The sequence below is a fragment of the Tamandua tetradactyla genome, chromosome 6 (genome assembly GCF_023851605.1).
Source record: "Tamandua tetradactyla isolate mTamTet1 chromosome 6, mTamTet1.pri, whole genome shotgun sequence".
Taxonomy (NCBI): domain Eukaryota; kingdom Metazoa; phylum Chordata; class Mammalia; order Pilosa; family Myrmecophagidae; genus Tamandua; species Tamandua tetradactyla.
Genome location: NC_135332.1, coordinates 15,289 through 84,244, shown reverse-complemented (window position 1 = coordinate 84,244; position 68,956 = coordinate 15,289). Strand labels below are relative to the sequence as shown.

The following is a 68,956-nucleotide window of genomic DNA, read 5'->3' as shown; positions in this document are numbered from 1 at the left end:
GCTGAGACGGAGTGACCCCGAAGCGCCCACGGCTGGGGGACTCTGAGGCTCCCCCAAAACACCCAGGCCGAGGACAGGCAGGGGGCCTGAGGGACTCTGGGGGTTCCCCGAGGCCCCCAGGAAAGCTGAGAAACCCCAGCACGGAGCGTTCGCAGAATCCCTGTCTCGGAGGGGAAACCGAGGCTGAGGAAAGGCCTCTGGGGCCCCACGGTGCTGCCCCCTCCTGCCCGACTCTGAGGTCTGGGCAGCCCCGAGAGGCTCTTGTGGGGCAGGGGTGGGGGTGGGCAGGCGCTGAGGGGGCCACGGGGGGCCGCAACTCCCGGCCTCTGCCTGAGCCTGGGGAGGGGGCAGGTCCTGAAGCCCTGAACCTGTCGCTCTGCAGAGTCCGCCTGTCCGCAGAGCGCCGGTTTCAGGTGGACAGACGCCAGCACCCAAGCCCCTGTTGGCTTCCACGGGGCTCGCAGGGACCCTCTGCTGGGGTGGGGTATGAATAGAGGGTGCAGGTCCTCTCTGCTTCCCGCAGGCCCCCTACCGACCCTCTCTACCACCCTCAAAGCCCCTTTCACCCTCAGGGGATCCCTCGCCTCCCTGCCCTGGTCCTGCTGCCCCTGTACCCCCCATGCCTCCTGCTGGGGTGACTGGACGCCGGGGTCAGAGCTGGGGTGGGCTGGCTTAGCGCTGAGGCCTGACATCTCCAGGCCTCAGTCTCCCCGTTTCTAAGGTGGGCGCGGTTGAGAGGCTTGGGGGCTCATGTCCAAGCCCCGTGGTGGGCTGTGAGCTGGCCTCTGCGTCCGGCCACCAGGTCCACCCACCGCCCCCAGCCCGTGCTCCTTGCTGGTGCCCCCCGACCCCCGCAGAGACCCCCACTCTCGAGGCCACGCCCAGGCCCTGCACCGCCCCACGGGTACGGTGGGGGGGAGCGGGCGTCAGGGCGACTGTGCGGACCCTTCTCGTTGGCGACCTCAGCGTCTTCCATGGCTGTGAGCCTCCCGTGGCAGCGCCCGGCAGTTGGGGTGCTGCCCACCCCCCACATTCCTCACCTCAGCGGCCCCCGCGCAGTCACTACCCCGTTTCCCAGGGGAATGCTCAGAGCCGGTCTGGGTCCCCCCAGTGGGACGTGGCACCAAGTCCCCTCTGCAGCTGCAGCTCCTGAAGGCGGGGTCCCCAAGCAGCGGGTGAGGGGGTGCGGCTGGGGGGTCCCACCTCAGGCTCCCCCTCCTGCTGGTGTGAGCTGCAGGCGGCAAAGCCTGGGGGAAGCCTTTCAGGGACGATGGGGAAAGTGGGGTGTCCTCGGGGTGGACCCCAGCTGATAGACCCCATCTGGTTGTGAGCCCACAGGCCCCCCGCCCGCGGTGGCCGCGCCCCGGCCTGTTGACCCCTGCCCTGTCCCAAAAGGCTCGGAGCCGCATGAGGGGCCTTAGTCCTTCCATCTGTGGAGGGTGGGAGATGGGGGGCTCAGTGCCTCCCCCTCCTCAATAATCCCCTCCCCATGGCCCCTCCCCATGCCCCATCTCCACCCCCACCACTGCCTGAGTCACTCCGTTTTCCATAGACCCCCCTTCTTGTACCTTCGTGTACCCCTGGAACGCCCCTGCCTTCCCAGCCCAGAGCTGTGCTGAGTACACAGTGGGCACTCAATAGGCAGCTGCTGAGTGGATGACCTCAATGAACGTGTGAGCGTCGGTTCCCCTGCTTAGGTGCTTCTGCCCCCCAAGCACAGTTCCCTTTCCCTGGCCTCTGACACGTATTGAACACCTACTGTGTACCAGGCCCTACATAGGGGCTCGGTCCCCAGTGAGGAGAAGCTGCGTCACGGCCCTAGGGAAGCTGGCGTATGAGTTGGGGCGACTGACAAATGTCAGGTGGCGGTGGGGGCGTTGGAGGACAATGGGGTTAGGGTGGGAAAGGGTCTCCACTGTGGGCTTGGAGAGGGCTTGGGGCAGAGGCCGCGAGCAGCAGAGGGACTGAACCGGCCCGTGCGGGGAAGAGCATGCCGGTCAGAGGGAACAGCAAGCGCCAAGGTCCCACACACAGACCCCGTGCTGCCCTCCATCCTGTCACCCTCCTCTCCCACGGCAGCTTAGAACACTAGAGAGCGTGTGGGCAGGACGGGAGCTGGGCGTTCCTCGGAAAGCGCCACCTGGAATTCCCAGGTGTTCCGGCCGCTCCCCTCTGAGGCGGGTGTCCAGAAGCGAGAGCGGGGCCGCAACAGATGCGTGTGCCTTGACGCCCTGCAGCAACGGCCGCCCGGGCCAGGGGGAGGCACCCCGTCCCCACAGGCGAGCCAATGGGCGAGGCAGTCACGCAGACTCCGTTCCTGGGGCGCCCGTGTAGACATGCTCGAAGAGGCAGGGCCGGGGGTTGTGGGGGGTGGGGGGGCAACGGGTGACAGCCTCACAGCGCCGCGGTTTCCTTTTGCGGGGTGAAGAGAATGTTCTGGAACTAGATAGAGGTGCTGGTTGCACGACGTGAAGGTGCCAGACCCCCTGAGTTCACTTTGAAATGAATAATCTTATGTCGTGTGCATTTTACCTCAGTGCAAAGAAAAAGAGCGAGAGAGAGCGAGAGCGCCTGCCTGCCCCAATAGCCCACCAGCCCCCACTGTGCTGCACGAACAATAAAACCCAAGTTCCTGGCTGTGGCCACCCCCTGGCCACATGTCCTTGAACATGTGGCCTCCCCCGTCCCCTGTGCCCCTGTGGCCCCCTTTGACGCTCGGCTTGGCCCCTCCCGGGTCACACGTGGCTGTGTGTGGCAGCTCTCAGGTCCCTCCTCCAAGCGCCCCTGCAGGGCCCGTGCTGCCCAGCTGCCCCAGCCCGTGTGGACCAGCCCCTTTGGAGTCGTCCATCCCCCTCGGATCCCGCGCGGGAACACCAGCAGGGCCTGTGTGGACACGGTGATGTCCCGGAGCCCAGGATACAGTGGGCGCCCGGCGAGCGGGCGCAGGAACGAGTGAGTGGACGTGGCTGTCCTCCTGCCTCACCCCGTGCCCTGCTGGCCTGTCATGGGGCTCCCTGGCGCTGCAGGGGAGCCAAGGCTGCTCCTGGCTCGGGGCCTGTCCTGCCGTTGGCTGTGGGCTCGAGACCCCTACCCCCTGCCTACCCTGTGGCTCCCCTGGGTGGCTGCTGGCCCCACCGCCCGAACCCTCACCGTGGCCGAGGCCGACCCCGGCGTTACCCACCCCAGCTCTTCCCTCTGACCCGCCGGGACGTGAGGGGCTCCAGGAGGATGGGGGACGTTAACGGGCACCATGAGTGTGCCCAGAGCAGCTGGATTCCGGGGGGTGATGGCCTTGTCCTGCAGGAGGACGGGCCCAGCCCCGCCAGGAGGACCCAAGTGGACATGGCTCAGAGCGACCCTTTGGGGTGTGAGCTGGTCCTTTCCCAGCTGGGTCCGGCCCCGGCCTGAGGCCACCCGCCTCCCCCTACCTGGGCCCTGCACACTGAGCAGCCTTGGGGCGCCGGGCGTTAGGAGCCCGGGTGGGCGGGGGCTGCTGGGTCCGGCCCCAGGACGCGGCTCTGGGTACCTGGCTGCTGGGCTCGTGGTCTCATGGGAACAGCTTCAAGCAACACCAAAGGGCTCTGAGCGCACAGCAGCTTGCTGAGGTAACCCTGGCGGGCTTCCCGCAGGAGGAGAGCTGGGGAAAAGCGGGGAGCAAGGAGTGGCTGCCAGGCCGACTTCCCACCCGCATCCAACTCCGGCCACCGTTGCCCTCTTGAGCCCTTCCCCCTCACAGTGTGAGGAATAGTTTATGACTGTTGTTGTCAAGGTGAATATAGTCCTCCGCTTGACCCACCCACTGTCCGTCTGTCCATCTGCTCACCCACCCTCTGCTCATTCACTCCACCATCGCCCCCATTCACCCTTCTGTCTGTTTATCCACTTGTCCATCCATCCACCTCTTTCTCTCTTCATCCACGTCATCCTTGTCCCCAGAGATTCTTCTGTCTTTGACCCCAACCAGCTGGGTACAAGCCCTGCCACCCTTCCCTCTCGACAGATCCAAACCCCAACTTCAGACTTGGCTGGGCCTTGAGGCTGCCGTGGCCCCTCTCCCACCCTACAGTGGGCACGCAGGCTGGGGTGGCTCTGGGCAAGCAGGAGTGCGGGGCTGGGTGGGCCGATGGGAAGAGATGCGTGGCCTGGGTCTCGGTTCCCCCGCCCCAGGGTGGGGGGAGGGGCGGCAGTGACCCCCACATTCCCAGGGGCTTCCAGGCCCCCCAAGCAGCCTGCTGGGGGTGGGGGAGACACTACTGTTTCCTTCCCTCCTGGCACTTTCCACTTAACAACCCTGTGACCTTGGCAGGAAGGCAGGGCCGGCAGGAGGGGCTCTCAGCCCCCCATTAGCCCTATTAGTGGTCCCTGGGGAGCCAGGGGTCACCAGGTCCAGCTGTGAGGCCATTAGCAACCCATTAGCACCACGCCCTCCCCTGCTGCTACTGCCTGCTGCGCAGCCTCCAGGCACAGTTCCACCCCCTCGGGCCTTGAAGGTCCCTGTCCCCTGCCAGGGCTGTAGCCGTGACCGTCAGAGTGAAGGGGAGCCTGACAGCCTGGGCTGGGGGCGCCGTGGCAGGTGGGATGGCAAGTCGGGACTAGGCTGGGGGTGGTATCTGCCCACTGTACCCAACTGCTAACCAACCCTGATGCGGGGGGATGGGCGTGGGCTTCATGGCGGCAGCTGTGTCGGGTCAGTCAGCCAATCAACAAACACCCACTGAGCTGACAGAGCCTCAGACCTTGGGCTGGAGGCAAAGATCAGACTCCCCGGTTGCAGAGTTCACTCATTCACCTGACACCCAACATGTGTCTTGAGCCCGTGCTGTGTGCCCTGGGGACACGGCAATGGGGGGGGCAGGTGATGAACACGGGAAGAAACAAATGGCGATTTCAGGCAGGAAGCACCCCATCCAAGTTCCCGGCAGGAGGGCCGAGCGAGTGTGGAGGTCCTGAGGGCAACAAGGGCGAGGAAGGCAGGGGGCAGCGAGAGCTGGGGTATCCGGGCATTGACGGAGATGGGAGTTTTCAAATTTTGTAGGGTAGTAATGTATAGGCAGCCCTAAATTTCCCATTTTAAATCACACCCATGTGCTCAGTTTCACCTGTGCTCTGTGTAATTTAGTGCAATGCTCCCATGGCCACTGTCCATTACAAACCATTTCCACCCCCAACAGAAACTGCATCCATTAAACGTCAACTCCCCATCGCTCTCCTCTCCCACCTGGCAACCTCCAGGCTCCTTTCTGCATCTATGAACGTGGCTTATTCTAGGTATCTTATTGTAAGTGGGGTCATGTGATATTTGTCCTTTGGCATCCGTCTCCTCCAGGAGTCGGATTTTTATTGTTGTGCAGAGGACAGAGGTTGAGGGTCTCCACAGGGACCCGAGCTGCTCGTTTCCTGGAGCCCACCCAGCTGTGCGTGAGCTCTGGGGGGCCGCGGGGTGTCCTGGTGGGTGATGACGGGGCTCCGGGCAGGCCAGGGGGGCCCTGACCTCTCTCCCTGGGGCCGCCCCTCCACCCCATCGCAGCCTTTGCTGGAAACAGCTCCTTCTCTCCCCTATCTTTGACAATGTCAGGTGTTAGGTCCTTCCTGGAGCTGAGCTGCCCCTAAAACTAACAACCCACCCAGTCCCCCCCAACATCTGCCCAAAACACAGGTGAGGCAGTAAAGGGCTTGCAGCAAACGTGGTGGAAGGAGAGTCTCCTGGGTGGGAAGTGACTGTTTCGTTGATGCAAAAGGGCAGATGCAACTGGCACGTGCCTTTTGGCTTTTTGTGCTGCCTGGATCTCAGACGTAAAGACTGGATGTACGGCAGCCGTCTTGTGACTGTGAGACTGCAGCCGCAGGCTGAAGATGGTGAAGTTGGCAGACTTGAAAGGGCCTGAGTCCTCGCTGACTCCCGGGGAAGTCTGGACCACCTGCTCCTGACCTCGTGTAACTTGGGAAAAGCCCCTCCTTGGTTTCACCGCTCAGGAGGGTCTCACAGGCCATTACCCGCAGCCAGCTACCTCAGAGCAAGGACCCCGCCGAACCTCAGCCTTTTTCCACATGCGGCCTCTCCAAATGCCAGCAGCCGTCCTGACGTGGTGTCTGAATTCCGTGCATTGGAGCCTTTTCCCTGGGAGGGAACCCCTTGAAGGAACCAACGTGCTGGGGTGGGCGCTCCTGGCGAACAAGCAGAAAACAGCCCACCTGAGGCCGAGAAAAATACAAACAGCCAAAGAGGTTAAAGCGGCAGTTCGGCCTCACTCTTGATTGCATGGATGGAGAAACCGAGGCTCGGAGTGGTGGGCCGCCTGCTCCCTGGAGACCGCGGCGCCCAGGGCGGGGGGAGGGGAGCGGGAGGGGCCACGGGCGCAGTATTTTTAGCCGCCTGCCTGCCCCGCGCGCGGGGGGGGGGGGGGGGGGCAGTGCAGAGTGATGTGTTAATTGGGATCCTTGAGGAGAGAAACTGTTACAAGTGCGCAATTATTTTATAATGAGCCCGGCGGTGTGTGTGCAGGCGAGCAGGAGCCACAAACATCCTCAGATCTGAGCTGGAGGTGGGGGGGCAAGGGGCAGCCCCGGGCCCCTTGCACGGATGCGGGGTGTTGTGGCGATGGAAAGAGGGGCTCCCTCAGGAGGCCCCACATTTAACTCTTGCCCCTCCCCAACTGCCCACAGCCCCGAGGCCCCTGCTCCTGCTCGCCTAGGAGTCCTCCTGGGCCAAAAGCCCCTCCTTCACGCTGAACGCCCCAAAGCCCCCCTTCTCCCTTCCCCCCGGCCCGTGCTGTTGTGCTTGCATCCGCGGTGCTTTATCTCCTTGTCCCCGGGTTCATCACCATTTCCCTGGGCTTCTGCTGGGTTCATGGAGGCATGAAGGCCCAGCCAAATTTGCAGTTTGGGTTTGGATCTGTCAGCTGTGGGACGAGGCACAGAGCTTTCCCTGGGAGGATTGGGATCAGATGCTAGAAAAATCTTAGACAATCAAAAGCAAGTGGGGATGCTGATGTAAATAATGAAGAAAGGAAATGGATGGGCAGAAAGATGAATGAGTGGATGGATGGATGGGTTGGGGGGATGGATGGATGGGGGTGTGGATGGGTGGGTGGGGGATGGATGGGTGGGTGGTGGGTGGGAAGATGCTGTGTGCATGTATGAATGGACAGACATATATGGGCAAACAATGGACAGGTGAATGCATGGATGAATGGATGAGTAGATGGAAAAACAAAAGGATGGGTAAAGAGATAGACTAGTGGATAGATGCATGGATGGGCAAATGAGTGGACAGATGACTGATTAAATGGGTGGATGGACAGAAGGACAGATGGAAGTATGGAAGGGTGGATGGATAAATGGATGTATGGATAACTGGAGGGTATTTGGGTGGATATATGAATGGATGGATAGAAGAACTGAATAAATTGATGGATAGATGGTGGTGGCTTGTTGACTGAATGGATGGATGGATGGATGGGTGTGTAACTGAGAAGTTAGAATTTAAGGGACAATATGATTACTGAATCATTATATAGATTTCCTGTTTGCCTTCTGGTATATTGGAGTAGACAGAGGAAACTACCCGGAATCTCTTCTCTGTAATCCAGCGGACTTGATCTTTGATGAAGATTGTATGGCCTTTACCTTGTGATTGTAAAAACCTTGTGACTGACCTTCACTTGTATCCATTTTATCTGTTTTTTCATCTTTATGATTACTAAAGAAGGAGGCCCCTAATATTTATTAATGAAGGTCCTGGGTCAGCCCAGAACTGACCCACCCCAAGTCCACAGTTATCTTGACAACCGAGACCGGATCTAACCGACGCGGGCCCACCTGACATGCGTGGTAGCTTAGCCATTCACCTGCAGGTCACCTGCACCTCATCATAATACTGAGAGCCACGCCCCCGTCGGTGCAGGCCGCCACTCCCTTACATGCGCCCTCTGCCTAAGCATGTGATCGTTCTGCGCAGGCCCAGTAATTAGATCAGCTCTAATCACATCATCTGGGGCCACTGTGCTCATTATCCTAAAACTGCCCATCTTTTGATATTATAAAACTATCAGAATTACTGCAGTTTGGGGAGACAGATTATTGGGCCGATGGGTTGTCTGCTCTCCTGCTTTGTGCCTAGCAATGAACTCTTTCCCTTTTTGAAATCAGGGGTCTCAGGAATTGGTCGTTGTGAGTACTGGGCAGAGAACTCACTGCCTTTGTCTGGTAACAGATGGTAGATGGATGGATGGATGGACAGTTGGATGGATGGACAGATGGGTGGATGGATGGATGGGTGGATGGACAGATGGATGGATGGACAGATGGGTGGATGGACGGATAGACAGATGGATGGAGGAGTGGGTGGTTTGATAAATGGTGAGGATGATGATAATAAGCTATCATTTATTGTTTCCCAGGTGCCCTTGTGAGGGAGGCTTTCCTGTCTCCATTTTACAGACAGAAAAACAGTCTCAGAGTCCTGAGATAACTCAGTGTTTTAGTCTGCCAAAGCTGTCAGAATGCAACACACCAGAGATGGATTGGTTTTTAATAAAAGAGGATTTATTTAGTTAAAAACGTATAGTTCTTCAGAGGAAAGGCAGCTAACTTTCAACTGAGGTTCTTTCTTACACGGGAAGGTACAGGGTGATCTCTGCTGGGCTTCTCTCCAGGCCTCTGGGTTCCAACAACTTTCCCTGGGGTGATTCCTTTCTGCATCTCCATAAGGCCTGGGCTGAGCTGCGAGTGCTGAGATGAGGTATGCTGAGCTGCTTGGGCTGTGCTACCTTGAGTCTCTCATTTAAGCACCAACCAATTAAGTCAAACGTCACTCATTTTAGCAGGCACGCCTCCTAGCTGACTGCAGATGTAATCAGCAACAGATGAGGTTCACGTACCATTGACTCATGTCCACAGCAACAGAGCTAGGTGCCTTCACCTGGCCAAGTTGATACCTGAACCTAACTAAGTACCACACATAGCAAAGCCAGGCGGAGGGCAGGCTCGAACCCAGGCCAGTGTAGCATTCAGGGAGGGGTCTTCACCATGCCAGGGGCAGGGACCCCATCTGGGCATCCCCTGTGGGTCTCTGTGGAGGTGCTGGCTCCACGCTGGAGGAGCCCCCATGGCCCTGCACGCCACCCCAGGAGCCGTGGCCCCGGGCAGGATGTGCGCGGGAGGGCGGTTGGCCGGCCTGCGGTCGACTGGGGAGCCTGTCCTGGCCAGTCCCCCTGGTGCCTGTGCTCGCGGTGGAGCTGCACGTCCCCGGTGGCCCCATGCTCGCAGGGCACTGGGGGCAGGCAAGGGGGCGAGGGTGAAGCACTGGGCTCTCACAGCCGCTCCACTCCCTCTGCTCTGACCACTCCGCCAGCCCTGCGGGGCCCCTGGGCAGCCCCTTTTCTGAGCCCCAGGGCCCTTCTCTCTGAAAGGGGGAGCTGGGCCCGACCTTGATGATGGTCGAGAAGATTCCGTTCTGGAGGCAGAGATCTATGTCCCCAGGTCTAGGTAGGGGTACAGCAGCAAGACAGACACACCTGCCTATAGGGAGAGACTCACGCTGTGCAGAGGAAAATGAGTGCCAATCCCGGGGCCCAGAAAAGGCGACCCGTGAAGAGATGTTAGAACAAAAACCTGACTTGTGAGAAAGGAGCTAGGAAGCGATCTGGGAGACATTCTGGCGAGTGCAAAGCCCTGAGGTCGGAGGGCGGGGCTGCTTCAGTCCAGGAGGGGGGAGGGGGAGCCCTCCAGGCCACCCATGGGTGGAGTCCCCGGACCTCCAGGGAGCTCCTCAGGGCTCCCGAAGGCGCCTTCTGGTGCTCCAAGCCTTTGAGGGGTGGAGCCTGCCCTGGTCTCCCATAGAGGCCGTAGGAAGCTGGGGCTGCCCGGTCTGGGCCCCAGGTCAGCGCTGCCGCTGGGTCGGGAACCCCCAGACCCACCTCTCAGCCGTGAGATGCAGGATGTACACAAGGCAGGCGCCAGGCACTGGCTAAGGAGCTCAGCAGGGCCCGCAGTCAGCTGCCGCCTTCGGAGGCCCTTCCCATCGGACGTGGTTTGTGGCCTAAGTGTTTTCTGAAGCAGGAAGCCCTGGGCAGGGGCACAGCTTGGCCAGATGGAAAGGGAAAACATTCAAAAGCAAAACAACAGAAATCCCTTTTTCAGCTCCTGTCAACGGCGTCGGGGATGGGGCATGTGTGTTCCACTTTCAGAGCCCCCAAGGCCAGGAGGGGAGGCCGGAGGGACCCACCCAACGCAGGGGTGAGGGGGCTGAGCACCCACCCCGCCCACCAGTGGGAGCTATGTGCTGACACAGGCCTAAATTCCCCATCTTACTTCCCTCACTGCACCCATTTTGTGCCTAAGCCCTGGCTCGGCTGAAGGCCCAGCTCAGATCCCTGGACAAAGGACACTGGGCTTGCAGCACTGACCCCGTGGCCATGCCGGGGATAGCCTGATCCCCTGTCCCACCATGCCTATCCTCTCCCACAGGACAAGCTGACCAGAGCCCCCACCCTGACATCCATGTGCTGCCCAGGGACCAAAAATCTGGATACTTGCATACCTCTTGCGATGGGATGCTCACTACCTCTGTAAGCCACATCTGTGGCCTTCCAGGAAGCTTGCTCAGCTGAGCTGCCTGCTTTCAGGGATGCGGGGTGGGGCTGTCTCTTCTGTGCTGCCCCCCACCTGCCCTGGAGAGCCCTCTGCTTGGGGATAGCCCTACACCATCACCACTGGCCACCCGTCCTGGAGAGTCAAGGTGGGGGGTGTCTGGTCCCATCCCAGCATTTCTTTTCACTCCTTCCCCTCCCATTCTCTGGGCAGGCTGGGAGGGGTCCAGGGTGTCCAGAGGCAGCCAGGAGCTGGGGTGGGGTGAGAGGCCATGGGGTGCAGGATGAATGTGTGGGGTCTTGTCTGGGTGGGGGTGGGGTCAGAGGCCCCCACTCCTGCCAGACCCCAGGCCCAGATGACCCACACAGGACCCCTGAGAGTCTGGGATGGGGGTGCAGTGCTGGCTCAGGTCCTGTAGCCTGTGGCCAAAGGGGCAAGCCAGGGCACCTAGGGTCCCAGCTGGTCAATGGGCCTGCACCCCTCCCCGTGCCATCCCCAGGGGGATGCCACCCTCCCGTCCTCAGAGTCTGGTTTTACATGCACCAAATAAAGCATACAGGCATTTTAAAACTTGAGATTTTAAAAGCACATTGTGATACAGTAAAATATTTGCTTTTTAATTAATACATCAATAAGATTGAAAAGTGAGTCTAATGCTAATCATAATTTAAACGTATTCATTGTGGTTATACATAGATACTGTCATTTTAACCATTTTTAAGTGTATAACTCAGTGCATTAGTTACAGTTACAATACCGGGCCCCTGTCACCGGCATCGATCACCCAAAACACGTCACCCCAGACAGAAACTCTGAACCCACTAAACAATGATCCCCGGCACCCCCTCTCTGCCCTGGTAACCCTAATGTGCTTTCTGTCTCTGTGCATTTGCTTATTTTAGATGTTTCACACACGTGGAATTATGCAGTATCTGTCCTCTCGTGAGCACATTCCTAGGCCCATTCATGCTGTGGAAGGGGCCTGGACCCCAGGCTTTTTCGTGGCTAAGATGCTGTTTGCCCCCTGCCTGTGGCGGGCTTTGCTGACTGTGCTGTTGAGTCATAACTTTGAACTGTGGCCAACGTAGACAATATGTTGTGATGTCTTGCAACGGGGTGGGGACACGTGTGAGCTTGGTTGGTGACAAATGTCCCGGGGTCTGTGGCCTCGACTCTCAGTGGAAGGAAATGCTGTGTCTCCTTTGTGGGTGGGGAAAAATAATGACTTTTTCCCCACACCGACATCCACGGACCCGTGAATCCAGTCCACGGACCCCAGGCTAACACTGGAGAACTTCTTTCCAGGAACCGCAGCACGATTGTCATGGCATTTAGTTAACACTGTAGAACAGAACTGACAGCTTTTATGGGTGCTTGTTGTGTGCCAGGAGGTAGCTGAGTACTTCTGTGCTGCATCTGATCCCCAGCACAGCCACAGCCCTGACACTGTTTGTTCCCATTTTGCAGAGGCACAGAGAGGTTAAGTAACTTGCCAAGGTCACACAGCAAGTGTCTAGTGGCGCCAGGATTTAAGCCTAAGTCTGTCTGACATGAGAGACTGCTCCGCCATTGTCTCGCACACAGATGGAGTTTGATAGATGCTTGACCATTTCAGAGGGTCTTTGCTGACTTCCATGTGTTCGCAGAAGGACATCCCCTAGGGCCCGGCGGGGTGGGGGCAGGGGTGATGTGGGCTCCGAGGATTTGAAATTGATTCTATATTTATCATCTGCATTTCCAGGCAGGTTAATGGATTTGAAATGGAGTCGATACTAATTGTGCCCGCGGACGGGCTGGCGGGGCAGGAGCGGGGTGCCTTGGACGCGGTGGGGCTGGGGCTGGGGTAGAGGGGCCTGGGAGCTGCGTCACCTGCGCCTTTGAGAAACCCAGGGCGCCCTGGGTCTGACCCATCACGGCACACAGGATGGGGTCAGCCGGGCCCAAGCAGCCCAAGCAGGGGCCTGGAGGGGCTACAGGGAAGCCTGGTCCTGGGGCCTGGGGGGGGGGTGTCACACAGATGAGGCTCATGGCAGGGACAGGGTGATGGGGAGCCAGGGAAGGTGAAGGCTTCCTCTTCCCTTGGTTTTAGGGTCTTTACAAAATTAGTTAACTTTGGCACATTTATACCTTAAACATAGTATAAAAATGCAAAGGACTTTCAGAGACCGGTTCGTCTTCCTCCTGTTCCCCTTAGCCTCCCAGTTGCCCTTCCTGTAGATCAGTTTTTTGTGTCTCTTTCTGGAATATTCTATCACGCACATTTGTATATATACATCTCAGCTTTGAAATGTGTTTTTTTTTAAATTCCAATGATGGCACCCAGAACCCTCCCCTCTGCACCGTGATTCTTCACAGTCTTAAAGAACTTTCCAAGATGATAATGCAGGTGACCTTTTTCATCATGAGCCAGAAGGTTGGGAGGCCTGAGGGATGGGCCTTATAGCTCCCCAGAAATGGAGCTCCCCCTACAGAACCCATCTGGTCAGGGCTGCAACTGCCCAGTGTACACCCTTATTGATGCTTATACCAAATAGGGCAGCTGCAGCTGGCATCTGTCAGGGACACCCCTGTCCCTGCTTTGGAGTCGTCAGAAAGCAGCAGCAATAAACATTAGGTGACTGGTTGAAAGGGCTGTTTGGCTGAGAGGCTTCTGTCCACTTTCTCGGCTTTCCACATTCCTGAGGAGGCTACAAAGAGTCCGTCCATAAAAGAAAGCCAATCATGTAAATAAACAGAAAACTAAGCCTCAAAGTGTGGTTTTTAAAGGGGGATGATGAATGTGAAACCACCCACAGGATGCGTTACAGTTTAGTTTTTCTGTGCTTTGTCATTTTACTCTGATAGGAACTTTTGTTACTTAACTCTGTGCATAACTTATTTAATGTACTGTATAAATGAACCAAAACTGCTAAATATGTATTTAGTTTGTTCTACTTAGAGTAGTCAATAAAAAGAGGCTATGTTCAAAAAAAAAAAAAAAAAGAACTTTCCCTGTTAGGACAGAGAGGTTCATTTTGAACAAGCTTTTACTGAGCACCTGTTAAATACCCCACTGCTCTGCGGTGGGCAAGCGGCCCGGCAGTGTCTCTCCTCTTGTCGGCTCGGCTGTCGCGACGGCACCGCCTGTGCCGCCCTGGTGATGCCTTTCCTGGGTGCTGCGGCGCAGGGTCCTTTCCGTTCCTGCTGCTGGATGCCCACTGTGTGCATGCATGGCAGGGGGTGAATTCCCAGGCCAGAGCCCAGAGAGAGGGGACGTGTCTCAGTAGTGTGGGGGTGGTGGTGACCAGGCTATAGTTGAGGGGCAGGAGACCTAAGCTGGGGAGGTGCCCAGGTGGGCGGCAGGGTTGGAAGGGGGCTGGGGGGCAGGGAGGTGCCCCCAGTCTGGGGGAGCTGGACCCCAACCTCTTAGAGCCCGGGAGCAGGTAGGTGTCCTTGGGAGGCCTGCGACCCCCTGGGGGGGCATGCAGAGAGGCTGTGGGGGCAGGTGGGAGGCTCCTGACAACCCTTCACGGGGCACCTCCTGTGGCCAGGCGCTGTGCTGGCCCTGGGCCCTTGGGACTCATTCGGCACCTATTCCAAGAGCTCTCCTGTCTGATGCGGGGCGGAGGAGAGGAGATAGTGAGGCGGGAGCCACATCGGACAGCAGGAAGGGCCGAGGCCCAGTAGCCCGGCCCCTCCCCCGCCGTGAGAACTGCCCAGGCCACAGGGGCGTCTATAAATAGAAGCTTCCGCGCCGCGGGTCCCTGGGAAGGGCCCGGCTGGCAGCCCCGCAGCCCCGCAGCCCCGCAGCCCGCACCCGCCCGGGGATTGCGGCAGAGCCAACGGGGCCTGAGACAGTCGAGCCCGGCTCTGGGGCCTGTGGTGGGCGGGAGGGGCGGACCCCAGGCCGCTGCTCCGTCCCTGCCCGCAGGGCCGCAGATCCCAGCCTAGCCGCAGCCCAGGGGCAGGAGGCCGGGAAGTCGCGGCCGCCAGGAGCCCCGTGCGTGCCTGCGGCGGGGGCAGTCAGACTTCCCAACACAAAGAAATCCGGATTTTAAAAAGTGCTAAAGCAACGCATTCTCTCAGCGCAAATCTCAACCGAGCAAACCACAGCCACCTCCCGGCCGCAGGGGCCCGGGCCGGGGGCGGGGCCCGGCCGGTGGGGGGGCCGGCCTAGGCCAGCAGGGGGGACGCGCCCCTTCTCAGCGAGCCGGCAGAGGTGTCCTTGATTTTCCGAGGAAATACGACCGCGCCCCGCCGTCCTGGGCCTGGGCCCGCTGCTGGGCGGTGGCGGCTGTCCCGCCGCGGCGACTCTCCCCGGCCGCTGCCCGTCCACGGGCCCAGCTGGAAGCGGGGCTGCCCCTCGCGGGGGGCGCGGGGAGGAGGCGGCGGGCCCGCCCAGGGAGCGGGGAATTGGCCGGATGGCCGCCGCGGGAGGCTCCTCAGGGACAGCTATTTTTAACTCCGCGCAAGGCGCCCTGGGGACCGCCCGGCCCCCGCTGCCCTTCCCGCGGCCGCCTGGGCCTGTGGGCCGCTCCTGCCTCCCTGGGAGGGAGAAGCCGCAGGCAGAGGCGGGCCTCGCAGAGCAGTTCGGGGGGTGTCGCCGGAGCCGAGGGACGCGGGCTCTGGAGGCCCCGCGCCCTCCGCTGGCGCGCCCCGACCACCAGGAGCCCCGAGCGCCGGGCCGGCTACGTGCGCCCGTCTCAAAAGCCGGGTCCGTAGGGTGGGGAACTATTTCGGCAAAGGAAACTGACAAGCCCGGGTGTCGCAGGAACCCAGGCGGCCTATGCAGCGTCCATCTCCCTCTGGACCTTCCGACAAGCTCACCCCACTCGGGCCCACCAGCCAGCCCCGAGCCCCCCAGGCAACGGAGCCGTTCTCGGTGGTCGCAACAAAGTCCTAGGGCTTTCTCCCATCTGCTGGTGTCAGTCACATGTCCATCCTTCACCCAATCACCAAGGCTGCTAGCGGGGCAGGGGCCGACCCAGGCCCAGAAGCAGGGTGGGGGGGCGTGGCCTGTGATCGCTAAGCCTGCCCCGCCCTGCCCCGCGCTGGCCCCTGGGCTCCTGGCTGCCACCCGCTCCAGTCTGGAGCTTCAGTATCTGCTGAGCCCGTGGGAGGGGACCGAGGGTGCCAGGGTGGTGTGGCTGGCGCTTGTCGGTGGAAGCCCTAAGCTCAGTCTGCAGGCACCTGTGCCCTGTGGGTGCATGCGAGTGTGCATATGAAGGTGTGTGCACGTGTGCATGTGTGGGCTCATGTGTGGTGTATGTGAGCACAGTCACCTCCTCCACGTCCCCAGAGGTGACAGCCGAGGCCTGGCCCCTGCAGCCTCCCAGGGCTCCCCACGCCACTGGCTTCACCTAACCGGTAATGGCAGCATCCCATCCGGGTGCTCCGCCGGCCTCCACCGCCTTTTCACTCTCCAAGAACCTCTCTGGCGAGGGGCGAGACTCTTGGTTCTGGGCCCAGCTCTGCCCCCGATGCCCATGTGGGCCTCTCTGTCCACCTGGACTGGACAGCGTGAAGATGGGGCATGAGCGGGCTGCAGTCCTGGAGCTCTGGACTCCTGGCCAGGCCTCTGCACCCCACCAGGGAGGGCCACTCTGGAAGCAGTGGCATGGGTCCTCTGGCCCCTGTAGGGACCTGGCAGGCAGGGTGGGCCTAGGCCCTGGGTGCCTGCCTGGAGGAGGATATCAGGCTTCGGCTGAGAAGCAGTCTGGAGGCACCCAGCCCCAGGCTGTGATGGGGTGGGGTCGGGCTCTGCGACTTGTTCCCATGCTTGTCTCTCACTTGTTCATCCTGCAAACGTCAGTAGACTGTGGGCCAGACCCCCAGCACAGGCTGACAGGGGGTGGGGGAGGCGGGTGATAAACCAGAGGGCACATTCAGAGGGCAGCTAGGCGGAAAGGAGGCGAGGTAGGGGGCGTGGGGTGGTGGCCAGGTCCTGCAGGTGTGTCAGCACAGGCCTCTCCTGATGGTGACGCGGCCACTGCTATGGAGGGCAGTTCAGGGGAGGGGTGTCCCTGGCAGAGGAAACAGCAGGTACTGGTGCAGGTCTGAAGGCCTGGACGAAGGGAACAGAGAGGCAAGAGGGAGGGTGCTGTGAGGTTGGTAGGTCCTGGGGCTTTACCCTGAGGGTGTTTAATCCAGGAGGTGGGCTGGGGGCGGGGGCACGGGAGACCCTGAGAGTGGGGCTGGTCGAGGTTGAGAGTGGGCTGGGGCCATCTTGGAGGGCTCTTCGGTGGAGGCAGCCCTGGAGGCTGTGCAGCTAGGAGGAGCCAAGGGTGTCCGTGCAGCTGCCTGTGGGGCTGGTCAACGAAGCACCCATAGGGGGCTGTCTGGTCTTCCTATGGTCAACTGATGATTAATTTATGCCCCAAACAAATGCATGGGCATTGTCATATTAGGACATGCATATTACAAGAGCCAGCAGCTGTGCCTCCGTGGAGAGCAAACCCCAGCCTGCCAGGCCCACTTTGACCACTTCGTGCCACTGGAACCGAGCCTCCCCTCTCTGGGCCTGCATCTCCTGGTCAGTGAAAGCAGGAGGCCTCTGGCTGGCCCAGGGCCTCTCCTGGCCTCGCCGGCCTGTGGTTCTAAAGATGCTGGGATCGTGAACGTGTCCTGCACACTTGCTATATGCTCGGCCCAGGGCTGGGGGGGCAGTGAGGGGAGGGGTCGCAGCCTCATCCTTGCCCTCAAGGAGGCCCAGCCTGGAGGGGAAGAAAGAATTTCAGAGGGTGTTCCCGAAGGGCACATGCATTGCTAGAACATCTACTGTATACATGCTCACCTCTTCGTCATCTCTTTGGCCCCTCCTAGGCCGAGGGAGGGAGGGGATTAGTGTTTTTCTTGCCACTGCTGCTGCTGTCACCCCTGTTTTACAGAGAAGGAAGTGGGGCCCCAGCAAGGCATTGTTCAAGGTCACTGAGCCAGGGAATGGGGGGCTGGGGACTCAGCTCCTCTTGGCCTGCGCTCAGTCTATGTCCAAAATGGCTTTGCTGCTCCAGGGAGAGGGCAGGAGGCCACAGCTCACAGAGTGCGGGAGGAGACGCTGCCCCTCGGAACCCTTCCTGCCCTGGGAATGCGGCCTCCCCTTGGGGAGCTGGGGACGGACCATCCAGGGCCGTGATAGCCGTGCATGGAATGTCATCGTGATTGAACTTAATTCCACCCCAGACAGTGGGGAGGGCTGGGAGGTGGGGGTGGGGTCAGTGGCCTGGGGTGGGCTCACCTCGGCTGACCTTGGGCAAGCCCCTTGCTTTTGCTGTGACTCGGGGTGAGGCCTGGGGCCCTGGGACAAGCTCCAGCTTGTCCTGCTGACCACCTTGGGGAGCAGCTAGGTGGGGGCTCTGTGTGGGGTGGGACCCTTGTCCCAGCAGCGGAGGTCCGAGGCGTTCTTGCCTACGCCTTGGCCCCTTGACCCCTCCAGTCTCCCGGCGGAGCTGCCTTTGGGGCCCCCATGGAGGGACTTGCAGGTTGGGATCTCTCAGGGCCCTGGCCCTCCTGGGACGGCCAAGCACTGCCCAGTGATGGCGAGGAGGGACTGAGTGCCGCATTCGTTGCCCCCCTTTGGACTCCTCCCTCTGGGCAAACAGAGCAGGGACGGGTGGGATCCAAATCACTGCCTTCCGGGGTCACGCGGAGGGGGGGCGATGGGAACGTTCCTTGAGAGCTTCTGGCCCTTGGGAGGCTGGTTTCTAGGAGTCAGGGGTGGGTGGGGCCTTAGATGGGGACTCCTACATGCCCCTCCTCTCTGCTCAGCCAGTGAGTCGGGGAGGCAGGGGGCTGGTATGGAGACCCGGCTTCGCATCGTGGCGGTGCCACTCCATGCCCTGTGGCTGGGCGCGTGGCTGCCCCTCTCTGTGCCCCAGTTTCTCTAACTGTGAAACAGGGCCATTGAGAGCGCCTGCCCTAGAGGACCTGGTGGCAGTCCAACGACTGCATACCTCTAGCCGGTTCCTCAGTGACGAACCTAGCACATATTGAGTGCTCAGTAACTGTCAGCCGGGTTAGCCAGCCGCCTGTTGTGGCAAGCACTTCAGGAATGCCCATCTCATTTAATCCTCACTGCACCTCCATTAGGCAGGAACTCCCATTGCCCCCATCTGACAATGGGGAAACCAAGGCACCAAAGGGTTAACTGGGCTGCCTCCACAGCTGGCCCCGTGTGTGTGTGCACATGTGTGTGCATGTGTGTGTGGCAGGGGTAGATTCAAACCCAGGACAGGCCTAGTCTAGCCCAGACTGCACCTGCCAGCTGCCTGGGAGCTGTGGGGCCTGTGGCCGCGGTCTGCTTGGAGCTGCCAGCAATCTGGGCGGTGGCCAGAGCGCGTCCTCCTCAGTGAGAATCCTGCAGCCAATCTCCCCGCTGTGCAGACACATAATTATATTTAACATTAAAGTGGAGGCGCGAGGCCGAGGTGGCCGGCGAGCCCTTTGAGGCGCGCGCTTCTGTTACAGACCTGCCTCCTCGGCCCAATTCTGTGGCCCAGGGCAGAGTGAGGGGTCAGGCGGACGATGACTCGGGGTCTCCCTGGGCTGGGGCCGAGCTGGGCGGGGCTGTCTGTGGGATGAAAGGCCGGTGCCCTGCGGGAGGCTGAGATCTGAGGCCCAGACAATAGGCCCCAGGAGGATGGGAGGGCAGGGCGCTTGGGGACGAGCTGGAGGAAAGCCTGAGCCTCCAAGCCGAAGCAGGGGTGGGCAAGGAGAAGGGGTCACATGGGGGTCGAGTCTGCAGAGAGAGGGCAGGGGAGGAGAGGGGAGGGAAGAAGCAGCAGGAGATGGGAGGAGAGAGCTGCAATTAAAGGGGGGAGAAATGATGTATAGAGAGTGTGCCTGGTGTGCAAGAGTGTATGGGAGTGGGATTGCATGGGCCTGGGTCTCTGTGCATGCGTGCACACGTGCAGCTACTACCTGCGTGCGCAGGCCTCTGGGGGGTGCACCTGGGTCCTGGGGACTGTCATGTGTGCAGGTGCATGCATTTTGGGGGTCTGGATGCTGACTCCTAAGCTTGTGCGCCCAGCTGCGTGCACGCGTGTGTGCAAGCGCTCCCTGCTAGGGTGTGCAGCCCGGGTGTGTGCTTGCCGTGCACCTGTGTGCGCGCGCGGGTCCCTGGGAGGACGTGCTTGTGTGTGTGTGTGTGTGTGTGTGTGTGTGTGTGTGTGTGTGTGTGCCTGCATGCCCCAGTGCGCAAGTGGCTGGCGGTGTAGAAGGGAACGGGGGGCGGCCGGGAGCTGGGGCGGGGGGTGAGCGCGGCGGCCGGGCCGGGGCCGCGGTGGGCGGGGGCAGCGGCGGCGCGGCGCGGGGCGGGCGTGCTCTCCGCGGAGAGTTAGAGGAGTTGCCGAGCCGGGCTCGGCGGCAGCCGGGCGCGGAGCTGGGTGCGCGCCGAGCCTCTGCCTCCCGCCGCCTCCTCGCCCTCCATTCCGCGCTCCCCGCCTTCCCGGGCCTCGCCGCCGCCTCCTTCCTGGGAACGGGGGCCGGGGGGCGGGGGACAGGCGCGGCCGGAGCCCGCGGGAGGCGCGGAGCGTGGGGAGCGACCGGGCCCGGCCCGGGATCAGCCAACAGCCGGGCGGGGGAGGGGGTGGGCCGGCCGCGCTCCCGGCCGGCTGGAGGGACAGACGCCAACCGCGCCGGCCAGAGCGAGCGACCCGCGGCCGGGGGCGCCGTCCAGGCGCGCGCCCCCGACCCGCGGCTGGGCCGGGGGACTAGCGCCCCGGACCGACGCGCCCCTGGGCATGGAGCGCCCCCGGAGGCTGCCCTGCGGCGGCGGCGGCGAGGCGGCCAGCGCAGCGGCGGCCGGGGCCGGGCACGGTCGCCAGGAGCTCGGAAGACGCGGAGCGCGCCGCGCCCGGGGCGCCGACCGAGGTAAGTGCGCGGCCGCCTGGCTCTCGGTCCCCGGTGTGCCGGCCCGGTGCCCCGAGGCCCGCATCCCGGGTGCGAGCGAATGCGAGGTGGTGCTGCAACCGGGAAGGTGGTGCGGGAGGGTTGTCTCTGCTTCTCGCGTTCCTTTTTTTTTGTTCCTCTCTTGGTGAGCCATCGGAGGAAATGCTGACGGCAAGCTTTTCTTCCCCTGCCGCGTCTCGGGCTACCGCCGCGAGGGAACTTTAGTGCTCGCTAACCTCCGTCCCGGGATGGGGGTGGGGGGGTGCTCCGGGAAACTTTGAGGAGCCCCCGGGCCCCTGTGTCAGGTTGGCGAGGGCTGGGGAGGGAGCGTGGGAAGGCAATTTGCGCGCGGCATCAGTCCTAGGCGTGACCTTCCCGGAGACCCCAGGATCAGGTTGGGGGTGCGGAGTGGTGGGGGTGGGGGTGGGCGCAGGAAATCTGAGCCACTCCCGAAAACGCTCCCGGGCCGGAGACTTGCGGGTGTTTGGAATCATTCCTCTTTCGCCACCTCCTGAGCTCTAATGGAGTAAAAATATTCTGGAAATGGTGTTCTCTGCCAGCGGGCGAGCCGACGGCTCCAGCGGCTTTTTTTCTTTTTGCCTTCAGAAGTCGGCCTAGACTGCGGAGGGGATGGCACAGCCCCTCCGCTGAGAAGCCCCCCCAGGTTTTCAGGGCCGGCCCCCCCACACACACTGCATGCGCGTGTGCTCTGTGCAGCCTGGGGGACCCCTTGGGAGTGGCACCTGGGTGGGAGTTCCTGGGGGTTTCAGATGAGAGGTTGAGGCCGCGGGCTCGCGCCTGTGCGGGCTGTTCTGATGGAGTGCTCACATGTCACGAGTATTTAAAAACCTGTGTGCGGAATGGGTGTAACAGAAAAAGTCTTTTTCTTTGGGGGTGGGGGTGGGCGGTTCCGGGGTTCTTCTGGCTCCCCTCAGTCTGAACTTGCCGGGACTCGGGGCCCCCCGGCCCCCCATGGCCATTTCTAGTTTCTTCTTCGCTTCCCTGCGCCCGGGGCCCGCACCCTGGAATAAAACGCCGGGGCCCTCCTGCCCCCCACGCTCACATCCCTGACCCTGGGTTCGCAGGCTCGGTCTCCCGGGAGTGTCGCGGCACCCACACACCTCGGAAAGCAGCAGCTGCCGCCTCCAAGGTGCGAATCCAGCAGGCACGAGCCTTGGGACCCCCGGGCTGCCCCTCTGCCCTCGGCGGCCCAGAGAAGGCCAACCCTGCTCCCGCCCCGCGAGGACCCTAGCCTCACCTTGCGCTAGGCTGATGCCTGCAGACCCTCAGGCCGCGCGCCTGCGTCCTGGACGCCGCCGTGTGGCTGAGACCGGTGGGGAGGGGAGCTCCAGCCCCGGGCACACGAGGCTCATGGTCTTTTTGAGGGGCACCACCGCCTCTAAGAGGAGCACCCTCTCGGGTGCACTCCTCTGCAAAGACCCACACAGTTATTCTGAGGCCTCCCCCACTCTGTCCAGCTGGTTGGGGGCCCTGGCCTGCTAGCTCCAGGACTGGGGCTGTGGGAGGACCTGGGTCAAGTGGGGCTCAGGCCCCTGAGAGAGAGAAGGGGGACAGGGAGGGACCTGCTTAAGCCCATGTGGGGACAAGTGTAGCTGCAGTATGCTGGACAACAGGGAAGGCCCCTCTTTTTACACTGCCCCGGTGTTGTGTGTATTCAGTAGGCATTCCATAAATGCTGGGTGTTGGTGCAGACCTGGTAGGCAAGAGCTTGGAGTCCCTGGCAACCTCCTTTCCCCCTGTTCCTGGGCAAGGGCCAGGCAGAGGCCCCTCCTCAGCCCAGGTACATTCCTGGTGAAGGGATGTTCACTGAGCTGGGCTGGGGGTAGGTAGCTGTGCCCAGACAGAGCAGGGCTTTGCCCAAGGCCACACAGTGAGTTGAGACATGAGCAGAAGCCTCTGCCCGGCTCTCCCCAGACGTGAGGGCTGCCACTGCTGGGCTTCCTGTCCCAGGGCCACGGTGACCTCCGTAGGTCTGCCCAAAGTAGGACAAGGTGACGGTGGGTGGGCCTGCAACTATAAAGTGGCAATGGTGGTGGTGGTGACAGGAGTAAGGGCAATAACGGCTTCGGCAGTGCCCGGTCGCCAGACCTCTGGGGGGCCACGCCGGGCAGCACCGAGCATGGCGCATGGAAGCCTCGGCGCAAGCCAGGCTGAAGTGGCTGCTTCGTCACTCCTGGCTTGGGGCCCTCGCCGGGCTGCCGGTGGGATATGGCCTCGGCTGTGTGCCCACTCTGACCCTGGCTCCGACGGCCCCCCACGCTGGCGCTGACAGGTGCAGCTGGTGCCTGCGGCTGGGCGCCAGCCAGGGATCCGCAGTGAGTGGCACAGGGACACACCTGCCGCCCGCCGGCTGTCCCTGGAGTCCTGCCACTGGCAGCTCGGAGGAGATGGGCTGGGAGGGCAGCAGCGGGGGGCGGGCCCCACGGAGCAGGTGCCCCCAGGTCACGGGCAGCAGGGTGGGGAGATGGCAGCAGGAAAGGGCTGGACATGAAAGAGAGCGGGCCTGAAACTGGGCCGTGGGCAGGAGGCCGGGAGGCTTTGGAGCAGCCCTGGGGCTTGGGGGCAGGGAGGTGGGAGCCTGTTCTAGGGGCTTGGGAGGCCAGACTGGAGCCCGCTCTGGGTGCTGGCTGAAGGCCCGACGCTGCCAGCTGATTTAATTTCCTAATGGACTGACGGTGCAGAGGGTGGCATCAGCTCCATTGTGCAGACCGGGGGTTGGAGGCCGAGGGGGACCCTGGGGGTGGGGGGTGGGGACTGCGGTCTGGTCCTGGGGCCTTCCCGGGGGCAGACCAGGAATCAAAGTTATGCATTTGCTTGACTGGCCCCAGGGATTCTGGCCTCGCATCCCCTTCTGTCATCCCAGACTGGCCCACAATCCCCACCTCCACCTCCCAGAGAGCTGCGTCCCTGGTCCTCGGAAGGCCTGGGTCATAGTAGGTGCTCAGCTAGTGCTTGGTGAGCCCTCCCCAGCCCCAAGACCCCCATGACCCTCCACGCCTTTGGTGCCGTCAGTAGCTGTTAGTGCACCGCTGGATGGGAAACACTGTGCTCTGCTTCTCTGCTGCGGCCCCAGCTGTGGCATCTGGCATACAGAAGGTGCTCAATAAATGGAGAAGGAGACCTAAGTCAGCTAGGAAGAGGCAGGCGGTGCAGGGTGAAGCAATGGCGTGTAGTCTGTGGAGTGCAGCTGCGGCGGTCCCCTGGGAAGTAGCCTTGGGCTGGGGCAGAGCCTTAGGGTATCCGTTGTCCCAGTTCAGCCTTCTTTGTGGACATATGGGGAAACTGAGGTCCAGAGAGGGGAGGGGACTTGCAGGAGGCCTCTCAGCTTCCTAGTGTGTCCCTTGTATCCCTACCCTTCTCTGTCTCTTCCCCTGTGGCGTTTCACAGCCTGGATTTTCCTGCCTGGATCCGCAGAGACCTTGGGGCCCCCTGGCCCAGCCTTGTAATTAGCCGTCAGCCCCGCAGAGCTGGACACGGTTCCATTTGCATGGCCAGATCGGAACGGGAGACCTTTTCCCAGCTGCTCCAGGGATCTAATGCTCTGTGCATTAGATCCACCCCCAGAGGCAGGGAGCAGCCTCCTGGGCTCTGTCCAGGACCTCCCCATACCCCCACCCCACCCCCGGCCCCCACTGGATCTCTGCTGGCTCTGAAGAACTTGGGCCTGAAAAGCTACCAGGGAGCAAAGTGTCCCCTCGCAGAGCGGAGCTGTAGCAGACTGCACACTGGCCCTGGGCTTGCCCCTTCTCGGCACTGGACATGCCCAGTGGTTCAGCTCTCTGGAGAAGCTCCCACAGCTCCTTCCTCACTCAGGATGGAAGCTGAACCCCTCACCAGGCTCATTCCCTCTCTGGCCTCACTTCCCACGCCCTCTCCCTCCACTCTAGCCACCTGCTCTCCTGGCTGACCAGGTAGGCTCCCACCCCTGGGCCTTTGCACATGCTCTCCCGCCCACTGTGCCTGCCCAGGGCCCCCTTCCTCTCCTCCTCAGCCTTGCCCGACTATCACTTGCTCAGGAAGACTCTCCCTGGGTCCCCTATGACACTACAGCCCCCGTCCCCCTTCCTCTCTCCTCTCCTCCTGCTTCGGTTTTCTCTGGAGCACTTAGTGCTCACTGACAGGATGTGTTTCTTGTTTGTTGCCCATCTCCCCTGGAGCATAAACCCATCCAGGACAGAGCTTTAGCTTTGACCCCTTTGCAGCTGTGTCCCGGGTGCCTGCGGCAGTAGCCGGTAGGCCAAGGGCCCTAGTGGACAGGCCCAGTCCCTTACGCAGCAAGAGGCCCCAGGGCGGCCAGCCCAAGGCACAGGCCCTGGCCGCACGCCCCCACCCTGTTCAGCTCTGCGCAAAGCCAGTGCTGGGCAGTGGGGCCCCACGCGGCACCCAGCAGGCCCTCTCTGCAGGAACCGTTCGGTGTCCTCAGTTAAGAGGTGCTGGAGGTGCAGCTGGAGAGGCCGGAGCGCAAGGGCGCAGCTCGCCACTGGCCCTTCTGCAGGCGCCCATGGCCCTTTGTGTCTTGTGCTGGCGCATTTACCCCCCTCCCAGCTGGCTGGAAAGTTTTCTTTCTCTGTCTCTTTCTCCAGCACACTGCACGGGATTGAAAACCCAGCCAACAAACACCATTATCCACTTCAGCAGCTTCTCAGTCATCAAAAGAACCTAAAGCCTTTGTGGCTGGCGAGGTGCGACCCTTTCGTTCCCGGGCACCTTCCGCGGGCGGGCAGCTTCCCGAAGGGCCTGGAGCCCACAGGCATGATGGCCCAGGGCCCTTCCCGGGGGAGGTGGGCAGGGCACCTCCCTGACGTGGGAGGAGCTGTGAGGAGCACTCCCTGAAGGTGAACAAGGTGGGGACCAGCTGCCGGTGCCCTGGGAAGAGCACGGGAAGAGGCCAGGGAGGGGGAGTGCGTGGAGACAGGGTGCTGAGCTGGGCAAGGGCCCGTGCAGAATGGGGGGGACAGAAAGGCAAAGGTCAGTGGAGGTCAGGGAGGAGCTGTGTGTTCCTGGCCTGGAAGCCTGTCCCCCCCGCCTCTCCCCCCTCCATCCAGCTGCAGCCCAAGCCCCCCGAGCTGGCGACAGCAGCCCTGCAATTCTCCGGCACTTATGGCAAAAATAAATCAGCGCCAGCAGCTGGCGTTCTGGGTGGTAGCCGACCGCGCCAGCCCCTGCCCCGACCCTCTGCCTCTGGGTTCTGGTTCCAGGCCAAAGCCCAGCCTGTGGGGGGCTGTGAGGCCATGGGGGGCTGTGCCCACTCAGCCCCTCCCAGGACCAGAACCCAGAGAGACCCAGAGGGGCAGGGACCTGCCACAGGGCAAGGGGGCCGGGACCGAGGACAGGACAAGGCTGGGGGTTGCTCAGAGGAGGGCTGGTGGGAGCAGGGTGGACACGGGACACTAAGGGGGCACGGCCTCCTGTCTGGCCCGGTACCAAGGCTTGGCCTCGGGGTGTGGCTTCCAGTCCCCCTTCCCTGCCACTCTGGGTACAGCCACGGGGCAGCTCTTTCCTCACTGGCCCTCACCTTCCCTAGGCAGAGAGGCCTATAGGTCTCGACTTGCCAACGCCGAGAGGCCCCGCTGTGGCTGTCATTTATGCTCTCCTCAAATGCCATGCGCTCTGCCCTCTGCCAGGCGCTGGGGACGCAGCCATACCCAAGGTCCCTGCCCTCGTGGGAAAGATAAAAATAAACACGTACACAAACCCAAGTGATCACAGGTTCCGGTCACGGCGTGAAGCACTGGCTGGGCGGCGGGGTGCAGCGGGAAGTGCTGTTCTCACGCTGGACCTGCCCCTAGCCTGAGAGCTTCGTGTCTGTGAGGTCGCCATGGCCCCTCCCGAGTGTCCTCGGGGCTTACACGGACGTCAGCTGCAGGGGAACAAACAGCTCATGTGCATTTTGTGCTGTTTTAGACAGGCTCATTGTGCCGCATGTGGACCCCTGCCGGCGGCTGGGTGAGGGTGAGGGTGAGGGTTACTCCTGGGGTCCTAGAATCTTAGTCACGGGGCCTCAAACCTGCAGAACCGCAGACTTTTACAAGTCGCGGCCCTGTAGGCCTGAGTTTGGCCTTGTACCACGGGCAGCTCAGTCCCGAGTCACAGCTTCTGCACCAGAGTCGGTGAGTCCTCCCCCAAGAGGGGCTCGGCCCGTCCCCAGTCCCCGCGGCTGCAACTCTGGCCTTCTGCTCAGGGTGTGGGGCCTGGGACTCTGCATCATTTAACAACCCCCCAGGTGCCCCCCCTCCCTGGGCCCCTGCCACTGCTGGGCTCACTGAAGCCCCATCCCCTCTCAGGGTGTCAGCTTCGTTGTCTGGAAAAAGGGGATCCTGGACTGATCTGACTCCCACTCTGCAGGCACCTCAGCTTCCCCATTTGTGAAATGGACACTGTTTGCTCGTCGTGTCCTCAGCTGCAGCTCTGCTGCTCTGCAGTCTGGGGGGCGGGCAGGCGGGGCAGCCCCTCCCCTGCCCCCCTCTGCTGTGCGGAGCCGGAGGCTCTGCCGTGACTGTCACCCTGGCCTGCTGGGCCTCAAGCTGTTGGCAGCACCTGCACAACCGGGGCAGCCAGGTCCCTCCCCAGGGTGCCCTTGGAAGGTGGGGTGCCCCCGGAAGGTGGGGTGCCCTCGGGAGGCGGGGTGCCCCTGGGGGGCTATGTAACAGAGGTGGCCCTGGCGACCCTTGGCCTTCCCTTTGCCAGGTGGGGAAGTTGGACGGGCCTGGCCAGCCCAGCCTCGGCCCTTCCCTCCTCCTGGCCGCCGTCCCACAGCCCTGGCTTGGCAGCTTCAGGGCCAGGTGACCAGACACAGGGCCTGTGCTGGCCAGGCAGCCTTGTGGTGTCCACAGCACTGGCTGTGGCTGGGTGGGCCCGGGAGGCCCCAGGGAGGAGAGGGAGTCAGTGGCCTGAACTGGAAGCCGGAGCCTGGGGAGCAGCAGAGCCAAGCGGCACCGCAGATCTGCAAACCTGGCTGTGTCCGGGGGAGTACTGGGTGCACTGGGGAGCACTGAGGGGCACTGGGGGGCACTGGGGAGCATCAGGGTACACTGGGGAGCACTGGGGCACACTGGGGAGCACTGGGGTACACTGGGGAACTCTGGGGTGCACTGAGGCAGAAGTCCATGGGATGGGCGGCACCAGGTCCAGGAAAGGAGGCAGGCGGGGAGGAGTGGGGAGCCAGAGACCTCCCCTGGGTGGCTCAGAACCATAGGAATCTGCTTTCTCGTGGTGTTGGGCTCCAGAGGTCGGAGTTGTGGCCCAGGCTGCGGTCAGGCTGCAGGTGCAGACCCCTCCCTAGGGCAGAGCCCATCCTGCCATCCTCGGCTGGCGGCCACAGACCAGTGTCCTGAAGCCCTCTGCTCCTCTTCACGTCACCTTGTCCTTTGCACAGCACATTCCCTTGGCTTAAGCTCCCCGAGTTGGGCATGGGTCAGGATGAGCAGGATTTAAATGGGGGCTGCGCTCCTCCCCTGCCTGCTGTGTGACTTGAGGCCCACGGCTGCTCCTCTCTAAGCCTCCCTCTCCTACTCTGACAAATGGGGCTAATTCTACCCCATGTAAACCGTGACTAAGCTAGATGTGTGCCAAGAGTTAGGACTACGAGGGAGGTTCTCAGAATCCTGCACAGGTGGGGAAACTGAGGCCCAGAGAGCAGAAGGGATTGGTCCAAGGTGACCCCGCCGGTGGTGCCCCCAACACTGAACCAGCGGACGCCCCATCTGCCTCAGTCTTGCCATGCGCTTTCTGGAGCAGCACCAGGGGGCCAGGAGGCTCAGGCCCCTGTGCAGGCGTGAGCAGTGAGGGTCCTGGCCCTTCACCCACCTGTGTCCATCTGTCCCCTGTCCCAGGGGCCGCGCCCATGGCCCCTGGATGGTGGGAATGTCTACTGGAGAATGCTCCCTGGAAGAAGCGGCTCTGGGTCTTCCCCCCAAGAGATATCAGAGTGCCCTCTGGAGCCATCACTGGCTCCCGCTCCCTAACCCTCCCCCAGCCCTCCTGGATGCCGACGTCCAGTTACTGACCCCCTGGAGCCTAGACCTGGCCTCCTTCCTCCCTCCCAGCCCTGCCCCTGTGTTCTCGGGTCCAGCCCTACCCCTGTGTTCTCGGGTCCAGGCCCCGCTCCCAGCTCCTGGCCTCACCCCCTGACTAGCCCCTCCTCTGGTCATAGCCCTGCCCCTAAACTAGCCCCTCCTCCCAGTGCCCACCCTGCCCCCAGTTCCTGGCCCCACCCTGACTAGCCCCTCCTCTGGTCACAGCCCTGCCCCTTCAACTAGACCCTCCTCCCAGCCCCCACCCCACCCCCAGGCCCTGGCCCTGCCCTCTCCTCCAGGGTTGACCTCGTGGCTTTCACTTACACTGAGAAAATACAAGAGGAGAAATTCCACTAACTTCTCGCAGCCCTTGATCCCAGGTCCTCCTTCTCAGTCCTGCTGATGGGCCTTGGCTGCTAGGACCACCGCCATACCATGCAGTCCGTGCCCATCCCCGCCCCGTGCGCTGACTGCAGCCCGGCTACTCGCCAGCATTTTCCACCCTGCCGGGGCCTTCTCTCTCCCTCTGCATCCTGGCCCGTCCCCGAGAAGACGTCCCCGTGGCCACTACGAGCTGGGACGATTCCAAGCCCCCGCGACACCCCAGGGTGCTGGCCGGAGCCTGCCCTGGTGAAGTGTCCTAAGGAGTTGTGACCGCCAGGAGGCTGTGACATGGGGACCTCTCCCAGACGCCTCCTCCCCTCCTGCCACAGCCTTGACTGTTAGGACGCCACCATGCCCTTGGGGACCCTGGGCCGTCCCCAAGGCTGCTCTTGTGGAGCCCTCAGCCTTGCCCTGGCCGCCAGTCAGCACTGAGTCTGCTGCCTACCCCCTGCCCCGGGCGAACCCCTCTCAGTGCCACCCTCCACCCTCCGCCGGTGTAGGTGGGCACCCGTTGGGGCCCAAGGCATCGGCTCCACCCCCTCCACCCCACAGTCCAGCCTGGGCTTCAGCCCCAGACACCCCCACCCCCACCCTGTCTCCCCTGGAGTTTCAGGGTCCATGGGCCTCCACATGTCCATCTCCGCACCGTGGGGGCCACACATGGCAGGGCAGACTGGGTGTGCTGCCACAGGGACTCCTGGGCTCAGGGCTCCCCGGCACCCCACCCCTTTCCTCCTCCTCCTCCTCACAACCAGAAGAGATGTGTGAGGGCGCAGGGTGTGTAATCCTGGGCCTGGAGCTGGACACTACACTGCTCACAGCCCTCTGCAGCAGTTACACCCTTTTCCCTGGCTCTAGCTGTTGCACACAACAAAAGCCTGTCTCCCCAGGTGCTAAGACTCATCCTGCCGAGCGGCCGGGGAGGGGACACAGGCTCAGGGTCCACAGGCCGGCAGGTCCACGCCTGCTGTGCGCTCCCAGCCGAACTGGTCCATTTCTCAACGGTGTAAGAAGCCCGAGAGTGGTGGTTAGGGCGAGCCAAGGCGACCTACAGCAGTGGCTGGCACCGAGGCGGGGCCTTCCCGTGTTCTCAGGGCCTCAGTGTCCCTGTATGTGAAATGGGCAGCAGAGGCGGGGTGGGCCAGCACAAAGCAGGTGCTCAGCACTTGCTCGTCACTGATGTAGATGTGCCTCGCAGACTGGGGGCGGGCCCCCCTCTCCCGGAAGCACGGCTCTGGCTGCTGCAGTGGGGATGGAGAGGCAGGCGGCAACGGTGCCCCCTGCCTAGAGTACCCCCCGAGTCTGTCACCCCTACCCCAATCTGCAGCTGCGCCAGGCGGGGGGCGCGGACGCGGCAGATCTTACCCCATAATCAGCATGTCAGCGCCGGGGAGCCGGCAGGAGACCCCACCAGGGCTGTGCCGGGCAGCAGGATTTGGAGGGTGTCCAAGCCACCTGGTTCTCCTCAGCCGGGGTGCAGGGGGTGTTGGGAGTGGAGGAGGTCTTGCGGACAATGCTGCCCCACTCTACCCCCTCCTGTAACCCCCAGTCCTGGTAAGACACAGTTGGTTCCCTGGGGTAGAGCCAGGCCAGCCTCATCTGTGGCTTGGCTGTGTAAGCAGGTGCACAGGCGGGGATGCATGAAGCGAGGGTGCACGAAGTACGGGTGAACAGGAGCGGGTGCAAGAGGCGAGGGTGCACGAGGTGAGAGTGTACAAGGCGAGGGTGCATGAGGCGAGGGTGCACAGGTGAGGGTGCACGAGGTGAGAGTGCATGAGGTGAGGGTGCACAGGCGAGAGTGCACAGGTGAGGATGCACGAGGCGAGGGTGCACAGGTGAGGGTGCACGAGGCGAGGGTGCACAGGTGAGGGTGCACAGGCTAGGGTGCACGAGGTGAGTGCACGAGGCGAGGGTGCACAGGTGAGAGTGTACAAGGTGAGGGTGCACGAAGCGAGGGTACACAGGTGAGGGTGCACGAGGCGAGGGTGCACGAGGCGAGGGTGCACGAGGTGAGAGTGCACGAGGCGAGGGTGCACAGGCAAGAGTGCACGAGGTGAGGGTGCACAAGTGAGGGTGCACAGGCTAGGGTGCACGAGGTGAGTGCACGAGGCGAGGGTGCACGAGGTGAGAGTGTACAAGGTGAGGGTGCACGAAGCGAGGGTACACAGGTGAGGGTGCACGAGGCGAGGGTGCACAGGCGAGGGTGCACGAGGTGAGAGTGCACGAGGCGAGGGTGCACAGGTGAGAGTGTACAAGGTGAGGGTGCACGAAGCGAGGGTACACAGGTGAGGGTGCACGAGGCGAGGGTGCACAGGTGAGGGTGCACGAGGCGAGGGTGCACAGGTGAGGGTGCACAGGCTAGGGTGCACGAGGTGAGTGCACGAGGCGAGGGTGCACAGGTGAGAGTGTACAAGGTGAGGGTGCACGAAGCGAGGGTACACAGGTGAGGGTGCACGAGGCGAGGGTGCACAGGCGAGGGTGCACAAGGTGAGAGTGCACGAGGCGAGGGTGCACAGGCAAGAGTGCACGAGGTGAGGGTGCACAGGTGAGGGTGCACAGGCTAGGGTGCACGAGGTGAGTGCACGAGGTGAGGGTGCACAGGCGTGGGTACACAAAGTGAGGCCTGGTGTGGCCGCGGAGGCAGCTCGTGGCAGTGGAGTTGGAGGTGGAAGGAGACTGGGAGTAGGAGGGAGAAGTGGTGGCTGTGACGGGGCAGCTCGGGGCAGCTCGGGGCAGCTCGGGGCAGTAGAGGTGGAGGGAGACTGGGAGTAGGAGGGAGAAGTGGTGGCTGTGACGGGGCAGCTCGGGGCAGTAGAGGTGGAGGGAGACTGGGAGTAGGAGGGAGAAGTCAAGATGGGGTGGACTGGGGAGACAGGCTTTTGTGTGCAACAGCTAGAGCCAGGGAAAGGGTTGTAACTGCTGCAGAGGGCTGTGAGCAGTGTAGTGGGTATGAACAGTGAGATGCATGTGAGCTGTGAGGTAGGTGTGAGCGGTGAGGTGTGTGTGAGCGGTGAGGTGCATGTGAGCCGTGAGGTAGGTGTGAGCCGTGAGGTGGGTGTGAGAGGTGAGGTGGGTGTGAGCCGTGGGAGGTGGGTGTGAGCCGTGAGGTGTGTGTGAGCGGTGAGGTGGGTGTGAGCGGTGAGGTGTGTGTGAGCTGTGAGGTGTGTGTAAGCCGTGAGGTGGGTGTGAGAGGTGAGGTGGATGTGAGAGGTGAAGTGGGTGTGAGCCGTGTGAGGTGGATGTGAGCCGTGAGGTGGGTGTGAGAGGTGAGGTGGGTGTGAGCCATGAGGTGGGTGTGAGAGGTGAGGTGGGTGTGAGCCATGTGAGGTGGGTGTGAGCCGTGTGAGGTGGGTGTGAGCCATGAGGTGGGTGTGAGCCATGAGGTGGGTGTGAACAGGGTAGATATGCACAGGTGCTGCCGGTGATTGGAGGCAGTGGGGACAGACAGACAGACAACCTGACTGTAGGCACACTGGATTTGGCTGGTGCAGCTTCTGGAGCAGCTCACCTGGCCCCCACACCTCCTGTAGACCTGGCCCTGCTCACCTGGTCCTGCACCTCCTGGAGACCCATGTGGCCCTGCTCACCTGGCCCCTGCACTCCTGCTATCTTGGCCCAGAGTTGGAAGCTGGGGCACCTTCTGGGCCCCTCCCTGGGCTCTGCCCAGCAGGATGGGGCTTCAGCAAGTGCAGGTCCTGACCCCCACCCACCTGAGGGTGGCCGTGTTTACAGGTCACTTCCCCAGGCCTCGGTTTCCTCCTCTGTGAATCGCTGTGTCGGTCTTGTGGGGTTCTCGGGAGTGAACGAGAGAGGTGGGGGGGGCTGGGGACCCAGGCTGTGCATTGTCGGTGCCCCGCAGACAGGCCATGGCCACACAGCTGTGGCCTGGGGGTTGCAGGAGCCCAGAGGCCATATGCGGCTGGGAGCACACCTGACACCCGCAGTGACGGCCGGGGCACCCAGGCTGTGACCACAAGGGCCGGTGGGGTTAGCATCCTGGTCCAGCCCAGGGACCCGAGGGCCAGGCCGGAGGCTACCCAGAGCGGGCATCCTCGGGAGGAGGTGGAGCTGGCAGCGCGCAGGCTGGGGGCGTCATCAGCATGGGGGTGGGCGCTCAGGGGGCCAGCCTGTTCCCCTCCGCTCTCCCCGGGGCCGCGGGCCTGGGCGCAGAAGCCACATGCGTGGTGTGCAGGACGGGTAGACAGCAGTGTCCTGCTGCGCCGAACCTGGCCCACAAAGGGCGAGGGTGCCACGAGGGTCGAGGGGATGCTCCCTGCCTGCTGGCCGAGCTCCTCATGGGCCTGCTTAGGGATGTGAGGGACCTGCTCTTGGTGTCCCCACTGCAGAGACAGGATAGCCGAGGCCCAGAGAGGCAGAGTGCCCTGCCCAAGGTCCTGCCCTGGCCACTCACCTTTGGGCAAAACCAGCTCCTGACCCGGTGAGAGGGGGAGGCAGGGTGGGTGACAGACTCTTCGCCTGGTGGGAGCCCATCCCCAGAGCTGGGCAGACCTGCCCTTCCAGACTGGGTGTCAGGGCGTGGCCACCTCTGGGCCGCCCCCTCCCCACCTGAATGATCTGGGCTGCTGTCCCTGTGTCCCCAGCAGGCCTAGCCCGGTTGGGCACGTGGCAGGCAGGCGTGGGCTGCAGCCACATGGGGTACAGTGACCCTGTCCTTGGAAACGGGCATGTAGAGAGGCTGCCTCGGATTTCACCTATTCGCTAGGACTGGAGCAGTGTGTCCCACGCACCTAATTCGGTTTGGCCTTCTCAGGGCTGCATGAGGAAGGAATGCCCTGCCAGCCCACGGGTGGGGAAACTGAGGCCCAGGGCAGGCAGCCACACCCTGCTGCTCCATGGGAGTACCGTGGCTGAGTGTCCGCGGTGTGCACCTGCGCCAAGGGCCAGAGAAGGAGGGAGATGAGCCCAGAGGCCACAGGCTTGGGGAGGGGCGGGCTTCTGGCTAGCTCTGCCCCTGGGGTCCTGGGGAGCAGCGAGGGGTGGACCAGGGCTTCTGAGAATCCCCCAGCTCAGCATTGATGGGGCAGGCCTGTCCCGGGCTAGGGCCGAGCGTCTGAGGTTGTGTGCGTCTCTGTTCTTTAATGAGACGCTGGGGCTGTGGTGCCCGCAGCTGGCCCAGATCCCCCGGAGCTGCCAGGCTGGTCCTCCCCGTGGGCCCGATGGGAAGGGGACCCACTTGGGAGGACGAAGTGTGCGGAACTGTTTTCTCCTCCCGGTACCCTCTCCCCAGGCAGGCAGGTCTTGGAAGCTTGGGCCTGGGGTCGTGATCTTGGGTTCGCTGAGTTCTGGGTGGGGGCACATCATTGTGGCCACTGGGCTGTGTGACTCTGGGCAGGTCAGTTAACGTCTCTGAGCTTCATTTTCGTCATCTGTAAAACGGGGTGAAGGGAATCCTTGTGGGGCTTTCTCAGGACGCAAGGAGGTCCAGCCTCAGGCGTCAAGCAGGGTCCCCCAGCCCAGAGTACAGCAAGTGCGGCCTCCTGGTGTCTGCAACCGGAGCCCTGTCCCTGGACGGCCGCGGGGAGTGGACTGGTGGCGGCTGTGTCCTGCCTTTGCCTAGTGAGCTATAAATAGCAGGCAGTGCTTTCCAGCGAGGAGAGCCGGGCGACCGAGGGTCGGGTCCCCATCTCCCTGCCCGGTAAGGACGGCGGGGCTGAGCAACTGGTTCGGGCCGGAGGTGGTGGGGGATCCCCACACAAGTCTTGGCGCTTTCCGGGCTCATGCCGGCCCGGGACAGCAGGTGTGACCCCAATGCCCAGGGAGGGAGACCTCGGCACGGGCGTGCCCAGCTGTCCCCGCCGACCGGGTACCCGGGCCGGCCCCTTCCGGGGTCTTGGGACTCCAGCGCCGCTGGGCTCCAAGTGCCACACGCGCAGGCGAGCCAGAGCCCCCGCTGGGCCGGGGGAGGCTCGGGGACAGCCCTGCCAGGCCCCCCACCGCTGCGGCCGGCCTCGGAGTCTGTCCAGGGAGACCCTGGGGGGGCGGAGTCCAGGGAGGCGGGGTGGGGTCGCGGAGTTGCGGGCACAGCCGGGCCCCTCCCACACCTCCCGGCTCTTTCTTTTCTCAGCCTCTGTGTCCGGCGCTTGGGGGTTTTCTTCTTTTTGCTTTTGAAGCAAACCTGTCCTGGGCTCACCCGGCGCCAGCCGGTTGCCAGGGTGACCAGAGCGGCTCAGCGAGCCGCGGCCACTCCCCGGGCGCGGGGACGCGGTGCGCGCGCCTATGGACACGTGCACGGGCGCCGCGCCTGCGCACACACCTGCCCGCTCACGAGGAGGGGCGGGCGGGCCCGGGAGCGTGAGCCCCGCGGGGGCAGGTGCACGCGCTTCAGGGTCAGAACTGCACGGCGTAGACCGCGCGCGCACCCACTCGCGCTCCGCTCCGCCCCCCGTCGTCGGCCGAGCTGCCAGTGCCCCGCCCCCGCGTCCGCCTGTGTGGGCGGTGGGAGGCCCCGCCCCGCCCGCGGCCCCGCCCCTGCAGTCGGCCCCGCCTCTCCAGGGGCCCTGGTGCCCGTGGGGACCTTGTGCCCAATCTCCTCCCTCCCCTGTGGCACGTCCCGGGGCCCCCTCCCCAATCAACTACCTGCACCCCAAGCCTTGTGTCAGGTCTGTTTATGGGGAAATGCACAGCGGGGCAAGGTGTGCTACACTTGACACCCCTAGAATGACGCAGCTCCCCCCACACGTGTGCCCGCGTACTCATGTGGGCACACCCCGAGCAGGGTGCATGCGGCAGCGGCAGTAGCCTCGCGTGTGTCGGGCCTTGGCCCAGCGCTTTACTCACTGGCTCCACCAATGTCCACACGGGCCCATTCTACAGATCGGACCACGGAGGCAAGGCCCGTCCGAGATTAATCCCCTAAGCGCAGGCCCTGGGTGGGGAGGCGCCAGCCCCAGCAGGCAGCAGTCCGTGGCGCACCCCCCGTCGCGCGGCCGCCTCACCTTCAGGCCTTCTGGAGCCCGGACGGCCTCACCCACTCCGCGTCTTTGCCACACCCTGCAGCGAGTCAGGGTCACCACCTCCCCAGGATGTGGGTCCTGAGAGGCAGAGCAGGGCGCCCTTGGGAACAGGGAGAGCCCGTGAAGTGCCCCAAGGGGTTCTTGAGAAGTGCACACAGTAGGCACTAAATAAAAGCTACCTCCTGTTCCCTCCAGGTTTTCCAGGAGCACTCCATGGGGGCCCACCTGGTCCAGAACAGTCTCCCCCAAACCTTCCCTTCCTAGGTCCTGTCCATCTGTGGGGCGGCGAATCGGGGACACAGCAGGGTCCTGCCACCAGGCGCTACCCCTCCAGCCCTTGGCTCTCTCACTGGCTCCTGCCCTGCCCAGCAGCCCAGCCACCGCCTAAGGGGTGGGCCATGTAATCAGGGAAGGCTGCCTGCAGGAGCCTGCATCTCCATGGCCCTGAAAAGCTCGAACTCCATTCCTGCTCTTCCAGGGACCAGCGGCTTCTCCAACAGGAACTGGGACGTGAAATGAAGGAGCGGGGGCCATGGTGCCTGGAGGGCCCCACTACACGTGGGGCCCAGTCCCGTGTCCTGGGGTTGGAGAGGCGGGCCCCCGTGACTGTGAAGTCAGGCCCAGAGGAGCCAAGACTCACCCAGGACTGGACGTGTTGGAAACTTCCGCAGGTTCAAGTTCCTGGGAAGGCCCCAAGTCCGGGAAGGCGTCTGGAGCCCAGGGCACCGTGACCGTGACCAGGGTCCATGTCCACAGGCAACTCTGTCTGACGCAGCCACCCCCCCCTTCCCGCTCCCCCTCCCAGCCTCAATTCTCCCAACCCCCCACCCCCACCCCCAGCCTCACCCCCAGTGCACACTGGCTGCCACAGAAGCCCGTTTCCTGAGTGCCCGACTCCCCTCGGGGCCTCACCTCCAGTGACGTGGGTGGGGTGGGGCGTCCTGAAAGCAGGATCTGTAGTGGCCCCGCCTGCCCTCCAGTGTGCCCCTTGTTTCAAGTCTCACTGCCCTGCACCGCCAGACCCTTTATTCATCCTCTCTGCCCAGCTGCTACATTCTCCCTTCACGCTGTGCTCAGCTGGGCCTGCAGGGCCGGGCGGTCTACAGAGATGTGGAATGAGTGAGTGAGTGAATGAATGAATGAGTGAACGGGCTGCCCAGGCCGGCCCTGTGCTCAGCCCCTCTCCCTCCTCTGTCCTCGGTGCTCATGGGGATGCTCGCATGATCACAAGGGGAGGCAGAAGCACTGAATGGCTTGTCAAATGCTACTCAGATCTGGAATGTTGTAATAGTCGCACACTGCTTCCTCCCCTACGCTGTTTCGCCCCCCCCCCCCCCGGACGCTGCTTCCCCCCTCCACGCTGCTACCCCCCTCCACCCTGCTTCCCCCCCCACGCTGCTTCCCCCCCACTGCTCTCCCCCCCACGCTGCTTCTGCCCCCACGCTGCTCCCCACCCCCCGCTCTGCCCGGCACTGCTTCCCCCCTCCATGCTACTTCCCCCCTCTGACTGGATGCTGCTCTCCCACCATGCTGCCCCCCCCAGACACCGCTCCCCCCACACACTACTCCCCCCCCCCACTACTTCCCCCCACAACTGCTACCCCCGCCCCCGACGCTGCTTCCTGCCCCTGACGCTGCTTCCCCCAACCCTGACACTGCTTCCCCCACCTGGATGTCGGGCAGCTCTGGGCCTGGGGGCCACGCAGTTTCAGCGGCTGGTTTGTGAGGGTGGCTGGGCCTGGAGGAGGGCCGAATTGGGTGGAGGCGGGCACCCCATGGCCAAGCACCCCCCAGCCCCCCCAGCCCCTGGCCAGCATGCCCCCCCCACACACAGGGCCCTCGCTCTGCCCCATCTTGGGGTCTGGGGAATGTACCTGTACCCTGGGGCTGGGCTTCTTGCATCGATTTCCCTGATTGGCCAGGGCTGGGAGAGGGGTCGCCCTGCTGATCTGAGCGGATTCCAGGTGGTACTGAGATACTCCCAGTGAGGTCCTGGGGCTGCAGCCCCCGTCGGCCACAGGCAGCTGACACATCCACCACATGGGGACACAGCTCTCTTCCCTACTGGGCTGCATAGGAAGGAGGGGGTAGCCCTCGGCTATAGCCTCCTTCCTGCTACTGGGCAGCGGGACCCAGAGGCTGTGCTCATCTGATGGGGAGAAACTGAGGCCCGGAGAGGGGAGGCGGTGGGGGCAGGGCCGCGGGGCAAGGGGGCTGCTGCTTTTCGCAATGAGGACTCGTCAAGAACTGCCCACGCTTGAGCCCCGAGGGCAAGGGAGACCCTGGCCCCAGTCGCAGGGAGCCCCTGGCCTGGGAAGGGGGGCCATGAAGGGATAAATAATTTCTACCCAACATGTTCTACTTCCGGGCTCACAGTTGGGGCTTGGACCTGGGTGTTGACGGCTGTAGAGGAGTTTGTGAGGGAGGATGGGAAAGAAAGGGCCTTGGGCAGGGGGACTGGCAGGTAGCAGGTGGAGGAAACCTGGGTCTTTCCTGTGATTCTATCCCTGTGACCTCTCCTCACATATCAGGGCCCCTGGGGGCCCCAGCTAGCTGTGTGTCCCCTGGAACTCCTCTCCCCTCTGAACTTTTATCTCGTCATCTGGCATTGCTCTGTGCTGCCTCTACCCACCTCGGTCTACTTAACAGCCCCCTCACTGACCCCTCTGTACACCACTCTCCTGGCCCACTCAGCCCAGCCCACCACCCATCCTTCCTCCAGCACACCGAACAGTAGCCTGGCCTTGTCCTTGCCATACCCACCCCCTCTGGAACCCTGTCCCCATGCCCTTCCTCAGTGTCACCTTCTCCAAGAAGTCCTCCCTGACCATCCATCTAGAAGGCTCTCACCTGGCTCTGGAGTTGCTAGGAGCTTTTACCTTTTCTCCTCAACATGCTTTCATCTCAGCCCACCAGCGTGCTGCCCCGGCACAGGGCCCTTGCACAGTAGGACCTCAGCAGGTACTGTTGGGTGGCAGCCCAGGTCCTCCTGGGTCTTAGCTGCAGACTGGCTTCCCAGGACCCTGGGCCTGCAAGGGCCAAGTCCCACCATGCCAGGGTCAACCATGGGGCACTCAGAGGTCCCATCAGCCCCCACCGGGGAATTTTCTGTTTCTAAATAGAGCCAAGTTTACAAAGTGGGGAGGAAACTAAAAAAAGAATGCTAAGAAAACAGCTGTCCCTGTTTCTCACTACAGAGAGTGGCCAGGTCATCCAAGGATTGGGGCTGGGGGCTCAGAGGCCCAGTCCTGCCCTGGCCCCTGTCTAGACAGGCTTCTCTATGGGGAGCTGCAGACCCCAGGGTAGAGTGAGGACGAGGCAGGGCCTGAGGGCTTCTTGGAGAAGATGGCTGGGCAGAGAGGGGCCAGAGGTGCCCTTCCCTGTCCCATTGATGATGGCTGGGCCACTCCTCCTGGAGCATTAGCTGATGCAATGAGCAGTTCTTAGGGCCCAGAAACATGTTGGGGGAACATGGTGGGGCAGCAGGGAAAGGGGGAACCATCTTGGGGGCCATCATGGAAGAGAGCGTCCTTCAGTCACCCTTGAAGGGTACATGAAGTTCTGGAAGGCATTCCTTGTGAGGTTCTATCAGCTGGGACAAAGGCTGTGGGGGGTGGACACCCCTGGGGAGCAGGGCCCAGTTCTAGCTCTCAGCTTATCCCTATGTTATTTTTTCTTGCTGATTTCTAAGAACTCTTTATATATTTATATATCAGTCCTTTTTTTAATCAATCCTTTTCATAGTAAATATTTATCATTTAACCTTTTATTTTGTTTACAATGGGTTTTAATTAAAAAAAACAAGTATTTTTATGTTGGCAGATTTTCCAGTCTTTTCCCTCATGGTCATTCCTGTCCCAGGCTGCTTCTTGTCTCTTTTTCTCATGTCTTCTCTCTCCTGTGTGTGCTGGATGCTCAGGAAATGTGTGAGGATCAGATTAAGTTGAAGCTTGAGAAAGTAAAGCTATGAGAACAGGAGAAGCCGTTCCGGCTCCCACAGGGCTCTCCACCTGGGCTGCTGGCCCCACCAGGCCCATGTGTCATTCCTTCCTGCCTCGAGTGAGAGTCCAGCCCTAGGCTGTGAAATGAGGCAGGGCTCAGAGTGTGAGGATGGGGGTTGAGGGACAGGAGGTTTCCACGGGGCCATCTCCGCATGTTCCCTCCCTGAACGTGGCACGGCTCCGTGAAGCAGCTGGCCATCCCTCCCGCCTCCTGAGGAGGCACGGGGGACAAAGGCAGGTTGTGGGACTTGCCCAGGGTCACACAGGACAGGATGGAGACAGGATTGGAGCCCCAGAGTTCTTGTCCTTTTAAAATGCTCCTAAAGGACCCCATTACCCCTGGGATCATGCCCAAACGTGTGAAGATGATAGCCAAGGCCCTTTGCCTCTCTGAACCTCAGTTTCTTCCTCTGCTTGCACAGATTTGGCATCTGCACATGTCGGGGCTCAGTACGCCTATGCCTTCCCTTTAGGATGGGGACAAAGTCCTCCCCACTCCACCTACCCCACAGCCCCGGGTAGGGTCCTGGGATGCTGGGGCTGGAGGGGCCACTACAGACAGGGCAAGGGAGCCTCGCAGACCCGGGGAGACATGCCCAGGGCCCCCCAGAGCGCGGGGAGCAGAACCGGCCTTGGAACTCAGACCTTCTAACTACCCGTTCTCTCCACCTCATTCATGCCCCTGAGCCGCTCGGTGGTGGTGGTGGTGGTGGGGGGGGGGGGCGGGGCCTGACACATCTGAGGCAGGCTCAGGGCCTTTGCTCTCCCCGTCTCTCTATCACTGGCTCGCTCCCTCTCACTTGCTCAGCCCTGCTTGGCCACCTCCCCGCTGGAAGCCCTCCACAGGACTCTTGTGGGCTCGGGCCCAGCTGTATTTTGCGGGTGCCCGTGAGGGCTGGGTGGATGTGCTCACCTCAGTTCCCTGGCTGGGTCGGCTCTCAGTGAGGCCACAGTGAATTGGAGCTGGCCTGGGACCACTGAGACCCCAAGCCCTACCACCCCAGGACTCGGTAATGCCGGAGTGCATGCATTGGCCACCTAGGAGAGTCTGGGTGGGCGGGCAGGCTGGCCAAGGGGCCCGGGCCAAGGACACCCTGTCCCCCTGCCCCCCCCCCCCCCCACCGCATGTTCTCAGGATAAAAATACCATTGGGAACATTCCCTGGTGCCTGGAGTGACCCTTGTCCACCCTAGTGGGGCCTGAGCCTCCCACCCTGGCCTCAACTCTGGGCTCAGCCCCTCACCTTCTCGGCCCTGGTCCTTGGGGTCAGTGCATCCAGTCCCCTGTCTCTGGGCCCAGCAGTGAGGTGGAGACGGAGTCCCATCACCAAGCATCGGGCCCTGCGGGTGGCCGCGTCCTGGGCACCGGGCAGCCGGACGGGCGGGCGAGGACGGCTCGGGTTAGCGGCCTGGACTGAGGCTGGCCAGGATGCCCGCGTGCCCCTCTTCAGGAGACCACTGGTGGAACCTGGCCACAGCATAGCCTCGGTTTACCCTCCCATGAGCTAGGGGTCGCTGGGGCCTGTGTACCCCCCAGGGAGGCTGTCGCCGGCCGTGAGGACACTGCCGCTCTGAGCCGCTGCCTCTGTCGCGTGTTGGGTTTCACCCTGCATCCGGCCGGGGCCTGGGGAGGCACCACCCCGTTCACAGAGGAGGAAGTGCCCGTTTCCGCAGGTGTTGGCCAGCCTTGGCCGACAGGGTACTGCTGGGGTGGGTCCGGGCATTGTTCCCGGTGGCCATGGGCGAGCCCGGCCTGCAGCTGGCTCCCAGCATGGGGTCAGCGGGCCAGGAGTGCATCTTGTGTACCTTCAAAGCTGCTGGGGCTGGTCCGGGGGCACACTGGACAGGTCATCCAGAGACTCCCCAGCCGCCTCCGCTTGGTGCCCCTATGATCTCGGGTGAGTCACGTGTTGGCTCGGAGCCTCAGTTCCCCCCATTTGGAATGGAGCTAATGTTGCCTCCCTCTGGTGTGAGAGACCCCAGGCCAGCCAAGTGACCGACAGGAAGCGGGGAGGGCAGAGCCGTCCACAGCTCTCACTTCTCCCCTTCTCTCCAACGCTCTGTGTCTTCCTATTGCCCTCTGACACCATCCCACCTCCTCTACTTAGGGGTCCAGCTCCAGGAGACCCTGCGCAGGTGATTTAGCCTCTCAGCCTCAGTTTCCTCATCTGACAATGGGGATAAGCGCCCCTCCCTCCTGGGGGGCAGAGGGGTGGGGTGGCCACAGCAGGAGCTGAGCCCAGGGCCAGGGATGGGAGGGGTCCATGCTGCCCCCTGAGGGCCAGAGGAAGCCCCAGGCTGGGCTTTGAGCCCGGTCCGCCTCCCAGTCCACAGGGGTGGGGGGGACTCACCCACGGTTCCCCGGTTCCAGCCAGAAAAGCCAATGCGACAGCAACTTCCACACCGGCCTGGGGGAGGGCGGGCGCACAGGCTCTGTGCCAGATGGCAGGCAGGAAGTGGCCTCTGGTCCTCTTGCCTCTGGATGCCCTCAGAGCCCATGCCCACCGTTCTCTCCCCCGCAGGCCAGGGGCTTCTTTGCCAGATAGGGAAACCGAGGCTGGGGATTGCAAGGACCGCGTGGGTCTCGTGTGTGCCCAGCTGGGCAGGTGACCACTAGGGGCATGGGCTGTGGGCCAAGCGCCTCCCTGACCCGGCATGGGGAAAGCAGGGCCCCCAGTCTTGTGGGGTGGATGGGCAGGCTACATGCAAGGGCACAGGAGACAGCTCAGTGCCTGGAATGCAGTAGGCACTCAATAATTGCTGGCTGTTATTTTTATTTGAGGCCACGTCCCATCCCGCCCTGACTCTGGAGGCTCTGATGGATGGGAGCTCATGCTGCCACGGCCTGGGTGCCAGAGGGTGGGCCGGAAGTGCACAGAAATGGGGATGTAAATGGATGCCTCTGACTTTGAGCCCCTCTGTGGTGAGCAGTCTGCAGAAACTTGGGTTTGTTCTGTTCACCTTAGGATCTTGGAGCAACTGCTTCCTCCCCAGCTGGGGCCTGAGCAACGGCGGCCACAGCTAATGCAGCCTGAAGACAGCCTCTCGCCTGCTCCGCACCATCACTTAGGAGGCAGCATCCACAAGGTGAGGCCACAGTGGCCCCGTGCAGCCGCCTGCCTCTCCTCCATTCGGCAACACCCTCAGCCAGCCAGCCACCCACCCATCTATCAGTCTTTTTGGTCCATTCATTGTCCAGCCACCCTTCTGTACGTATGTCTGTCTGCCCGCCGCCAATCGCCCCATCGGTCCTTCTCTCGGGCTGCCTGCCCCTCATCGGCCAGGGGGCATTTCCTGGACCTGCGCCCATGTCTGGGGCTCTCAAGTCGGGACCGGATCAGCTCTGACACTACGTCCAGTAGCTTCCGGCCCCAGTGTGGGAGCAGGGGCTGGAGAACCTGGAGGGCTTCATGGTAGTAGCGGCCTTCGTGACCCTTGGCAGATTGGAGGATGTTAAATGCCCCATCAGTGGTTCCTCCGGGTTGACCCTCATTGGGGAACTGGCTGGGGCCGGTTGCTGGGTCCAGGCAGGAGGGCCTGGCGGACGGGTTGAGAACCGAGGGGGCGGCACACGGGACTGGGAGAGGGTTGGGTGTGGGGCTGCAGGGGAGTGAGGGAACTGGGAGCAGGCTTCTGGGGCGCAGGGGGGCCCAGGAGGGGGAGGAGGGGCCTGCTGGCCACGTGGCTGGGGGAGGGAGACAGAGACCCCTCAGGAGGGCCCGGGCGAGGGCTCTGGTGACAGGAGTGTGGATGTGAGAGGGGAAGTGCGTGCACCTGGCAGGTGTCTCCTGTGGGCCTGGGGCTCCCGTGGCCCGGAGAGCTCGGGCAGGTGGGCCGTGATGTGTGGGATGGGGGCCCAGGGGCTGCGGGGTCACGGGGTACAGGGTTTGGGTCCCAGAGGAGGTGGGGGCAGGGGCACTGCTCTCACCAGTACCTAGCCACCGACTCTTTCCTTAGGCTTGGCGCAGGGCTTGGCACAGCACCTGCACTGCATTGATCCCACGTGTTTGCAACAGGCTGTCCAAGCGTCTGGGAGGGACTGTTTTTTTTAATGCAGTTTTATTGAGCTATATTCACACACCATATAAGCCAAGTGAAGTGTATCCCGGCATCATTATATGCTTTATGTGGCGTATTAAGCGCCACAATCAATTTTAGAACATTTTCATTACTCTGAATAAAGAAGTAAAAATAAAAACACTGAAAGCACCCCATGCCCCTTACCACATTAGCTGTATAATTGTCTTTATTTTGTTGCTCACCGCCCTGTGCAGCGGGCGGAGGGGGTGGCGTCACCCAGCCGGGAAGATGATTGCGCTCACTGTGGAGTGTCACCTTCCCTCCCCTCCCCTCCCCTCCCTCCCAGCCAGCCACCCTGCTGGCCCCCCAGGTGGGCTCAGCTCATCCCTCTTCCAGTTCCTTTTCTGGCTGTGTCCTCACCAGCAAAGCCACTGTCACCAGTCACTGCTGAGCTGCCCCCTCTAGGCCTGACCCTGCCTCTCACTGCCTGTGTGGCTGAGTGAGGGCCTGGCCCTCTCCCACCATCTCTGAAGTCAGGATTGGATTTTTAAATTTCACGCTGAGTCTGATGGATAGTGCCCGGGCGAGGGAAGAGTCCGAGGGCAGTGGCTGATGAGTGATGACGGCCACAGGGGCACGGGAACGAGGACAGCCACCCTGGCCTTCCCAGCATCCAGCAACCTTTAAACACTCCTCCACTGTGGGGTTTGGCTTTGAGATAGTGAGCGCCCCGTCCCTGGGGGTATCCAAGCAAGGGCTGAAAGGTTTGGGTCAGGGGTGCCTTTGTTTTCAAGTTCCAAGATTCAGGGATGCTTGTTTGTCTTATTAACCATGCCAGACTGTGAGGGCCGTGGGTCTGGGGCCAGGGAATTGGTTCCCCCCAACTGCCCTGATTGGAAGTCCCACCCCTCGATGACTGTGTGACCAGGGGCGGGTGACTCAACCTTGCTGAGTCTCGGTTTCCTCATCTGGAAAACATGGATAATCGTCACGGCATTGTTGTAGGGATTAAAAAACTTAATTAAAGCTCTTAGAGCAGCTCCCGGCAGGCATAAGAGCCAGATAAATATCATTATTGGGGTCACACCTCCGAAGGGGTCCTGGCCCGCTGTGAGCCCCTGGGCCAGCCTGACCCCTGGCCGGGGCGGGCCTTCCTTCCAGGCCAGGGCCCAGCCACTGCCCCCCCAGCGCCTCCCTGGTGCCAGGTGCCCAGGCGTTCCGGGTTTCCTTCCGGATGTGGCCGAAACCCGAGGTGCTGAGGGCCTGGACTGGGCCTGGGCTGCCCCATCCGGAGGCCCCTCCCGGGGACGGCAGCCAGCCCCACCCTCGGGCAGGTGGTGGCTGCAGGCGGCGAGCCCTAAAAGCTCCGGGCCCGGGCTCTGAACGCAGGTCCAGGAAGGGTGCAGGGCCCGCAGGGGCTGGAGGCAGTGGCTCTTGGGGGGCTGTGCCGGGGGGCGGCTCTCGGGGGGCTGTCCATGGCCGTCTGCTGTCCCCTGCCCAGCCACTGGGCCTCGCTTCATCCTCTTCTCCAGCACTGAAGTGGCCTTGGCTGGCTCAGGTAGGGTTCCCGCTGTCTCTGTCCCACTGAGGTGGTCCCGATGGTGTCTCCGCCCTCGCCTCTTGCACGGCCTGGCCCCCTCAGGGTCCCCCGGGGTGCCCTCCTGTCTGGGGCAGCGCCTCCTCGCCCCATCCACAGCCTCTAATCGGGTTTCCCCACCTGCACCCCGAGCCGGCGCCCAGCTGATGGGTGGCCTGCGTTCCCCAGAGTGTTGGGAATTCGGCAAGTGGCGTCAGCCTCTGGCCACACCTGTGTGTGTGTGTGTGTGTGTGTGTGTGTGTGTGCGCGCACGTGTGTGCGCACGCGCGCACAAGCCCGGGAACCTGCTTCAGTCGCTAAATGCCCAGTGCGGCAGCCCTGCCATGCTCCCTGCTCTCACGCCCCCTCCTGTTTTCTCTCACACTTACACATATGCACACTCATCCTCTCACACACACCCTTACACACTCGCTCATTCACACGCTCAGGGACACAGGGCAGGGGCGGCAGGAGGGCAGAGCCAGGCTCCCTGCTCCCCAGCGGCTGCTGGGCGCTGAGCCAGTGACTTCTCTCCATGTCGTAGTTTCCAGCTCCAGAGGCGGGAGGGGTCGGCGGGCACCTGGTGACGTTCCCTGTGGCCTCAGGAGGAGCATCAGAGGTCAGGACTGGCCGGCGTGGCACCTGCTGGGTGTCCCAGGCACCCGGTGCCGCAGAGGTGGCCGAGCCGCGGCTGCCCCTCCTGTCTGGAGCTGGTCGCGCAGCCACACTGGGCGGGACCCTGGGGCTCTGATTCTTGCGATTCTGTCCCCCACAGGCCTTGAGCTTCTCAGAGCACGAGCCGGAGTTGCCATGACACGCTGGACGTCCCTCCAGGCCCCGGGGCCACACAAACCCGCCCCTTGGGTTGCAGCAGCCTTCCCCTGGGGAGCTCAGGAGCCTGGGGCTGAGTCGTGTCCACAGCCCAGCCCGAGGGCTCCCCACTGCCGCCGGCCCCCTGCCTCCTGGCCCAGGCAGAAGCTGCATCCACCATCTCGGGCTCTGCCCTCAGCTCCTCGAACCCGTGGTGAGGTGGTTGGCTCGGGCCGCTGCAGGAAGGAGGCTGGCGGAGTGAGGAGAGGCCTCCCCCGTAAAGCCCGGGACCCCACGGCAGCAGCTCTCCCATCAGGTGGACGTGGGTTTGAACCTCCACTCTCCTACATTTGGCTGTGTGACTTTGGGGAAGGCACTCGGCCTCTCTGAACTGGGGTGCCAGGTGTAGGAGACACAGTGCAATTCCCTCACTGGTGTGTCGTGCCCAGGGCACAGCAGGCCGTCGGCACACTGACTGCCTGTGATGGGCTGGTCTGCCCGTCTGTCAGTTGGCAGACACACCTGCCAGTACCTTTAATGTGCCAGGCTTTTGGAATCCAGCTGTACCCCTTGAGCAAGAAGGCCCTGAGCGGGGTCCCCAGTTTAGAGGCCTGTGGGCTCCACCCTCACCAGTCCCTGAAGTGTTGGGGCAGAGGTCAGAGGTTGTGCCCCTGTGCACAGAGGAGCGGCTCTGTGGAAGGCGTGGCCAGTGCACACTTGGCCGCAGGTCTCCAGGCCTTCTGTGTAGAGCGGTGGGTCCAGCCCTCACTGCGGGGTCGGTGGGAGCGGGGGGGGGTCTCGACACCCTGGATGCCTCGGAGGGACCTTTTTTCAGTGTCCAGCTCTGACTCATGTAGCAGGGTGAGGTGAGGGGCTCCTGGGGTCCCTATCCTTTGGGACTCTTTCTGGACCCCTTCTCTACACCGCCAGCCCGAGAGTCCACTGTCTGACCAGCCTTGGCCAGCTCAACTGCCCAGTTGCAGCCCAGGGGGGAATGGGGCCGACTGATGCCAAGCCCAGCAGATGCTCTCCACCTCCGACCCTGGAAAGGGGCAGGGCCTGAAGTCACTGCAGTGGGGCCTGCGGCTTGTAGGGGCAGACCCTGTGGCTGAGGGGTGGGGCCTGCAACCAGTGGGCAGGGGTTGCAGCTGGGGGTGGGGCCTGTGACTGACAGGGGTGGGGACTGCAGCCAGTGGGTGGAGCAGACCGCGCCCTCCGCTCTCCTGGGTGCGCTATAGCAGGGCGCAGGGGCCTGGCCTCGCCTGGGGACCCGGAGTGTGCCAGTCAGGCAGCTGCGACCCCGCCTGTTGCCGGCTCGGGGCGACGCCCCCTCACTGTCACCAGCGTGGGAGGGGTCTCTGTGGGTTACTTGGGGCGTGTGGTGGTCGGGGTGGGGTGCAGGCTGAGCATCGATCGAGAGGCGCCAGGGCACCCGTCTTGGGGGTGTCTGCGGGGGCACACACACTCTGGGCTCGTCCCTGTTTCTCTGCTCATCGCGTTCCTGGGTGGGGTGGGGAGGTGGGGTCGGGGTGATGCAGTGGTGAGCCAGGCAGCGCTGCCCCTGGGGTCACCAGCTGGGAGGGGGAGCAGCCACCACGGCATCTGGGGATGGGATGTGTGATGGAGCCGCAGTGGAAAGGGCGCGGAGGGGTGAGGGCCTGGGAGTGAGCCTCTCAGAGTCCAGGGCTGAAGACAGGACACCCAGGGGGCCAGGGAGCCGTGGGGTGCCCGGCGGGGAGCGCCAGGGCATGTGACAACTGGCTCCTGGGAAGGACAAGCTTGGGGGTGCAGGTCCAGCGGTTGCAACTTGGCCCTGACTCAGAGTGAGCGGAGTGGGGTTCGGGGGCCCACGGGTGGTTCTGAGCAGAGGGCTGGCTCCGACTTGGGCTTTCCTGGACCAAAGCTGCTGCGGGCAGGGGCGATGGCAGGGGGCAGTCTATGCCCAGGTCCCGCTGCGAGGACGGGACTCAGCCCTTGGGGACTGTGGGGGGGGGGGCGCCGGGAGGCCCTCCAGGTATGTCTCAGCAGGACCCACGGGGTTTCCTGACAGCAGACGTTGGCATGAGAGCAGGAGGGAGGCTGGGGCTGCTCCCGGGACTTGGGAGGCTGCGGGGGCTGCCGGCGCGGCCTGGAGCGGCTGTCCCCCCTCCCCCGCGGCGGGCAGGCCGGGGAGAGGGTGTCGCAGGGAGGGGGCGCCGGCGGCTGCGTGGCTGGGTGCGGCCGGGTCGGCCCTGACCTGTGCTCCGTCTCCCTGCAGAGGCGCCCCCCGGCCCCGGGATGACCGCGGCCAGCCGGGCCCACCCCTACAGCGTCGTGTCGTCCGAGGAGGACGGGCTGCGCCTGGCCGCCATGTCGGGTGCCAACGGCTTCGGCAACGGCAAAGTGCACACGCGGCGCCGCTCCCGCAGCCGCTTCGTCAAGAAGAACGGCCAGTGCAACATCGAGTTTGCCAACATGGACGAGAAGTCCCAGCGGTACCTGGCTGACATGTTCACCACGTGCGTGGACATCCGCTGGCGCTACCTGCTGCTGGTCTTCTCGCTCGCCTTCCTTGCCTCGTGGCTGCTGTTCGGCGTCATCTTCTGGGTCATTGCCGTGGCGCACGGCGACCTGGAGCCCGCGGCGGCCGGGGGCGCGGGCCGCACCCCGTGCGTGCTGCAGGTGCACGGCTTCATGGCTGCCTTCCTCTTCTCCATTGAGACGCAGACCACCATCGGCTATGGGCTGCGCTGCGTGACAGAGGAGTGCCCCGTGGCCGTGTTCATGGTGGTGGCGCAGTCCATCGTGGGCTGCGTCATCGACTCCTTCATGATCGGCGCCATCATGGCCAAGATGGCGCGGCCCAAGAAGCGCGCGCAGACGCTGCTGTTCAGCCACAACGCCGTAGTGGCCCTGCGCGACGGTAAGCTCTGCCTCATGTGGCGTGTGGGCAACCTGCGCAAGAGCCACATCGTGGAGGCGCACGTGCGCGCGCAGCTCATCAAGCCGCGCGTGACACAGGAGGGCGAGTACATCCCACTAGACCAGATCGACATCGACGTGGGCTTCGACCGCGGCCTGGACCGCATCTTCCTGGTCTCGCCCATCACCATCCTGCACGAGATCGACGAGGCCAGCCCGCTGTTCGGCATCAGCCGGCAGGACCTGGAGACGGACGACTTCGAGATCGTGGTCATCCTGGAGGGCATGGTGGAGGCCACGGCCATGACCACGCAGGCCCGCAGCTCCTACCTGGCCAGTGAGATCCTGTGGGGCCACCGCTTCGAGCCCGTGCTCTTCGAGGAGAAGAGCCAGTACAAGATCGATTACGCGCACTTCCACAAGACCTACGAGGTGCCGTCCACGCCGCGCTGCAGTGCCAAGGACCTGGCAGAGAGCAAGTTCCTGCTGCCCAGCGCCGGTTCCTTCTGCTATGAGAACGAGCTGGCCTTCCTGAGCCGCGACGACGAGGCCGAGGCCGAGGCCGAGGCCGGGCAGGGCCCCGAGGGGCGTGGCCGCCTCGGCCTCAGCCCCCAGAACAGGCACGAGTTCGACCGACCCCAGGCGGGCGGCGGCGCCCCGGACCAGCGGCCCTACCGGCGCGAGTCGGAGATCTGAGGCGCCACGCCGCGCTCAGCGTCCACGCAGGGCCGCAGGCTCGGAGGTGGCGTCCTCGCGGCCGCGCGGGCTTGGGGGCAGCCAGCAACCGGGCCTCGGGGGGCCCCGCCCCGGGCGGGGAGCGGCCGCCAGGGCCGGGCAGCGGGGCCCCTCGGGGTCCCTCACCCCGGGGAGGGACACAGGTGTCGGCTCCCAGGTCTAGCCTGGGGGGACTGTTTACCAACGTCAAAAAGAAAACGAAAAACACAAAATTAAAATGCGATTCAAAATTTTTTTTTTTAAATTTGCGGGGTCGAAAGAAAAAAGGACAGTTAGAATTTCATTGGTGTGCCGGCTAAAGGCTCAAGGCGGGCCGGCTCCTCCCCCACGGCCAAGGTGGACGGGCCGCTCAAGGGGCGGCAGCAGCAGCTCCCGCAGCAGGCTCGGGGTCCCCGCGGGCGCGCAGCGGCGTTTGATGCCCATGGCCATGGTCACAAGGAAAGCTGTCCAGTGTCGCGGGGTGGGGGCGAGGGGGCCCTTGTACCGCAGATTCATAGCTTGGAGCAGATAATGAGGCCCGTCCTTGGGGGTTGCCCGCCCGCCCCCCACTCTCGTGCCCAGCTTTGCTTCTGTCTCCAGGGTCGGCGGGGGGCCTCCGTCTCCCCCGCCGTGGGGGGCACCTGCGTATGTGGGAGTGCGCCGGCTCCTCGGAGAAGCCGGGTTTCCCCCACGGAGAAGGAAACGGAGGCCACGCGGTCCCCACCCAGCCGCAGAGTGAGTTGTGCCTTAGAGACTCGGGGTCTCCTGCTCCAGCAGCGCCCGCCGCCCTGATGCCCTGCCGCCCCACTGCGCGCCCCCGGGTGTCCCCCAGCGCGCAGGCCCGTGCCGCCCCGCCCCTTCCCTCCCGGGGACCGCCCCTTCCCTCGGGGACCACCCCTCCCCCCCAGACTGCCCTCCCCGGGGACCAACCCACTGGCGAATACTGCCCACTTGCCAGCCGAGTCACACGAATTCCATATAAGGTTTTCGGGGCTTCTCCTGCCCCTTCTAGATGGGGGACGTCTGGGCCAGGTGGGTCCCATGTCAAGAAGGTGTGTGGGGTCCCCTGGCTTGTAAGTGTCCATTCGCTAGGCTTGCCGGAAGCAGACGCATAAGCAGAGAGTCCAGCCGGGGCTTGTCGGGGGAGAAGGGGTGCCCGGAACAGCTGGGGGCGCTGTCTCCCCAGCCCACATGCCCTGGCCGCTCCGACCCTGCCCTGAAGGTTGCTCCAGGGAGAAGCCACTCAAGGAGGTACCTTGCCCAAGAGACTGAGTCAGAGAGTAGCAGGAGGCAGGGAGAAGTGGGGAACTGGGGTGGTTAGGGTGCCCCTTCTCTCTGACCCTCCCGCGGCAGCTGCAGCCACCAGCTCTGAGAACCAGCCTGCAAAGGCTCTGATGTGGTGGGCAGTCCCCCAAGGCGGCACTGGCCAGTGGACCCCACAGCTCCGGGCACCCCGTCCTGGCCTCAGGCCCCACCCTCATCTCTGGCCCTTTTTCTCAGGGTCATCCATGGGGACCCTGTGGTCATCCACCCAGACACCGACTGGCCGTGCAGCAGGGGCCCTGGTGTAATCGGCAGGGGCCCTGGGGTGCAGGAGCCTGTGTGTCAGACTGAGGCACCGGGAGGGGCGCTCGGTGCCAGCGCGGGAGCCTGTGCCACGCCCTGCCCTGCTGCCCGGGTTCCTTTCCGGCGGCGTGGGCCGGCCTTCTGCCCCCCTTCCAGGGCTACCATCTCCCGGGACAGCTGGTGCTGTGGGGCTGGGGGCCATTGACTCAGGCCCTGCAGGGAGCGCCTCCCCCATGGCCCCGCCCTGCCCCCTGCCCCCTGCCCCAGCTGCCTTCATCTCTTGAGTCCTCAAGCCTTCCTGCCCTCTTTGTTTCTGCCCTGTCCGTTTGTTTGTTTATTTATTTATTGCTAAAGACCAAAATAGTTTCCCTCTTCAGTGCTCTTGAAACCGGAGGGCACACGGGAGGTGCTCGGGGTGCGCCCGAGTGTGGGTGCATGGTGCCCTGGGGGAGTGTGTACGTGGGGATGCGTGTGTGCCCTGTGTGGGACAAGGGCGGGGGACAGGGAGTGTGGTGTGTGTGTGTGTGCGTGTGTGAGGGACTTGCATGCCCACGTGTGTAAGTGTGTGGGACAGGGGCGAGTGGGGAGCTGTGTGCATGTGCGTGTGTGGCAGTGTGTGCTGGGCCCTGTGCAGGTGCGCACCCACCTGCTGCTTCCCGCCCTCACTTCTGCCGGGCGCAGGAGGGGCGCAGGTGGGAGACGCCCAAGGACACAGGATCTGGTGCTTCTGCCGGGAGAGACTGCGTGTGTAAACTTATGGGTAGAATAATCTCATCTGTGTGTGTGAGCAGAATGTGTGCAGCGATGGCTTTTCCTGGAGGTGCATGAGCATGCAGATTCATCTGTATGGATCTGTGCTTGTAGCATATATGCATATACACATGTTCACGGGTGTGCGTGTGCGAACTTTACATGGGGGAGGGTTGGGTCGAATGTTCACAGCCTTTGGCTGGCCACACACTGAACCAGTCCATCCCCCTGCTGTGCCCTGCTTACACACATACACGCACAGCTGGGGCACTTGTGCAAGGGCTTTGGTGTACCTGTGCCGAGTCACTGCTATGTGGGTCTCGAGGTGGGATCTGATGGAGAGTGTTTGCACACGGGTTGTGTGGAAGGGCATGTGTGTGCTTGTCCATATGTGGTATGCTCGTTCATGCGTATGGCACATTTCATGGCAGGTATTTCCTGGGACCCTGCTGTGCCAGGCTGTGCGTGCGGGGCTGGCAGGGAGCTGATGCACAGGTGCTGGCTCTGAGGGCCTGGGTGACTGTGTGTCAGAAGGGTGTGCCGGCCGCTGGCAGGTGGGTCCGTGTGCACACCTGTACGTGCCGTCCAGAGCATGGTGGCTTCTGCCCCCTCGCTGGTGCTGTCACCGCCCTCCACCTGCCCTGTGTGCCCTGTCCCTGCCTCCACTTGAGGCCCCTGAGGGTGGGCAGTGCCGGGCCGGGAGCCGGGGAGTCGCTGTCTGGAGGTCCCTGCACTGATGCAGAGAATGTCAAATCTATTTTAAATGATGAAACTGGAGAATTTTCATGTTATTTTCAATACATAGCAGTATTTAAAGACGTAGGTGACGAGACTAGATCACATTAAATGCATTTTGATCTCTTTGAACGTCCTGGTGTTGAGATGTGTATTTGAAGGTCTGGCCGCCCTAGACCGCCGCTCCTGGGTCTCTGCAGGCATGAGGTGAGGGGCCCAGGGACGGGGCTTGGGGGTGGGTGTAGGGCAGGAGCACGGCTGCATGAGGAGGAGCAGACCCCAAGTAGGCTCCACCTTCCTGGCAGCCCACCGCCCTGCATGCCCCGATGTCTGCTCTGCTCCCCCAGCCTCAGACCGCCAGCCTCTGCGGCCTGTCATTGTGCAGAAGCTCCCACCTGGGACCCCTAGGGCTGGGTGTGAGGATGCCTGCGGTGACCTGGGCAGTTCCCGTGCCCCCTGGGCCACGCGCACCTGTGCTTCCTTCTCCAAATGCCCGATGAGAACCTGCCATGCGCACGCATCGTGCTTGTCCAGAATTCAGCGGGATGGGAGGCTGGCCCCCCCAACACTGGCTGTCCATCCGTCTGTCTCCCCACCGGTCTCCTGCTGGGCCTGAGCTCCCTTGGCTCCCGAGGACCAGCCGCGTGGACTGAGGCCGCCGGGGCCAGTCCGGCCGCATCTAACTGCTCCGTCCTCAGACAGGTCACAGCCCCAGGCTGGATAGTGAGTGGGCAGGGCGCTGGGGCCAAGGCCGAGCAAGCGCACAGGCTGGGAGGACAGGTGAGCAGCCCGTCCGGGGCCAGCAGAATTGCCTCTGTACCGAGGGGCCTGGGTTCTGGGTCTCACAGCGTGTGGCAGCAGATGGGGCAGAGAAGACCATGAGTGATGGGTTTAGCCATAAACAGGGAGCAAAGACTGGGAAAAATCCTGTGGGAGGAACCCCAAGATGGAGAAGCCTTCCCGCCCCAGGCCTTCAGCAATGGCCCCTCTGCAATGGCCCCCAGGGACTGTCCCTCTGCAGGATTTGATAATTACTTCAGACAGCAGGCTGAGAAGCCGCGAGTCCTTCCCAGGGAATGGTGACACATGCAGGTACTTAGTGGAGCAAGAGACCAGGGGTGGGAGGGTTTGGACAGGGGTCAGTGAGGCTTCTCGGAAGGAGTCGCCCAGAGCGGGGGAGGCCTCCGAGTAGTGCATCTGCTCCCAGACCCTGAGCATCCCTGAGACCCTGACAGCCAGCCTCTGAGGCCACCGGGGCCTTTGTGATACCACACCCTCCACTGGATCATCGCCCCAGCGCTGCCCACAGGTATGGGGCCAGGGCAGAGGCAAGGACAGGGCTAGTTATGGGGACACATATGGTACAAGGTTTAGAGCCATGTATGGGGCCAGGTGTGTGGGCCCCACGGGCATGAGGACCTGGCCTCAGTCTCTGTTCAATAGTTTTTTTACTCAAACTCTGCAGCAGATGCTTACAGAGCTTCCAGCTTCTCCCCCACATCCTGGAAGTCAGACCCTGACCAGTCGCTTGCTGGGTGATCTCAGGTGAATTCCTTTCTCCACTGGCCTCAATTTCCCCATCTGTACAAAGGGGATATTTGTAAATTAGCTGGCCTGCAGACTTGCTGAAAAGGAGAGGGTGAGGTGACCTGGCTCAGTGAGTGCTGGTCTCTGCGCTGCTCTCAGCAAGTGCAGGGGGCCTGGGGGGTGGTGGTGGGGTTTCCACGGCTGACTCAAGGTCGGCACAAGGTCGCTCAGCAAGTGGGTCACAGCCACGGGTGGGGGCGGGTCTGTCCCTGTCCCGGCCCTCCTGCCTCTTCCTGGGGGTCACCGCCCCCAGAGGGTGAAGCAGGGGACTCAGACCCCGCGTTCAGGCAGGTGGGCGGGGTGGGGGAGAGGCGTATGTCCTGGGACCCCCTGCCAGGTGGCTGGGTTGGCCTTCACTCCCCTGTTTTATGGGGACTCAGTTCCGGGATGTGAGGGACTCGAGCTGGGCCCGTAGCTTCTGGCGGGAGGATGGTCTCACCCCACTGGGCAGCAGACCCTTACGGCCTCTGCCAAGCTGGGGGGTGGGTGGCTGGGGCTGGGGTCGTGCCGATGGGGAGACAGCTGGCCGGGGGCTGTTCGCCCACACTCAAAACCCTTCTTCTGCAGGGGAGGCCCCCACGACTCTGCGCAGATCTCCAGCTCCTCCCAGGGGACGCCCTGCCCCACCACCCAGCTCCAGAGGGCCCTGCTAGGCCCGGAGCAGCTGGCCGACCCCTGCCTGAGCCGCTCCAGCTTCAGCTGCACCAGAGCCCTCCCCTCGCCCCCCCCCCCCCCGCAAGGCGTCCAGGAGCAGTGGCCAGCACCCCGCGCGCAGCTCCGCTCCGTGCCCCGCCCAGCACCTGACACTTTGGTCCCTGCTGCCTGCGACGCTTTCCCCTGGGCTCTTTGCCGACTGCTCCTCCCGCTTTGGGTCTAGGCTGAGCTCTCTCCTCAGAAGGCGAAGAGAGACAGCTGAGAGTGCAGGCCAACCGCTGTGAGACCAGCCGGTGTATGTCCGCGGAGCATCTCCTGTTCGCTGCTGCAGCCCCACAGCACAGAGAAGAGCCCGGCATACAGCAAGTGCTCAATGTCTGTGTGGGAGGAGTGCCCAGCCTGTGGGCAGAGAACGGGGTGGGGGGCACTGTGTTTGGAGGAAATCCAAGTCCCCTGAAAGCTCTGGGCCCCCCAGGCCCCAATGCTGCCAGGAAGACACAAGAGGGGGCCTCCTCCGAAGGCCTGAAATCTGGCGTTTACCCCTTCCTTGCTTTATGACTGCTCTCTCTGGTCCTCAGTTTCCTCATTTGAGAAATGTGTGCTGCACTATCTTTCAGCAAGTGTTAATGGACTGGTCTGTGTGCCTGGCACTGGGGATGTGGGGGAGGCAGGGCGGACCAGCTCCTGCCATCAGGGAGCCTGTGTTGTGCAGGGGGCGGGGGAAGGCTGGAAGCAGTGTTTGGGTTCCCTGGACATAGCGGTTGACACGGGGCGCCTGGAGCAGAGGATTTCAGGGCAGTGCCCTCCCCTCCAGGGAGGGGAGAGAGAAGCAGCCCAGGCAGGCCTTGGGTGCCCCGAAGTTCCAGCCTCAGCCTGAGCCCTGGGTGGGGTGGTGGGGGAGGCTCTGGAGAGTGAGAAGTGTCAAGGAGGCAGGGGCAGTAATGGGGGGGGGGCAGCAAGTGGGGCCTCTCAGCGCCCTCCAGGCAACTGTGGGCTTCAGCTCCTGAGCTGCCTTGGAGAGCATGTGGATGGGCTCCAACAGCTGATCGGGGCTAAGACGGGGCATCGGGGCACTAGAGGAGGAAACAACCGGGCGGGGTGGCGTTTGCTCTGCCATCTGCGGGCCGGCAGGTGTGGGCCAGGTAAACAGGAGAAGGGCGTCCCCAGAGGGGGCGTCGCGAGCAAGGCCTGAGGCAGGGGCGCGCGGGAGGAAGCAGGCGGGGCGGTTGGTGGGGGGAGGTGGGGGAGGCGTTGGGCGGGGTCCTGCGGGGCGACAGCACACAGGGCTGAGCCCACCCCCCAGCCCGCAGCCACTGGAGCAGGTGCCCGGAGCGGTCAGCGCCTCTGCGCGCTGTGCTGGGGGCGGTTCCACCGGAAAGACCAGCCCAGAGGGCCACTGTGGCGCCTGGAGGAGGGGACTGCGCGGCCAAGCGCCCCTCGTGGCCTGGGTGCCCGGGATCCCACACGCCGATCTCGGCCGGGGGCGGCCCGCGGTTTCCGCAAAGGGCCAGAAAGCCAGTATAGACTCCGCGGGAGGCAGGCTGTGAACGGAGTCCGATAAAACCGCATTCACAGTCACTTAGCTTGGATGTCCTGGAAGTTTTACATCGCAAAACACTGCTCTTCGTTTGATGCCCCCCCGCCCCCCAATTTAAAAATGTGAATAACAGCCTTGGCTCACGGTTGGACGGACCAGGCAGCAGGCGGGGGCTGCTGGGCGACACAGGCGTCACCTGAGGGCCACCTAGAAGGCGGTTGGCGTCACCTCCTGCCCCTGGTCAGTCGGTCTGGGGAAGAATCTTGGCCTTTGCGTTTCCAGCAAGTTCCCCACCGTGGGGCACCTGCTGTCCCCACCCACCCTCAGGGCCGTCCCAGGTGGGGACAGAAGGCCCAGCCCGGCCGTGGCGGGGAGGGGATGGGGTGGGGTGGGGGTGGGAGGGGGGGCATCCCCTCGGAACATCCCACTGCCCGGGCGCGCCCTGCAGGGTGTCGGGATCACGTTTCAGGGCCTTGTCTTCGCCGAAGGGCCCAGAACAAATGCCACATCCAGTGGCCTAGTCCCAGGGACCGCGACTCCCTCAGTTCTGGAGGAGGGAGGCGCCAAGGCCAGGCCTGTCCCCCTGGTGCCCACGCAGGGTCCTGGAGCTGCCCGCGTCTGGCCTTGCTCCCCTCGGGCTTCCGCCCTCTCTGCCTCTGCACTTGCTCTGCCACCCCAGGCCCTGTGCCTGCTCCACTGCAGCATCGCCCAAACAGCATCGGGGGAAGGGCAGGGGCCTCAGGTTCACAGCCCACTTGGCAGAGATCAAATGCCTCGCGGCGCCAGCCCCTGTGTCTCCTGCATCCTGTTGGGGTGGAAAGAATCAAAGCACACCTACCCTGCTGGTACTTTGGTGTTGACCCCCAGGACAGGAGGGCCTGGCCAGCTTGGCCATGACCTCTGACTCCCTTGCTGTCCCACGTTCATGGGGCAATTGTCCAGAGGCGATGAAAACGGTCCTGCCTGGCCTGCCTGGTGGTCCCGAGCGCTCCTGGCTCTACAGTGCAGGTGTGAAAGGCCAGGCAGCACCAGGTGAGCCTTGCGGTGAGGCCCCGAGTGGCCACAGCCTGGATGACCATCCCAGAGTATAAAATGGACCCAATGATCCTTTTATCCCAAGCGCCATTTGAATCTTTAAAAAGATGTGTGAGGATCTGCTGCTGCGTAACAAATAACCCTGAACCGCGGGGCTTCAAATGACAAACACGTACTGTGTCTGGCGCCTTGAAAGCCCAGGCTGTGGCAGCCGGCTCTGGGTCAGGCCTGGCCCCCCACTGGGGTGCAGTGTGCGGCCAGGTTTGCGGCTTCCGAGGCTGGGCCAGCCAGAGCACCTGCTCCAGAGAGCTCACTCCCGCTTTTCCCTGCCCCTCCGCGGTGGCCTCAGGCCGTCCGGGGCTGCTCTTTCCCCACAGTAAGTGACTGTAGGGTGAGCAAAGGCACAACAGCAGGGGGAACTGAGAAGGAAGCTGCAGTCCTTCCTTCTTTCTTTTTTTAATTTTTAATTTTTGAGATGGTTTATTACTTGGTAATACTATATGAAACGCTTTCCCATCCCTCCCCTTCTCCCTCCCTTCCGATCCCTGTTGGCAGAACTTGACCCTGAGTTACCGGTCATGTACCGTCAGGGGAGAAGTGCAATGAAGACAAAGGCTCGGACTCATTCAGGGATGCTGTGTTCTAGGTATAACACATCGGACGCGCTTTACAATCCTTTCGTTTCTTTTTTACCTATGCCATCTGCAGCACAAGTGGAACGGAAGTGGTCACAGTGGATGTCCTTGTTTTGTCCCTAAGTGTGTGGGGAAAGCATTCGGTCTTCCACCCTTAGGTATGGCAATAGCTGTACATTTTTCATAGATGCTTTTAATCAGTTTGAGAAAATTTCCTTCTATACCTAGTTTGCTGAGATTGCTTTTTTAAAAACACCAGGAATAGATATTGGATTTTGTAAAATGTTTTTTTCCTACATCTATTTAGAGGACCGTGTGGATTTATATTTTACTATGGTGAATTATACAGATGACTTTTATTTTTCCATGAACCCTCAGCAGTCTCACTCTTTCTCTGCCTTCCCTGTACTCCACTGGCAAAGCCCCAGTCCTGGTTAAATCAAGCTCTCCACCTACTCCACATACTTTTTTTAAACTTTTGGTCCTTTGCAGTCTATTTTTTAAAAACATTTATTTTGACATAAGATTTGCCATTTTAACCATTTTAAAGTGTATAATTCAGTGGCGTTAATTATATTCACAATGCTGAGCAACCATTTCCACCATCCATTTCCCAAGTTTTCACTACTCTAAACGGACACTCTGCACCCAGCAAGCAGTAATTGCCCAACGCCCTCCCCCAACCCCTGGGAACCCCCAATCTACTTTCTGTCTCTGTGAATTTGCCTATTCTACATAGTTCACATAAGTGGAATCATACAATATTCGTCCTTTGTGTCTTACACGTTTCACTTGGCATAATGTTTGTTTCAAGTTCCATGCATTTTGTAGCATGCATCACAATGTAATCCCTTTTTATGGCTGAATAATATTCCATTCTCTGGACAGAGCACATTTCTTTATCTGTTCATCCGTGATGGACATGGTTTGTTTTCACCTTTTGGCTATTGTGAATGATGTCCCCATAAACGCTGACATAAGGGATCTGTTTGAATCCTTGTTTTCAGTTCCTTTCAGTTCTATGTACCTAGGGGTGAAATTGCTGGGTCATATGGCAATTCTAGGTTTAACATTCTGAGAAATCACCAAACTGTCTTCTGCAGCAGCTGCACCATTTTATATTCCCACCAGCAGTGGAATTTCAATTCCAATTCCAACCACAATGAGAATTCCAATTTCTTCACTTCCTCGCCATTACTTGTTATTTCCCCTTTTTGTTTATAATAGCCATCTCAGTGGGTGTGGAGTAGTCGTGCATTGTGGTTACATTTGCATTTCCCTAATGAGGAGTGATAGTGAACACCTTTCATGTGCTTAGAGGGTATTTGTGTACATTTTTTTGAGAAACATCTATCAAATCTTTGTCCACTTTTAAAAATTTTAACCACAATTAGTTGTAGAACATATTTCAGAGTTTGACCTGGGTACTATTCCACAATTTTAGATTTTTACTTCTAGCTGCTCTAAGATACTGGAGACTAAAAGAGATATCAGTTTCACGATTCAGCATTCATATTCGTTGTTAAACCCTACCTTCTCTGTATAACTCCACCATCACCTTTGATCTTTCTATCCCACTTTTTAGGTTTTCTTTAATTTCTTTCAGCAGTATTTTGTAGTTTTCAATGTAGAAGTCTTTCAGTTCTTTGATTAAACTCATTAATAGGTATTTTATCCTTCGAATACTATTATAAAGATTCTTGTTCACAGATAGGAAGACAGTATTTTTAAGCTGTCAAAACTGCCTAAAGAGATCTAGAGATTCAATGCAATCTCACTAAAATTCCAACATCCTTTTTTGCAGAAATGGAAAAACTGGTCCTCAAATTCATATGGAATTGTGAAGTGCCCCAAATATCCAACACAATTTTGAAAAAGAATAAAATTGGAGAACTCACACTTTCCCATTTCAAAATTTACTGCAAAGATCCAGTCATAATAAAGTAATAAAAAAAGTAGCATAAGTAATCACACATAGACCAATGCAATAGATGCAGTAGAACCCACACAACCCGACCAAGAGGACACAGCCATTCAGTGGAGAAAGAAGAGTTTCTTCAACAAATGCTGCTAGGGCAACTAGATTTCCCTATGCAAAAATAAGAAAATAAAAAAGAGCTTCGATCTCCATATCACACTATATTAAAAAATTAACTCAAAATGGATCAACAATCTAAGTATAAGAACTAAAACAATAAAGCTCTAAGAAAAATTCTCTTCAAGGCCTTCGATCTGGCGATGAATTCTTAGAATGAAACCAAAGGCAACAAGAGAAAAATAGAGATACTGGATTTCATTACAATGAAAAACTTCTACATATCAAAGGATACCATCGGGAAAATGGAAAGACAACCAATGGAATGGGAGAAAATGTTTGTAAGTCATATATCTGATAAGGTTTAGTATCCAGAATATGTAAAGAACTCCTATACCTCAGCAACAAAAAGACAAATAACCTATTTTTAAAATGGGCAACAGGACTGATTACTGGGGAAGCTGGCAGAGTAGAGAGCGCCAGGCTTCGGTCCCTTCACGGGAACAACTATAAACAGGCAGAATCTGCCTCCAAAGACGAAGTTGAAACTCTGGAGGACAGGAGAACACTATACGAATGAAACCAACTTTTTGTTTCATTGATTCAATTTTTTTCCCTAGCCTTTGTTTCATTTATCTGCATTGTAAACTTTAATATTTCCTTCCTTGTGCTAGATTTTTAAGTTTTGTCTTTGAATTCCTCAAGGTGTAAATTTAAGTTATTGATTTGAGATCTTTTTTTTTTTTAAATAGGAATTTGCAGATATAACTTTCCCTCTGGCCACTACCTTCATTGTTTCCCATAAGTTTTGGTATGTTGTGTTTTCATTTTCAGTTGTCTCTAGGTATATTCTAGTTTCCCTTTTAACCAGTGTGTTTTTTAGAGTATATTGCCTAATATCTACATGCTTGTGAATTTTCTAGTTTCCCTGTTGTAGTTGATTCCTTGTTTCATTCCATTGTGGTCAAAGAAGTTACCTGGTTTGGTTTCAATATTTTAAAATGTACTGAGACTTAATTTGTAGCCTAAGAGATTATTTTAACTGGAAAATCATCTGTGTGTACACAGGAAAAATGTGCATTCTGCTGCTGTTGGGTGGGGGGTTGTATATATTTGTCTGTTAGTTCATTTATAGTGTTGTGCAAGTCCTCGTTTCTTCATTGATCTTATGTCTGTATGTTCTAGCTATTGTCAATAGTGATATATTGAAATACCCAACTGTTAATGTAGATTGTGTATTTCTCTCTTCAGTACTGTTGATGTTTCATTCATATATTTTGGGACTCTGTTGTTAGGTGTATATATGTTTATAATTTTTATATCTTCGGAAAGATTGAATTTTTATTAATATATAATTTCTTTTGTGTTTCCTGTAACAATTTTTTTTTACTTAAACTTTATTTTGCCTGATATTTATATATTGCCACTCCAGCTCTTTTTTGGTTACTATTTGTGTGCAATATGCTTTCCATCTCATGATTTTGTACCTATTCATGTCTCTGGAGCTAAAATGAGTCTCTTGTGGGCAGCATAGAGCTAGCTGGATCATGTTTTCTTTTTTAAAAACCCATTCTGCTGTCTCTGCCTTTTAGATTGGAGATATTAATCCATTTATATGTAAAGTGATTACTGATAAGGAAGCACTCACTTCTGCCACCTTGCTTTTTGTTTTATATATGTCTTACCACATTTTTGTACCTCACTTCTCTGTTATTGCCTTCTTTTGTGTTTAGTATATATTTTTTAAGAGAACCATTTGGTTTCCTTCTCATTTTTGTTTTTTAAGATATTATCCTTGAGGTTACCAAGAGATTACATGTAATACCCTAAATTCATAACAATCTCGTTATAAGCTCAATGGCATATGAAAACTCTCTTATACAGCACTGTTGTCCCCCTTTATTGTCACAAATTATACCTTTAAACACTGTGTGCTTAATAACATAGCTATAAAATTATTTTTAATGCATGCATGTTTCAAGTTATGCATGATATAAAAAGTAGTTACAAACCCAAAGTACATTAATACCCTGACTTATGTATTTGCCTTTGTAGTTACCTTTGCAGGAGATTTTTATTTCTTCATATGGCCTTGAGTTACACCCCTTTTGGCATTTCTTCTAGGCCGACACTTAGTGTCAATGAACTCTCTCAGCTTTTGTTTATCCATAAATATCTCAGTTTCTCCCTCAATTTTGAAGGACAGTTTTACTGAAGATATAATTCTTTGTTGACAGTTTTAGTCTTTCAGCACTTTAAGTGCATCATCATTCTGGCTTCTATGTTTTATCTTTTTATGAGAAATTGGCTGTTAAGCTTATTGAGGATCCTTCCTATGTGATGAATTGCTTCTATATTGCTGATTTCGAAATTTTCTCTTTCAGTTTTGATTATTTGAATATAATATATCTCTATGTGGATCTTTTTTCGTTTATCCTACTTGGATTTTGTGAGCTTCTTGTATTTGTAGACTTGTGTCTTTCATCAGATTTGTGAAGGACCTGTCTTTAATTCTTCAGATATTGTTTCTGCCTCTTTCTCTCTCTCATCTCCATCTGATACTCCCACGATGTGCATGTTGGTGCACTCCATAGTGCCCCACAGGCCCTTATGCTCTGCTCACTTCTCTTCCTTCTGCTTCTCAGATTGGATAATTATAGTCTTGTCTTCGAGTTTGCTTGGTCTTTCTTTTGCTCAAATATGCTGTTGATCCCCTGTATTGAATTTTTCAGTTCAGTTACCATACTTTTCAGATCCAGAATTTCTGACTGGTTCCTTGTTTTGTAATTTATATCTGTTGCTAATGTTCTCATATGAACTTTGCTCATACACCATTTTTCTGATTTCCCTCAGTTTTCTTGCCTGTGTTTTCCTTGATCTCTTCATCATATTTAAGGCAATTGTTTTAAAGTCTTTTTCTAGTAAGTCCAATATTTGGAATTACACAGTGATAATTTCTGTCTCTTTATTTTGGTCCCTTGTGTGAGCCATTCTTTGCTGATATCTTTCATGCTTTGGCATCTCTCTTGAAAACTAGACATTTGATTATCATAATATGGTGACTTTGGAAATCAAATTGTCCATACTCTCCAGGGTTTGCTGTTGGTTTTATTGTTGAAGATTGTATTTCAAATGCTGTATTCTTTGTTCTGTGTCATCACTGAAATATCACCAAGAGCTAAAAAACGAACAAAAAATACAGAAACAACAATAGCCAAAACTCACTCTCTCGGCCTTGCAGATGGGCTGTGTGCTGGGAGAGTGCCCGGTGTGTATGGAGCCCAGAGTTCAGCCCTGGATGAATGCTTAGGGGCTTCCAGGCCTTTTTTGAGTTTTCATCCTGTTCTGGGCATGTGTGTGACTTTCTAAATTCCCCATATCCATGGGCATTTTTCATTGCCCTAGTATCCCAGAGAAACTCTCTCCTTGGCTTTTCTTCCCAGCCCTTATGCTGTCTGTTGTCTGTCTCAGGTGTAATCTTTTGTTCCAGGTGGCTGCAGGTTGATGGCTCGCCTTGCAGGGTTCTCAAGCAGTGCCCACTGCTTTCAGCCCTGCGTGGGACAGAGATGAGTGCCTTGCATCAGTCCTCGGGTGGCCTCCAGACCACGTGGGGCAGACATACAGTCATTCATAAATACACTCTGCTCTGCTGTCTCCGGAACCAGGGGCCCTAGGAACATGGGGTGTTGTCTCTTTCACAACTGCTGAGGAACTGGGAGGAAGGTGAGGAAAGGGACTGACAAATGCCATAGAACTTCTCTGTTTTTTAAACTGCCTGTTTCTTGATTCAATGCCACTTCATTGCTTCTGTAAACTTTTGACTGCTTTCCAGATTCCTGGCAGAGTTGATTCTGTATTTTCTGCTTGCTTTCTGATGTTTCCCTGGGTGTACAGGGGCTTGGTGTTGCCGACTCTGCCGTCTTGCTCTACACTCCTACCATCTATTATAGCCTACCCTTGGAAGTGACATCCATCACTCCTGCAAACATGCTATGGGTCACACGAAGTAGGAGGGAACTGTTCTAGTTCCCTTGGCTGGTCAAGCAAATGCCATGCACTGGGTCTGCTCAAACAAAGGGAATGTGTTGGCTCATGGCATCGCAGGCAGAAGCCTAAAATCAAGGCCTCACCAAGGTCAAGCTCCCTCCCAGAAGAACGGTCTGTGTAGTGGTTTCTGTAATCCTGGTCCCAGGCTCCTCTCATGGAAATGCACATGGTGGCCTCTTCTGCCCTCTCTCTTCCCTTCTGGGTCCCACTTACCTTCAGCTTCTTGCTTCCTGTGGCTTTCTCACCTTCTGTCTGAACGTCATTCTCCTTATAAAGGACTCCAGTAATAGCACTAAGACCCCTTCTGATTGAGGTGGGCAACCCTTACCTGAAGGGACTTCATCAAAATGCCCTACTGATAGCCACAGGAATGGAGGCAGGTGAAGCACGTGTCCTTTTGGGGAGCAGAACCCCCAGAGCAGCACCCCAAGCGAGGATGTGGAATCGGTAGGTGTGGATCCCGAGGGCCCTCTTGGAGGTGGCACTGATGATTCACAGGCGGCAGTGAGGACGGGGCCTGCACCACACACGCAGCTGGCGAGTTAGGTTGTCTTTATTTTAAAATGTGAGGCCTCCAGAGCAGGGTCAAGGCTCTCTGTGCTTCTGCTGAGCTTTCTGCTACCGCCCCCCAGCCCGGGCAGGAGTCGGGCCAGCACAAGGTCGCTCAGCTCTGTGGAAAGGCCCAGCCTCCGGACGGCAGCTACCCACCCACGGCACTTCCTCCCTCACAGCCCCTCCCCCAGGCCTGCTGCACCCTCTGCATCCCAGCAGCCCTGGGACCTTTAACCTGCCTCTTGTCTCCAGCCCCAGCACTGCCCAGCGCCCAGCCCGCTGCTGCCCTCTGCACCAGCCATCACTATGGTATCTGCAGAAGCAAATCGGACCATGCCATTCTCCTGCCTGAACCCTCCACAGACTCTCACAACCTCCCAGCGCCAACAAAGATCCCCGAACAATAAAAAACAGTGATTAATTTTGACAGTTGCCAATTTCTCAAACGTATGTATAGAACACAGATAGGGCATTTTTAAAGAGCTTTGCCATTTGTATTGCTATATTACATCCCAGCAACATGGAACTGGGTTTCTAGGCACGACTGAGAGAAGCCTCCTCTCCCCTCCCCCCGCAGGCTGCTCCAGAGCAGAAATTTGGGGCAGCAGCTGGGAAGACAGATGCTAATCAGATGATTATATAAGAAGGAACTGACAAACCATGACAGGACTTTAAAGGAAAAGTGCAGGGAGGTGTGAAGACGCACAGCAGGGGTCCAGCAACCCAGGCTGGGGTTGGGGCTGGGGGAAAGAAAGGAGAGTCCCAGGCGGAGGGCCTGGGCGTGCAAAGGCCCTGCGGCGGGCGTGGCCGGCCTCAACGTGGCAAAGGCAGGCGGTTGACAGGGCAGGAGCTGCTTGGAGCCGTGGCGGTGCTGGGGGGGACAGTCACATTTTCACACTGCACTTTGAGCTGCATGGGGAATGTTTTGTGTGTGTGGGCACGTGGGGGCAGGTGGGGGACCCCTGGGCCCGCTCTGGGGTCCCACCTGGGGCCGGTTGTTGTCAGACAAGCGGCCTGGCAGCCCCTCTGTGCTGGGAGGGCAGTCACGGGCAGCAGCGCCCCAAAGGCACAGCTGATAGCTGCCTTCGTGTCCCCCTGGGAAGACTGTGGCAGCCAGGGCAGTTTCAGTGAGCTGGCTTGGAGGGGCTTCTTCAGGGGGCCTGCGGACCCTGCCCACCCGCGACCAGCTCCGAACCTGAGGCCTGTCTTGGTCCCCAATGGCTGGGGGGCTTGGGCTGGCTTTTCCCCGCTCGCTCTTCCACCCCTGGGCGCCCTCCACGCAGAGTCCTGAGCATGGGGCAAAAGGGCCCCACCCTGCTGCTGCCACTCACCGCGTCCCTTATTCCCTGTTCTCTCCATCACTCCCCACTCTCAGGATAGTGCCCTTTTTTATTTTAGATTTTTTCTTGTGGTTACAGAAAATTTCCCCTTTTACCCATTTTTAAATTGTATCATCCAGTGGCAAGAATTACATTCACTGTCTGTCCTAAATCTTTTCTGTCACCCCAAACAGAAACCCTACACCCTAAGCCATGAATCCCCATGCCCTACCATGGCCGAATACTACCCATCGTGTAAGTAGTATTCTAAAGGTTTGTCTTGAGCCTGAGCGCTGAGCTCCTGCTGTGGCACCACCATCGTGTCCTTGATGACTGCCGTTGTCGCTTCTTGGCCTCCCTGAGCCCCACGTCCCCTCCTGAGCTGGGACGGTCCTTAGGGCCACTGGTCTCTGGGTCTGGGTGCCTGGAGCTCCCTGACACCCATGGGTTCGCTGCGGCACGCCGTGGAGGCTCCTCCAGCCCGCAGAGAGTTTGGCTGGACAGAGAGGCAGGCCAGAGGCCCAGGCCTGTCCCCTCCCGAGGCCTCTGCAGCTGCGGTTCCATGTCACATGAATCTATCAATCTGTCACATAAAGAATTGTGCTCACTGTGTCCCTGCGTATGGGCCAGGCTTGCAGACCAGGCTGTGCACATCTCTTCCTGTTCCTCCCTGGACCAGGACAGACCCATGGGAAAGCCGCTGGCCATTCTCACTGCAGCCAGGTATGGTACAGAGTCTGAGCCCCAGCTCTGCAACCACAGCCTCGAGCCAGCACAGCCTCCAGGCCAGCTCCAGAGCAGTGCACAACACTGATACATCATTCACAACCTACACAACCACACATATCCCAGAGGCCTCTGGCCTCTCCTCACTGTCCCAGGGCTCCAAAGAGACCATGGGGAGGGTTCCTGGCAAGTGAGGGGGGGTGGCGGTGGCAGGGACACAAACAGGGGCTTCTACAGCCACCAGCGACATTTTTGCAAACTCACTGGCTGCCTGTAAAATGTATGAGAGGATGGTACAGCACCGCAAACAAACCCACACACAAACACAACAAAATGTACATAAATACACACACCAAACACAGAGACACACATGCACACACACAACACATACCCACAGTAGACAAACAAGCACACGTGTATGAACAGAGTGTGGACTAGTATACAGCAGTGAAAAAGAACGGCCCTCTGAGGCATGCACTGACATGGGGGCCTCTCACAGACATGATGTGAGTGGAACAAGCCAGACACAAAAGGGCAGGCTGTTGCGCTCCGTGGATGGAGCTGCAGAACAGACGTGCCTAACCTACGGAGATGGAAACTGGGAGCGCCGTGGCCTGTGGTCAGCAGGCGAGGGACAGGATTGCCCTCTAGGGCAGGGGCCTCATCCACATGGCTCTAGGCTGGGCAGCGCCTGGCAAGGCGAGGTCCCGTTTCCAGGGTGCTGCCATCGTGGAGCAGCACTTCTTGGCTGCAGGTTAGCACTGTGTGAGCCCAGCTGCTCCCACACCCCAGCTGCTCCCACACCCCTGCTGCCCCGCCTCCGGCTTCTTGGGTCTCCGGCCTTTCTCTGGCGCCACGTCTCTGTGTCACCCCGCATCTCTCTGTCTCTGATTTTTCTCTCTGTCTCTGTTTTCCACCTGTTTCTGAGTCTCTCTCATTCTCTTCCTCAGGTGGGAAAACTTAAGGACACCCAAGTGAGAACAAAGGCTATTTATTGAGCCTTCACCACTCAGGCCTGGCAGTGGGTCAGGCTGGCAGGGGAGCGGGATGCTTCGCAGGGTCCTGCTGGGAGAGTGGGGGTGGCACCTGGTCACTGTTGACAGTGGGTCAGGGATTCCTGGTCAATGTCCATCGGTACATCCAGTCCCCCCGTCTTTTATCTCAACCTCTGTCCTGTGTCCCAGTCTCTCTATCTGCCCCCCCCCCCACCATCCCCTTTGTCTTCCACAGACAGGGATGGCACATTCCAGAATGTTCTTTTCTAATGCAAGCTTGTCTTCTTCTTTCTGGAAGCCCCTTGGAGGGACCTTGGCTGCCCTGACTCTGACCCTGGCAGAAGAGCCTTGTCCCTTGGGTGCAGCCCGTGGGTCCAGCTTGGGCCCCCCCCAGCTCGGGCCACCCCTGGGGTCCTGTGAAGGCAGCTGCTCCCTCCCCTTCCTGCAGGCCGACTCCCGACTTCTGGGCCCTGAGTCCCGCGAGGGAAACGCGGCCTTGCCCACAGCCCTCCCGCGCTCCTTCCTTCCGAGGGCGCTTGGTCCCTGCGGGGTCGCAGCGGACCAGGTCCGTCTGTCCTTCCCCGCCGAGTCCCGACAGCCTCGGCCCGTGCGGTGGCGTGGACAGTTCTGCCGCGAGCACTGCGCCCTCTGGCGTCTCTGCGGCGGCACTGCAGGGGCAGGCGAGCGGCGTGGGGAGGGGACTCTGACCCGAGGAGGGGCGTCGCGGTGAGTGGAGGGGCCCCCCGCGGAGGCGGGAGGGGACCCTGGGCGGGTGGCAGGCAGAAACGTGCCCTTGGGGGTCTCCGGCTGTGGGCTTCCCCGCCCCGGGGCCCGGCGTGCCCGCGTGCCAAGGGATGTGCTAACGAGGTGGCGGGTGGACTGCTGGGGACAAGGTCAGGAGCCACCGCAGGCCA

General features: G+C 60.4%; 1 protein-coding gene across 5 annotated transcripts; it reads left to right on the top strand.

Moving 5' to 3' along the window:
* The first annotated feature begins 20,368 nt into the window (after nt 1-20,368).
* On the top strand, nt 20,369-49,923 carry KCNJ12 (potassium inwardly rectifying channel subfamily J member 12). 5 transcript variants are annotated; one of them, XM_077163319.1, is made up of 4 exons: nt 20,369-20,436; nt 42,815-42,935; nt 46,220-46,570; nt 48,512-49,923. In XM_077163319.1, the coding sequence occupies exons 3-4, from the start codon at nt 46,255-46,257 to the stop codon at nt 49,849-49,851; spliced, it is 1,656 nt and encodes a 551-aa protein (XP_077019434.1). In that variant the 5' UTR covers nt 20,369-20,436; nt 42,815-42,935; nt 46,220-46,254; the 3' UTR covers nt 49,852-49,923. The 5 variants fall into 5 exon arrangements, with proteins under 5 accessions (XP_077019434.1, XP_077019437.1, XP_077019436.1 ...); XM_077163322.1 differs by lacking the exon at nt 46,220-46,570; XM_077163321.1 differs by lacking the exons at nt 20,369-20,436; nt 42,815-42,935 and adding an exon at nt 44,235-45,426.
* The last annotated feature ends 19,033 nt before the right edge of the window (nt 49,924-68,956 follow it).

What these genes read in the sequence shown, in the direction of transcription:
- KCNJ12 (XM_077163318.1), top strand. Translation starts at nt 45,766, where the DNA reads ATGCCCAGTGCGGCAGCCCTGCCATGCTCCCTGCTCTCACGCCCCCTC. An exon ending in GGCAGCAGCTCTCCCATCAG is followed by an intron (nt 46,571 to 48,511) that starts GTGGACGTGGGT and finishes GTCTCCCTGCAG; the next exon opens with AGGCGCCCCCCGGCCCCGGG.